The following is a 72,089-nucleotide window of genomic DNA, read 5'->3' as shown; positions in this document are numbered from 1 at the left end:
TCCCTGTTACACACTGGCTGGCTGCTGGACCCACATACACTACTAGGCTACATTAAGTCTGTGCTGTGTGTCCCTGCTGGGTTCCCTTACCCTCTCCAAGAGCTGAACCACAGCTTGAGTTATGGATCTCGATCATCGACATCAATACACGATTTATCCAAAAGTCAGATATGTGTTTGATATGAAGCTACGATTTGGTTATGATAGTTTGAGGTGATGTTCATTGCCGGGTCAAAACTCCCTTTTAGTTCGAACTGAGCTATCAAATACTACTGCATGAGCCAAGCAAGTGGGATGTTGCTCTTATCCAGCCAGTGTGTAACAAATAAACAAAAACATTGTACACAGTCAGGTCCTCAGGCAGAGTGGGCATCCCCAGTGTTCTTATGGCAGCAATGGAACGTGCATATTACACACATTTTAACCAGTGGAGGCTGGTGGGGCGAGCTATAGGAAGACGGGCTCATTGTAAAGGCTGGAATAAAAGAAATGGGACCGTATCCAACACATCAAACATATGAAAAACATGTTTTGACTCCGTTCCATTTATTCCATCCAGTGCTGGAAAAAATACCCAATGTTCATACTAAAAGTAAAAGATACCTTAATAGAAAATGACTCAAGTAAAAGTGAAAGTCACCCAGTAAAATACTACTTGAGTACATATACTTAAGTATCAAAAGTAAATGTAATTACTAAAATATAGTTAAGTATCAAAAGTAAAAAGCATAAATCATTTCATATTCCTTATGTAAAGCAAACATTTTTTTAAATGACTTTTTTTCTTTATGGGTAGCCAGGGGAACTCTCCAACACAGAGGTAGTGGGGATGACCAGGGATGTTCTCTTGATAAGTGTGTGAATAAGACAATTTTCCTGTCCTGCTGAGCATTCAAAATGTAACAAGTACTTTTGGGTGTCAGGGAAAATGTATGGAGTAAAAACGGCATAATTTTCTTTAGGAACTCTCCTTCCAGACTCATATCAAACATCTCCAATCGAAAATCAAATCAAGAGTCGGCTTTCTATTCCGCAACAAAGCCTCCTTCACTCACGCCGCCAAGCTTACCCTAGTAAAACTGACTATCCTACCGATCCTCGACTTCGGCGATGTCATCTACAAAATGGCTTCCAACACTCTACTCAGCAAACTGGATGCAGTCTATCACAGTGCCATCCGTTTTGTCACTAAAGCACCTTATACCACCCACCACTGCGACTTGTATGCTCTAGTCGGCTGGCCCTCGCTACATATTCGTCGCCAGACCCACTGGCTCCAGGTCATCTACAAGTCCATGCTAGGTAAAGCTCCGCCTTATCTCAGTTCACTGGTCACGATGGCAACACCCATCCGTAGCACGCGCTCCAGCAGGTGTATCTCACTGATCATCCCTAAAGCCAACACCTCATTTGGCCGCCTTTCGTTCAGTACTCTGCTGCCTGTGACTGGAGCAATTGCAAAAATCGCTGAAGTTGGAGACTTTTATCTCCCTCACCAACTTCAAACATCAGCTATCTGAGCAGCTAACCGATCGCTGCAGCTGTACATAGTCTATTGGTAAATAGCCCACCCATTTTCACCTACCTCATCCCCATACTGTTTTTATTTATTTGCTTTTCTGCTCTTTTGCACACCAATATCTCTACCTGTACATGACCATCTGATCATTTATCACTCCAGTGTTAATCTGCAAAATTTTAATTATTCGCCTACCTCCTCATGCCTTTTGCACACAATGTATATAGACCCCCCCCCTTTTTTTCCTACTGTGTTATTGACTTGTTAATTGTTAATTGTTTACTCCTTACTCCTTGTTAATTGTTTATATTATTATATTACTCCTGTGTTGTCTGTTCACACTGCTATGCTTTATCTTGGCCAGGTCGCAGTTGCAAATGAGAACTTGTTCTCAACTAGCCTACCTGGTTAAATAAAGGTGAAATAAAAAATAAAATAAATAAAAATGTAGTGAAGTAAAAGTAATCCAAAATATAAATAGTAAAGTAAAGACACCCCCCCAAAAAAATATTAAGATGTACTTTCAATAATTTTTACTCAAGTACTTTACACCAATGACTCCATCTCAGCCATTACAATGAGCCTGTCCTCCTATAGCACCCCCACCAGCCTCCACTGATTTTAACGCCTACCACACTTAGGGTTGAAAAATCCCAGAGACTTTCCCAAAACTGTCCTCCAAATGGGAATTCTGGAAAATCTTGGAATTTTTGGGGAAAACTGGAAAAATTACTGGAATTTTGCAACCCTTACCACACCCCAGACCTTGCCTTCCCCTGAGGGTGGACCTTGAACTCACCCTGGGTTTGGCCAGCTCTTTGACCTTCTCGATCTCGCTGTTGGAGAGGATGTCATGGTAACGGATGATGCGTGGGCGGTCCCACTCGTCCTCCTGCTTGACGGGACCCAGCACGTATAGGGGGTGACGGTTGTTGTCAGAGTAACGGCAGAACATACGACTCTGACGCCGCGGGGTCTGAGATAGGGGGAGGGAGAGAGAGACAGAGAGATCATTATCATATATAAATCACAGAGGGTCACCCGAGGTCACAAACTTGCAGATAATTTGCTATGGTATCTGACCCAAACATTACGGGACATATATGGGACATTCTCACAGTTCTGGCCATTGCTATAGCTACTGGCTTAGAATCTATCAAGGCACGGTTCAGCGAGTGCACACACACACACACACACACACACACACACACACACACACACACACTTGTTCATCCAGGCTTCCGCCTCGTTGCCAAACATAATGACTAGAGTAAACAGATCCATCTATGGACAGACAGACGGGCTGAAGCAGAGCCAGGGGGAGAAGCAGGGAGCGGTGTATGCAGGAGAGAGGACATAGAGAATCATTAAGGAGATTCACGCAGCACAGGAAAATGTGCCAAAAGATCCCTATTGTCCTGCCCAAACATCGAACTGGTCTCTCTCTCGGATGAGCATATAGCTTAGGAAGTACCCATATATACTGAACAAAAAATATCAAATGTAACATGCAACAATTTCAAGGATTTTACTGAGTTGCAGTTCATATCAGGCAATCAGTCAATTTAAATAAATAAGACTCTAATCTATGGATTTCACATGACTGGGAATAGAGATTTGCATCTGTTGGTCACAGATACCTTAAAAAAAGGTAGGGGCGTGGACCAGAAAAGGTCTGTCTCTGGTACGACCACCATTTGCCTCATGCAGTGCGACATCTCCTTAGCACAGAGTTGATCAGGCTGCTGTGGACTGTGGAATGCTGTCCCACTCCTCTTCAATGGCTGTGCGAAGTTGACGGATATTGGCGGGAAATGGAACACGCGGCCTTACTTGTCGATCCAGAGCATCCCAAACATGCTCAACGGGTGACATGTCAGGTGAGTATGTAGGCCGTGGAAGAACTGGGACAGCAATCGTTGTCCGTAGCTTATGCCTGCCCATACCATAACCCCACCGCCACCATGGGGCACTCCATTCGCAACGCTGACATCAGCAAACCGCTCGCCCACACAACGCCATACACGCGGGTCTGCGGTTGTGAGGCCGGTTGGACGTAGTACCAAATTCTTTAAAAGGACGTTGGGAGAAATTAACATTTAATCCTCTGGCAACAGCTCTGGCGGACATTCCTCAAGTCAGCATGCCAATCGCATGCTCTCTCACCTTGAGACATGTGTGGCATTGTGTTGTGTGACAAAACTGCACATTTTAAAGTGGCCTTTTATTGTCCATAAGGTGCAGCTGCGTAATGATCACGCTGTTTAAACAGCTTCTTGATATGCCACACCTGTCAGGTGGATGGATGATCTTGGCAAAGGAGAAATGCTCACCAACAGGGATGAAAACACATTTGAACACACAATTTGAGAGAAATAAGCTTTTTGTGCGCATGGAACATTCCTGGGATCTTTTAAACACTTTACATTTTGCATTTATATTTTCGTTCAGTGAAATATAAAGCATTTCAAGACGAGTAGGACTTAAGCCATTTAAACATCAAAATACATAGCCATTAGAAGTTGTGCATGCAGAGTGTGTGTTAGTACCAGTGGAGGCTGGTGAGGGGAGGATGGATCATAGTAATGGCTGGAAAGAAATTAATTGAATAGTATCAGACACATGGAAGCCATTTTCATTTATTCTATTCCAGCTACTATTAGGAGTCTGTCCTCCGATTTAAAGTGCCACCAGTGGTCAGTACAGCCTCTCACCATCTTGATGCCCTCGCCGCGACACAGCTGTTCATACTTCCTCCTCTCAGGCAGGTAGTCTGCAGGTCTGCCCTTCTTCTCAGACACCTCCCGCTTCTCCCGCTCTCTCTTCTCCTTCTCCTTCAGGCCCTCCTCTGCCTCTACCTTCTTCTGCTTGGCCAGCTGGTACTCAAAGTACTTCAGGTTGCCATTGGCTCGCTGGTGGGCAGAGTCTGAGGAACACAGCAGACACATTTAGGACTGAAGATGAGAATCTACTCAGTATTGTCCTGTGCATTACAATCAAGACATGAAACGCATATGAAACACAAATATCCACTCACCCAATTTCAGCAGTCTCTTGGTGTAGTCCAGGGCCCTCTCTAGCTCCCCCTGCTGGTAGATAGAGTAGCTGAGGTAATCCAGGATGGTCACCATGTCCACGGTGGACTCCTCTCCCCCGTCCAGCTGTTTCAGGGCCTGCTCCATCCACAGCTCCGTGTGGTAGTAGTCTGCATCAGAGTAGGCGATCTTCCCCAGCTCAAAGCAGTCCTCCACCGTCATCGGGCTCATAGTGACATCCGTATTGGTTCCTGTGTGTAGACATGAGTGAGTGACACACACGCATCCGACACACACATACTCATCTCATCAGCATAAAAATTCCATCTCGGCAGCATTTGCATACAGTGCATTTCCATGGCATTACATGGGATTTCAAGACTTCATGTGGAATAAATGGGGCTTTCCCCTGCATGTTGTGAGCCCTGTGCAGGGTTTCCCTCCGTAACAGTAGCAGGAGCAGCAATCACTGAAGCTATAACAGAACTTCTGCCGGCAACACGCCCACTACTAATCCACTCCTGGTATGCAGCTCCCTCCACATGCCTTTCCCTGCCTGCTCCTCACCCCCCTCACCAGGCAGTTCCCTCATGGAGATGGTATGTGTTTCCAGCCAGTAGGTGCCTAAATGACTATCACCTCATAGCACTCACATCTATAGCCATGAAATGCTTTGAAAGGCTGGTCATGGCTCACATCAACACAATCATCCCAGTCACCTTAGCCTTACTCCAATTCGCATACCGCCCCCAATAGATCCATAGATAACGCAATCTCTATTGCACTCCACACTGCCCTCACTCACCTGGACAAAAGGAATATCCAAGGTAAGAATGCTTCATTGACTACTGCTCGCATTTAACACCATAGTCCCCTGCAAGCTTATCGCCAAGCTCAGGTGACACCTCCCTGGACATTCCCTCTGCAATTCGGGAAGGATATTGACCTCATCCCGTCAGTCGAGGATGCCTGGTCGTTCTTTAACCTCACTAGGGTAGGGGGCAGCATTCCTAATTTTGGATGAAAAGCGTGCCCAAAGTAAACTGCCTGCTACTCAGATCCAGACGCTAGGATATGCATATAATTGGTCGATTTTGATAGAAAACACAAGTTTCCAAAACCGTTAAAATAATGTCTGTGAGTATAACAGAACTGATATGGCAGGCAAAAACCTGAGGAAAATCCATCCTGGAAGTGCCTTTATTTTGAAATGCCTGTTTTTCCATTGAAAGCCTATCCACCATACAAAGACTTATGACGCAGTTCACGATCCCCATTGTTTCAGGCTTTTACTCTGAAAAATGAGGGAGGAACACCACTTTCAATGTGAGGACAGTGGAAATTTCCAAACATGAGTCCAGCGTGTGACCGACCGGATGTGCGCCTTTCTTGTTTCTCCTTTTCTATTGACGAAGCTATTGTCCGGTTGAAATATGATTGATTATTTATGACAAAAACAACCTGAGGAATGATTATAAACATCGTTTGACATGTTTCTACAAACTTTTATGGTACTTTTTAGATTTTTCATCTGCATGCTGTGACCGTGCTTTGTTCCAATGGATTACAAAACACAAACAAAACAGAGTTTTTTGTATATAAAGAGGGAATTTATCGAACGAAACAAACATTTATTGTGTAACATGGAGTCTTGGGAGCGCTACCATAAGAAGATCATCAAAGGTAAGTGATAAATTGTATTGCTATTTCTGACTTTTGTTACTTCTCTTCTTGGCTGCTAACTGTTTGCAATGATTTGTCTGCTGGGCACTGTTCTCAGATAATCGCGTGGTTCTCTTTTGCCGTAAAGTATTTTTGAAATCTGACACCGTGGTTGGATTAACAAGAAGTTCATCTTTAAACCGATGTATAACACTTGTATGCTTCATTAATTTTTATAATGAGTATCTCTGTTTTTGAATTTGGCGCTCTGCAATTTCACTGGATGTTGGCCAGGTCGAACGGTAGCGCTTCACACCCCCGAAAGAGGTTAAAAGTCATTTCCTCACCATCTTAAATAAGCATGCCCCTTTCAAAAAATGTAGAACTAAGAACAGATATAGCCCTTGGTTCACTCCAGACCTAACTGCCCTCGACCAGCGGACTGCACTAGCATCGAATAGTCCCCGCGATGCGATATGCAACTTTTCAGGGAAGTCAGGAACCAATACACGCAGTCAGCCAGGAAAGCAAAGACTAGCTTTTTCAAACAGAAATTTGCATCCTGTAGCTCTAACTCCAAAAAATTCTGGGACACTGTAAAGTCCATGGAGAATAAGAGCACCTCCTCCCAGCTGCCCACTGCACTGAGGCTAGGTAAATCTATCACCAACGATAAATCCACGATAATCGAGAATTTCAAGAAGCATTTCTCTACGGCTGGCCATGTTGTCCTCCTGGCTACCTCAACCCCGGCCAACAGCTCCGCACCCCCCGCAACAATTTTCCCAAGCCTCCCCAACTTTTCCTTCACCCAAATCCAGATAGCAGATGTCCTGAAAGAGCTCCAAAACCTGGACCCGTACAAATCAGCTGGGCTAGAAATTCTGGACCCTCTCTTTCTAAAATTATCCACCGCCATTGTTGCAACCCCTATTACACGTCTGTTCAACCTCTCTTTCATATCGTCCGAGATGCCTAAAGATTGGATAGCTGCCGCAGTCATGCCCCTCTTCAAAGGGGGTGACACTAGATCCAAACTGTTATAGACTGATATCCATCCTGCCCTGCCTTTCTAAAGTCTTCGAAAGCCAAGTAAATAAACAGATCACCGACCATTTCGAATCCCACCGTACCTCTCCGCTGTGCAATCCGGTTTCCGAGAGGGTCACGGGTGTACCTCGGCCACGCTCAAGGTACTAAAAAATATCTTAACCGCCATCGATAAATGACAGTACTGTGCAGCTGTCTTCATCGACCTGGCCAAGGCTTTCAACCTGTCAATCACTCTATTCTTATCGGCAGACTCAATAGCCTTGGTTTCTCAAATGACTGCCTCGCCTGGTTCACCAACTACTTCTCAGACAGAGTCAAAACGGAGGGCCTGTTGTCCAGACCTCTGGCAGTCTCTATGGGGGTACCACAGGGTTCAATTCTTGGGCAGACTCTTTTCTCTGTATATATCAACAATGTCGCTCTTGCTGCGGGTGATTCCCTGATACACCTCTACGCAGGCAACACCATTCTGTATACATCTGGCCCTTCCTTGGACACTGTGTTAACTAACCTCCAAACGAGCTTCAATGCCATACAACACTCCTCCGTGGTTTCCAACTGCTCTTAAACGCTAGTAAAACCAAATGCATGCTTTTCAACCGTTCGCTGCCCACACCCGCCCGCCCGACTAGCATCACAACTCTGTACGGTTCTGACTTAGAATATGTGGACAACTACAAATACCTAGGCGTCTGGCTAGACTGTAAACTCTCCTTCCAGACTCATATTAAACATCTCCAACCCAAAATTAAATCTAGAATCGGCTTCCTATTTCGCAACAAAGCCTCCTTCACTCACACCGCCAAACATACCCTCGTAAAACTGACTATCCAACCGATCCTCGACTTCGGCGATGTCATTTACAAAATAGCTTCCAATACTCTACTCAGGAAACTGGACACAGTCTATCACAGTGCCCTCCGTTTTGTTACCAAAGCCCCTTATAACACCCACCACTGCGACCTGTATGCTCTAGTCGGCTGGCCCTCGCTACATATTCGTTGCCAGACCCACTGGCTCCAGGTCATCTATAAGTCGATGCTAGGTAAAGCTCCGCCTTATCTCAGCTCACGATAACAACACTCACCCGTAGCATGCACTCAAGCAGGTATATTTCACTGGCCATCCCCAAAGCCAACACGTACTTTGGCCGCCTTTCCTTCCAGTTCTCTGCTGCCAATGACTGGAACAAATTGCAAAATTCGCTGAAGCTGGTGACTTATATTTCCCTCAATAACTTTAAGCATCAGCTATCTGAGCAGCTAACCAATCGCTGCAGCTGTACATAGCCCATCTGTAAATAGCCCACCCAATCTACCTACATCATCCCCATATCATTTTTTGTTTACTTTTCTGCCCTTTTGCACACCAGTATTTCTACTTGCACATCATCATCTGCTCATCTATCACTCCAGTGTTAATCTTCTCAATTGTAACTACCTCGTTACTATGGCCTACCTCCTCCCGCCATTTGCACACACTGCATATAGACTTTCTTTTTTTATTTTGTGTTATTGGCTGTACGCTTGTTTATTCCATGTGTAACTCTGGGTTGTTGTTTGTGTCGCACTGCTTTACTTTATCTTGGCCAGGTCGCAGTTGTAAATGAGAACTTGTTCTCAACTAGCTTACCTGGTTAAATAATGGTGAAAAATAAAAAATGTAATTAATTTTTATTTTAAATCAACACGGGGACTCCTCAGGGGTGTGTGCTTAGTCCCCTCTTGAACTCAGTATTAACCCATGAATGTGTGGCCTAACACAACTCCAACATCATCATCAAGTTTGCAGACACGCCGGTGGTAGGTCTGATCACCAACGATGATGAGGCAGCCTGTTAGAGCATGGAGCTTGCAACGCCAGGGTTGTGGGTTCGATTCCCACAGAGGACCAGTACGAGAGAAAAATGTATGAAATGTATGCAATCACTACTGTAAATCGCTCTGGATTAGAGGGTCTGCTAAATGACTAACATTAAGGGAGGTGGTCAGAGACCTGGCAGTGTGGCACCACACAACGTCAGCAAGACAAAGGAGCTGATCGTGGACTACATGAAATGGAGGGGTGAGCACACCCCCCATCCACATTGACGGGGCTGTAGTGGAGCAGGTCGAGAGCTTCAAGTTCCTCGGTGTCCACAACACTAAGGAATTAACATGGTTTTCACACACACCCTAACAGTTGTGAAGAGGGCACAACAGTGCCTCTCTTCTCCCTCGGGAGGCTGAAAAGATTAGGCATGGGCCCTCAGATCCTCAAAAAGTTCTACAGCTGCATCCTGTCTGGCTGCATCACCACTTGGTGCGGCAACTGCAAACCACAGAGTGTGGTTCGTAAGGCTGAGTACATTACTGGGGCCAAGCTCCCTGCCATCCAGGACCTCTATACCGGGAGGTGTCAGAGGAAGGCCCAACGAATTGTCAAAGACTCCAACCACCTTAAGCCATATACTGTTCACTCTACTGCCGCACGGCAAGTCTGGAACCAACAGGACCATGAACAGCTTCTACCCCCAAGCCATAAGCCTGCTAAACAAGACTGCTAAATAGCTCATCAAATGGCTACCCGGACTATCTGCACTAACCCTTTTTTGCACTAACTCTCTTACACTGACTCTATACACACACACTAGACTCTACCCATCTATCATGTTGCCTAGTCACTTTACCCTTACCTATATGTTCCTGGTACCCCCTGTAGATAAACATATTATTTTCACTCCTTAATCACTGTGTATTTATTCCTTGTGTCACTATTTCCATTTTTATCATGAACTCTGCATTGCTGGAAAAGGACCCACCAGTAAGTATTTCACTGTTAATCTATACCCGTTGTTCACAAAGCATGTGACGCATAGACTTAAAGCCCCTAGCCTCTACCTCCCTGCCCCATCACCCCTCACCAGGCAGCTCTCCCGTGGAGATGGTTTGCGTGTCCAGCCGGTAGGTGTCCTGCAGCCTCATCAGGGCCTTGGCTGCCCCAGTCTGGTCGTCATCATTGGGGAAGTGCTGTCTCTGGATGGTCAGGTTGGAGATGAACCCTGGAGTATGGGAAGGAAAGATTGCAAAGCTCAATTCTATTATACGAGATCTTCCCTCAAGGTGGTACAGATGCTAAAAGATGCTTGGAGAGCAATCTTGTTCCTCCCTGAGTGGGAAAAGACCCTGTTCCATTTCACTTTAGTGAAAAAAATGCTTCTGATTGTATCGTTTGAAAAAAATAACTTGTCAATTAGCACGTAACAATCATTTGGAAGGATGAATCTTTATGTGGTAATAGAGCATGTATACAGTCGTTATAGAGGCCTGTGAGTAACCCTGACCATCAGACATGTCCTTGAGAACCAGGCTTTCCAGCTCTCCCCACTCTGTGTTGAGTCTCTTCATCAGCTTGAAGGCGTTGACCGGGTGGCCCAGGAAGCCCTCTGGGTCCTGCGTGGCCGTGGCCGACAACACGTCCAGCTTCTGAGCCCACCTGGACACGTCGCGGAGGGGAAAACACATTCAGTATACGACTCCTGGAAGCAAACAGTGATTCCTTGTCTGATTGCATTTCTACATATGACACACATACATAAACATCGTATTCGTGTACTCCCTATACAGACAAACATAAACGCAAACCTGTCCCTCAGCACCATTGAAAGGCAATAGATAAAGAGATCAGTTGCGTCATGTCCTGGACTTGACACACCCAGTTGGTTCATTGACGGTGTCTCTTTATAGTAACACAATAAGCCAGAGAGGAAAACTAGGTGTCTTGTTAGCTGGGCCCATTGTAAGTGACATGACACCCTCTGCAATATGATACCCACTGGGGGTGTTGTTGTACAGGTGGCATTGTGAAGAAGGATATGGAAAATTATTCTCTTAGTATTTATACCATTGTGTGTATGCCCGTGTGGGAGAGTGTAAAGTGAGCAAGAACGAGAGAGTAGATATCTGGTCATTTGAGAGTGTGTGACAAAGATGGCGAGATAGGGCTAGAGAGATAAAGCGACTAAGGGGGGCTCTACTCTCACGTTTTGACTTGCTCCAGCTTGCTCTCCTCTGCTCTGATGTAATCCTTCAGAGAGGTGACCAGGTCCTTTTCTGTGTACAGCAGATCTGTCATCTGACCTGGGGAACACAAGTGAAACCAGGGTCAAAGGTTGTATAAATGTTGAATACATAGAAGAGCTATACATGTTTGTAATGCTTATGTCTGTGATAAACACATTTCTACCCCTAGGGTTAAGGTTTGTGACCAAGACAGGATGGTAATGATAAAAGTAATTTCCATGTAAAAAAAATAAAACTTAAAAAAGACCCATGAGCCCCAACGTGAAGATTATAGGAGCATATCAAACTGGGTGTCAAATAAAAGCTAAGAGTCTATATTTTTGTGAACAAAGGCATGTATACATTTTTCAACCATTTTCCATCCTAAAAATGAGGAATGAGCAAAGGCTTTAGATTTCTGGGGAACATTGAAAAAGGCGTGTTAGAAAACATCTCCCATTAAAACGTCTTCAGAGGTATTAAAAACACATCATAACACAGTAACGTTGAGGTGAAGACCCCTGGCAACTAATATCAACACTTCTATTAAGCGTTGGAGAAATTATTCTGTAAGTTTAAGAAACATTGCCTTTGTGCCTTGAAATTCCATTACCAAAAAACCCACATCTTTATATTGTATAATTTCTCTCCCTTATGAGGGGGGGAGGATAATGGAAGTGCACAGAAGTAACAAGTAAAGGTAGACCTGTCAATGAGTTAGTGTTTATACTGATATGAATTTTGTTAATTCATGAAGTATTAATTTAGTTATAATTTAATTCATATTAATTAAGGGCTCCCGAGTGGCGCAGCAGTCTAAGGCACTACATCTCAGTGCTAAAGGCGTCACTACAGACCCTGGTTCGATTCCTAGCTGTACCACAACCGGACGTGATTGGGAGTCCCATAGGGCGGCGCACAATTGGCCCAGCGTCGTCCGAGTTAGGGTTTGGCCGGGGTAGGCCGTCATTGTAAATAATAATTTGTTCTTAAACTGACTTGCCTAGTTAAATAAATAAAAACAATAAAGTGATTAAAATGCAAAATTCGGATCCCAAATCAGTAACCGAATTTCTGATATTGAATGGGCTACAATGGGAAATCATAGGTCACAAACCACATATGGGTTCACAAGTTTGTACAGCACAGTAGAGATAGTTCAGTAGAGCACACTAGAGTACACTATAATGCACTGTATTGTACTGTAATGAACTATATTCTACTTGACTGTACAGTACTCTACTTGAGCTCTACTGTGCTGTAGTTTGATGTCCAAACTTGTGAAACGTAGACATTGGTTCAGATTTGGTCCAGTTCGGACCAACCAAATGTGGTGGCAGAGCTCATTTTAAGCCCGTGTGTAGAATAATATCCAAATATACAAAGTAGGATATTGCATATTTATACCTTTGTGTACCTATTTAGGATACATCACCACTAAGAGAATGGCATTCATTACCATAATAATGCATTTCTGTGCAGTACAGGTCAGGGACCCACGACACAATTCTGTTACCTCAATTCTGTTACCGCAATTCTGTTACCGCAATTCCGTTACCGGGTGTGAAACCACTTCACTTACAGTAGTTCAATAACCAAAACAGATTATTTTAAAAAGCCTGTGTGTCATGTCCTAGCTGACACCCCATTCTTTCTGCAGACATCGTTAAATCTTCATTTGGAGCAGATCGTTTTTGGAAAGCGTGGACACGTAAAAAACGGAGGGAGATTTGACTGATATTCTCTTACCAAACTTTGCATCTGCAGTTCTTCCAGTAAATGTGTTTTTATTTTTAAACGTTTAGTGTAAATTCAAGAGCTTGGGACTATAAGGTTCTATCTGCAAAAAGATGAGATAATTGGCCTTTAAAGTCCCGAACTCTCATTGGTTTGAATGGTGTCAGCAATTTTTTATCTTGTATTCTTTTAAGCTTAACATGAATTGGGGGTATTTAGAGTACTATATCGGTAGAGAACATTGAACAGAACAAGGCTGTGTCAATAACTACATTTTGACAACAATTCAGATGGAACCTTACAGTCTCATGCTCTCAGATTGTTATAAGTAGTCTATGTGCAAAGAGCTGTATGGTTTGTTAAACGTTGAGATCAACCGGTTTTGTTTGGCATACACTTTAAGTGAGAGGGGGAGAAAATCTACGTCTCCGCGCAATTACATGAACGTGGAATTGCCCTAAACCTACTGAATAAAGGGGTCTATAAAGGATTGTTCATGGAAAATAGAAGGAGGGGGATGTTTACCGATGGAGGTGAAGAAATCTTTGTCAGCGGAGGATGTGCAGAAGAGACAAGTCAACAACACACACCAGACACCCCTCGGCACCATCTTTGCACTGCTGCACAGGGGTCTGTAAGAGAGAGGGAGACGAGATGTTAGTCTGTTACGTATCATATTAACACCTGTGAGATGTAAGGGCACTTGCGTGTCTCAGCATGCTAACTGGCTGAGCAGAAGCTCCTATTCATTTGTTGCCTACACTGGGAGATGGTTTTGCCAGGCTTGCCTCCAGAACCCACTGAGTGAATATGTAACCAATGCCAACTCAAGCCCCCAGCGTGACCCACTCTGGTCCTTTCACTGCTCCCAGAAGGCCCTAGTTCTTTACACAATTACTATTGTGTAACTCGTGTTGCTCCTAAAAAAAATCACTTCGTAGACTCAAAGCGAGGATTTTCAATTACTTTTAGCCTATGAAAAAAAAACATGTTATTTTCATTATACAGTGTCTATCTACAACAACAACAAACAGACTTGACACTCACAGTGACCGCTCGAGACAAAGAGGACAGTACTCTGTCTGACCAGAGGGCATTTGAGGCTTTTAGGATGATGGAGTACACATGCCGGCCAGTGCAAGCAGCAGCCCGCATCCCAAGGAGCGCAAGGAGCAGAGGGGGGTCAAGGTGGGAGGGTAAGGCTTGATTTCCCACACACGACATCACACCAGCCTTTTGGGCAGCCCAAGTATTTACAATGGGCAATCAACTACCCGGGAGAGTGCACAAGTTCACACAAAAGGCTGGAGTGCAGAAGGTACAGTAAAGTAAACAAACAGGCCAATGGGCTTAATTACTTTCATGTTGGTCTGGATTTGATATCTGATAGGTACCCTTGAAACAGACATGCAACACTTAAACAGAGGCCCAGGACAGATGACCCATCACTCAACCCTGTCTAGGAAAATGTAAAGTAGGTCTCATCACCAAATGGTCTGGAATGTGGGAGATGTGACTCTACAAGACTACCGACAGCTAGGCTATTAGGTTAAGAGAACTCGCGAGGACACGCAGAGGCGATGTGTCTGTAATCGGCTAGTACTGTTCACTAAAAAGGTTTATAATTGTTCAATGACACACGCTGACAGCCATGTTGTTTACAAGCTGCATTAATTGGTTGAGGAAAACGTATTCCAGCAGTTGACTGGGAACGTTTGAGTCAATGAGTGATAAACTAAATGTATAGCCAAGCTTACTGTTGGAGAGGTTCAGGCTAGGGAGTGAAATTAGGGGAGACAAATCTGCCACGTTCATGCCCCTCCCCCATTGCTGGGGATTTTGGGAGCTCCCCTATCAAAAAAATATATTTCTTAGAAGCCCTACCTCCAATAACCAGAGTCTGACTGCAAAATTAAAGATTGGTAATAAAGGGAAGTTACATTCGCTTGAGTTTCATTTTCCACATCTGGTATTTTATTATTCTGGCCCTGCAGTAGCTGACTAAACTCAATGAACTTCCTTCACGATGGAGATGAGTTGGGTCAGCTAACTTCACCCCGCAGCTATGTTTCTGAACGATCTGCACGTAGGCAACTCTTCTCTTGAAATAGCAACATTGTCGCAACATGTGTACAATAACGTCCCAACCAATCGTTTCCAGCAACATGTTACTGTTACGTGTGGAATGGGGGGGAAAAAACACATTGGAGATAAAAACATCGAGCTTAAGCTACATTTTACTGCAGGTGCGACATACAACTTTTTGATACGTTCACACATTGTTGCTACTGTCCAGCAGGGCAAATCAAAGCCAAGCCAGATAACAACACAGCATCAATAGCTAAAATCGAGCTAATGTTTCATTTGCAACAACGATGTGGCTGTCAAACATTTTTTTCCCCAATGTGTTATTTCATAAAGGAATGCAGCAGACCAAAACGAATAGCTGTTTAGCCATTAGGTCCAGAGTGACTGAGGACATGTCCAGACGTTTCCTCCAATAAATACGACAGTGAGCGATATCATGCAATAATTAATGACATATTTTGGTACCTTTTTCAGCCCAGCAATGCGTTCGGAAGGGGGTTAAATCCCCACGTCAATTGCCACTGCTGTTTTCTCCAAATCCTCGGTATTTGTACTGACCTGCGGTGAGCTGGTAGGTTAACGTGCCAGTAATCTTTTTTTGAGACCTTCCCTTTCCTCTTCCGTGACATTTTACAGGATGGTAAAATGTCGCCACCTGGCGGCTGAATTTAAACAATGAGTGAAATACAGTCGTGTTTTAATGTACTTTTACTCAAAACTACTGAAATCAATCTTCGTATTTACGGAGTAAATGGATTATGGACAATTATGGCCAAGCAAAAATAAACAAATAAAATAAACAGCGATGGGTGGTGGTTCTTGGATACATTTTTTTTGCTTGGAGAGTACTTTTTTTTAATGGTACAATTTCGAGAATAAGCAATATTTCGAGAATTAAGTCAAAATCAAATTTGGTGAATAAAGTGTCATTATTTAGAGAATAATCTCTACATTTCATTTCGAGAATAAATATTTAAAAAATAAAGGAAGTAGACATTTTCACAATAGTCGTAGTTACATTTCATGATTAAAATGTGTATTTTTTATTAAGCAGCTACTCTTGCTGGGGTCCAGCGACATTAAGGCAGTTATATACGATTAAAAATATTACATGACATTACATTTCATAGCACTTTTCACAACACATTAAGTGTGTTCCCTCAGGTTGCTACTCTACTACCACATATCTACAATACAAAGTGCATGTGTACCTGTGTGTAGAGTGAGTGTCTTATCATGTATATGTGTAGGCGTGTGGGTCTGTGCCTGTGTCTATAAGGTCTATTTTTATTTGTTTAAAGAAAAATCTGATTCTACTGCTTGCATCAGTTACCTGATGTAGACTAGAGTTCCATGTAGTCATGGCTCTATGTAGTACTGTGCGCCTCCCATAGTCTGTTCTGGACTTGGGGATTGTGAAGAGACTTCTGGTGGCATGTCTTGTGGGGTATGCATGGGTGTCCGAGCTGTGTGATAGTAGTTTAAACAGACTCCTTGTGCATTCAACATGTCAACACTTCTTACAAAAACAAATAGGGTTTAAGTCAATCTCTTCTCCACTTTAAGCCATGAGAGATGTATGTGCATATTAGTCATGTTAGCTCCCCGTGTCCATTTAAGGGCCGGCCATGCTTCCCAGTTCTGAGCCAATTGTTATTTTCTGAGGTCCCTCTTTGTGGCACCTGACCACACGACTAAATAGTAGTCCGGATGCGACAAAACTAGCGCCTGGTTAAATGCATGTCTCTCTGTGTGTGTTTGTTTGGAGGGGGGTTTGGTGGTCCAATACACTCGTTCAAAAAGGCGTCACACGCACCGCATCTCCCGAGCAATACAATTCTAACGTCCATGCTGCATTGAAATGCGGAAGACCCGTTTCAGTTGAATGCATTCAGTTGTACAACTTTTTTAGATGTCCCCCTTCCCATTGTCAGACTGCGAGGAGACCGAGAGTTGCGTGCATCAGTGCCTGTCATGGTACCCTTCGAATTATCTGCAACGTTACCCTCAGTCCCTGCTTATGCCAACACCTTATGCTTGCATAGTATATTTTAGAAAGTAACAGCTAGGCCATCAACCTATATGTCAAATGAAATGTTAACGTGCAAAATTGTGCGTAATGGCATGGTGTTTTACGTAGGCTTCAGTTCCAATGAAGTAGCCTCATAGGCCTGTGTTTATTATCTTGTGAGTGTAAATTAGGGATTGCGTGTCCCTGTCGGGCTCAAGGGCTGCCCCGAACTCCCTCACATGGACATTGATTGCATAGCCACAGGGTTGGGGTTTGGGTACAGCCCCGTGACCCGTCTGAGACAGTCATTTTACTGTCAGTTAACAGGTCTTGCCACTAGCCTCTATAAAGTGAACAAGTGGTAGCCTAAATTAGCGGTATAGCTGAGACAACTGGTCTATAACGGACACGATGCAACTTCTTGGGGATAACCATCCTTTATTCTTCCCATCCTTGAAGACATCGCCGATATGTCAAATCAGTGATTATTTCTTTATAGCCTGTCATTATTTATCTAATTTGCCTATATCTAGATCAATGATTATTTCAAGAAAGGGAGAATCCGCCCGTGATTATATTCAAACAGCGCCTCAGATTAGCTGCTTTGCGTTTGCAGGAGTGGTCCTTGTGTTGCCTATCCAATCCACAGACACGTTTGCGTAAACCCCGTTTGAAAAGGTTTGAAAAGTATGCACTTAAACAAAAGTAGCCTATTGTCTAAAATGGATCACATTCAGATCTGGGTCTTTCACGCAAATCCAGACAATATTCTTTGGTCAGGAACATGGGTAACTGAAAAATAATGGATTCTGAGATTGCTATAGATGTTACAGACCATTCAGGGTAGATATGATAAAGGTTGTGTAGCCATTTATGTAAAATGTCACCTTCCTGTTTCAATGTTGAAGTCTGTCGCCATCCCAAAGCAACTAGAATTTTGGGCCTTAAATCTCCAATTAGGAATTAACTCTACAATAACAATCAAGGGATTTCATCATCCACCCTCTGCTAAGATATGCGTGATAATAGAACTGACTTAATAGCCTCTTTTTCAGCCTCTGAAGTGTTAATCGTTGCCTGGGGAAACCATGACTCTGATTGTTTAAAGGATTTTTTGTGTTAAATTAAATCTGACCCAGTTAATTACAAAAACACAGAAAATAAGACCAAGTGTCCAAACCTGAAGCACACTACACAATCAACCTTGATCTACCTTATACTTACAAATAGTCAAAAGTTTGGACAGACCTACTCATTCAAGGATTTTTCTTTATTTGGACTATTTTCTACATTGAAGAATAATAGTGAAGACATCAAAACTATGAAATAACACATATGGAATCATGTAGTAATCCAAAAAGTGTTAAACAAATCTAAATATTTTAAATAAGAATTTAAAATTGATTTAAGTCTCTTTCCTGGGCCACATTATCTCTACCACCGGCATCCAAATGGACCCTGTTAAGTTTAGAGCGGTTACTGACTGGCCCCGTCCCGCCTCACTCAAACAAGTCCAGTAGTTCCTCGGGTTTGCCAATTTTATTTTATTTTATATGCAACTTTGGTGCAGTGGCAGCCCCTCTCACAGCCCTAACCCGCAAGTCCCAGACCCATTTTGGCTGGACCACCGAGACTGACAGGGCATTCATGGAGCTCAAGGGACGTTTCACCTCCGGACCCATTCTCGTTCATCCTGATCCTACTCGTCCCTTTGTGGTAGAGGTGGATGTCTCGGACACTGGAGCAGGGGTGGTCCTTTCACAGCCAAACGAGGGGGACTGCACCCATGTGCCTTTATGTTCAAGCGGTTCTTACCAGTAGAACACAAGTACGATGTAGACAACTGGTTGGAGACACTGGTTGGATGGGGCACCTCATCCTTTCATGATCTGGATGGATCATAAGAACTTGGTGTCCATTCAAGAAGCCAAGAGGTTGAACACTCGCCAGGATAGGTGGGCTCTAGCCTATCGCGCGGGATCCAAGAATCAGAAAGCAGATGCCCTGTCCCGCCAACACGATGTCTGTAATGAGGAGAGGGGTTCCCAGCCCATCATCCCCAGCTCCCGCATTGTGGCTCCCGTGTTATGGAGTATAGAGACCACGGTACGACAAGCCCATACCCGAGAACCTGACCCTGGTGAGGGTCCCACTAACAGACTTTATGTTCCACGATCAGCCCGTTCTCAAGTGCTACAACGGGGACACTCCTCTAAATTAACTGGGCATCCAGGGGTTAATTGGACACTGGAGTTCCTGAGGCAGAAATTCTGGTGGCCCAACATGATTGAGGATGTGAGATCCTTTGTTGCGGCCTGCTCGACCTGTGCCCAAAGCAAATCCTCATGACAGCGACCGGCTGGGTTTCTCCAACCTCTGCCCATCCCCAGCCAGCCATGGTCCCACCTGTCTGTAGACTTTATCACAAGGATATCCATCCACTATCCTGGTGGTTGTCGATTGGTTCTCCAAAGCAGCCCATTTCCTCATCTTACCCAATTTGCCCTCAGCGAAGGAGACCGCTGATCTCATGATTACCCATATCTTTCGACTACACGGTTCCAGCGCTGTAGGAGCTGTATCTATTACGCACTGTTTCGGGAACAAACCGGAACACTCTGAATTCCAAAGCGGCAATTGTTTACTTGCCAAGGATTACAAGCTTGGAGGTGGCTTCATTGATCACGCAGGTCGTCAGCCTACGTAAGAAACTGGGGAAAACGCAGAGTGAAATGTTGAAATGTTCTACGCCGGTGGCTGGACGGCTTTCGCGCTTGTTGGATGCATCTCCGCCTTGTCGTTTGTCTTTATCCGACTGGCCGCTGTTGCCCGGAGCTACCCCATCTGATAGTGGAGTCGAAGGAGCATAGCAAGAGGAGCAAGACAATCAACGATGGTCGCATGTCATGAGCCAAGGAAGCAGAAAACAGTGACTTCCCTTAAAGCGATCTATAATCCCAACGAGAGGCCCGGAGAGGATACAACCAATGAATAGTTTCGCCGTCCAGGAGCCTGATATTCCTGCACCTTCATCACTGGGGGTTCCTGTGTCTGCGGCCGCAGTGCCTACAACTACGAATTCGAAGTCGACTTCAACAACCTCACTTCCCTGCTCTGAATCGAACAGGGCTTCTCCATCTGTCAGAGTTACTTCTCGCCAGCTGTGATTCTGGGCAGCTCCATGGTAAGAAATGTGACCATTGCTGGTGCAAAAACAATGTCTTATCCCGGAACTCGAGTAAATGACATTACTAAGCTGCTCCCGAATGTACTACGCCAGGACATGAAAATTGATTCTATCGTAGTCCATGTGGGTTTTAATGACATTATGAAGGGCAGTTCTGAAAAGTTTAAACTGGATTTTGAAGAGTTGATTGACTCTCTGCTAAACACTAACAAAAGACCCATCATATCTGGCCCTTTGCCATCTCTGAATTGTGGCATTGAACACTTTAGCAGGATTCTTTCTCTTCACAACCGGCTACGTGATTATAGCAGCTCAAATGGTGTAACTTTTGTTGACAATTTCGATACCTTTTGGAATCAAAACACGTTTTGTTAGGAGGATGGGATCCAGGATCCTTTCACAGCACTATAAGGCTGCGTTGAGACAATGATTTATCAATGACTCAAGCCCAGCTCAGCTAAACCCTACCATTCTGACGTAGAGTTGTCATAATGCTTCAGCAATTTTACACTACACCAGGGGTGTCAGTAGACACAATATAAGTAACCTAATTTATGTCCCTCTAACTGCCCTGAATGCCTCTACTGATCCTACAGCTATTGTATGCGGTAATCATGTGCCTACGAACCAGATTTATACTGTTAGCACTAAGCTGGTGTGCCCTAGGAGGAAGTCCACTGTGAGCAGCTCACCCTGCACTAACATGAAGAACATGAGCACATCTACTGCTGCTAAGCTTCCCAGTAAAGCAATGAAAGCAAGTAAGCATCCCAGAAGAAAAGTGCTCAAAATAGCCCACGTTAATATATGTATGTAGCTTAAGAGACAAGGTTCATGAAATCAATCATTTGCTAGTAACAGATGACATTCATATTCTGACTATCTCTGAAACTCACTTAGATAATACATTTGATGGTACAGTGGTAGTAATACAAGGTTATAACATTTATAGAAAGGATAGAAATGCCAAAGGTGGAGATGTTGCTGTTTATATTCAGAACTACATTCCTGTAAAGATTAGAGAGAATCTCATATTAAACCTGGTTCAGGTTATCAGTCAACCTACCAGGGTAGTTACAAACAGCACAGGAATGAAATCATCAACATGTATTTGATCACATCTTTACTAATGCTGCAGAAATTAGCTTGAAAGCAGTATCCAGATCCATCAGATGAAGTGATCACAATATAGTAGCCATATCTAGGAAAACCAATGTTCCAAAGGCTGGGCCTAATATAGTGTATAAGAGATCATACAATAAGTTTTGTAGTGATTCATATGTTATTGATGTAAAGGATATCTGTCGGTCTGTAGTGTGTAACGAGGAGCAAACAGACATTGCACTTCACACATTTATGAAATTGCTTATTCCAGTTGCTAATAAGCATGCACCCATTAAGAAAATGACTGTAAAAACGGATAAATCATTGTGGATTGATGAGGAATTGAAAAAGTTTATGGTTGAGAGGGATGGGGCAAAATGAATGTCAAATAAGTCTGGCTGCACAACCGATTGGCAAACTTATAGCAAATTGAGAAATCATGTTAAACCAAGATAAATGAAATAAAGAATGCTAATAAATAGCTTTGGAGCACCTTAAATGAAATTCTGGGAAAAAAGGCAAACTCTGCTCCATCATTCATTGAAACTGATGGCTCATTCTATAAGGGCACAAGGCGAGACCCAGATACAGACACGGGAGGCAGATGGTTTGAGTCTTTGATATTTATTATATCCAAAAGGGGTAGACAAGAGAATGGTCGTGGACAGGCAAAAAGTCAAAACCAGACTCGAGGTCAGGGCAGGCAGAATGGACAGGCAGGCGGGTACAGAGTCCAGAAAACAGGCAAGGGTAAAAACTAGGAGGACTAGTAAAAGAGAATAGAAAAGGCAGGCGCACGGGAAAAACACATTGGTTGACTTGGAACATACAAGACGAACTGGCACAGAGAGACAGGAAACACAGGGATATATACACCAGGGATAACAAGCGACACCTGGAGGGGGTGGAGACAATAACAAGAAGAGGTGAAACTGATCAGGGTGTGACACATTCATCACAAAACCAACTGATATTGCCAACTACTAATGATTTTTTCATTGGCAAGATTAGAAAACTTAGGCGTAACATGCCAGCAACAAATGCTGACACTAGACATCCAAGTATATCTGACCAAATTATGAAAGACAAGCATTGTCATTTTAAATTCTGGAAAGTCAGTGTGGAAGAAGTGAAATAATTATTGTTGTCTATCAACAATAACAAGCCACCGGGGTCTGACAACTTGGATGGAAAATTACTGAGAATAATAGCAGACGATATTGACACACCTATTTGGCACATCTTCAATTTAAGCCTACTAGAAAGTGTGTGCCCTCAGGCATAGAGAGAAGCAAAAGTCATTCCGCTACCTAAGAATAGTAAAGCCCCCTTTACTGGCTTAAATAGCCGACCAATCAGCCTGTTACCAACCCTTAGTAAACTTTTGGGAAAAATGGTGTTTGACCAGACCCAATACTATTTTACAGTAAACAAATTGACAATAAACTTTCAGCATGCTTATAGAGAAGGACATTCAACAAGCACAGCACTTACACAAATGACTGAAGATTGGCAGAGAGATTGTGGGGGCTATTTTGTTAGACTTCAGTGCGGCCTTTGACATAATCGATCATAGTCTGCTGCTGGCAAAACTTATGTGTTATGGCTTTACACCCCCTGCCATATTGTGGATAAAGAGATACCTGTCTAACAGAACACAGAGGGTGTTCTTTAATGGAAGCCTCTCCAACATAATCCAGGAAGAATCAGGAATTCCCCAGGGCAGCTGTCTAGGCCGATTACTTTTTTCAATCTTTACTAATGACATGCCACTGGCTTTGAGGAAAGCCAGAGTGTCTATGTATGCGAATGACTCAACACTATACATGTCAGCTACTACAGCGACTGAAATGACTGCAACACTTAATAAGGAGTTGCAGTTAGTTTCAGAGTGGGTGGCAAGGAAGAAATTAGTCCTAAATATTTCTCAAACTAAAGGCATTGTATTTGGGACAAATCATTCACTAAACCCTAAACCTCAACTAAATCTTATAATAAATCATGTGGAAATTGAGCACGTTGAGGTGACTAAATTGCTTGGAGTAACCCTGGTGTCACGCCCTGGTCTTAGTATTTTGTGTTTTCTTTGTTATTTTGGTTAGGCCAGGGTGTGACATGGGTTCATTATTGTGGTGTGTTTTGTCTTGTTTTTTTTGTAGGTATTGGGATTGTGATATAGTAGGGTTATCTAGAATAGTCTATGGCTGTCTGGAGTGGTTCTCAATCAGAGGCAGGTGTTTATCGTTGTCTCTGATTGGGAACCATATTTAGGCAGACATATTCTTTGAGTGTTTCGTGGGTGACTTTTCCTGTCTCTGTGTTACTTTGCACCAGTATAGGCTGTTTCGGTTTTCATGTTACGTTTTTGTACTGTTCGTGTTCTTATTCATTAAACATGTATCAAAATTACCACGCTGCATTTTGGTCTGATCCTTGCTACACCTCCTCTTCAGAGGAGAAGAAGAAAACAGTAACACCTGGATTGTAAACTGTCACGGTCAAAACATATTGATACAACAGTTGCTAAAATGGGGAGAAGTATGTCCATGTTATAAGGTGCTGCTCTACCTTCTAGACAGCACTATCAACAAGGCAGGTCCTACAGGCCCTAGTGTTGTCGCACCTGGACTACTGTTCAGTCGTGTGGTCAGGTGCCACAAGAAAAGGACGTAGAAAAATTACAATTGGTTCAGAACAGGGCAGCACAGCTGGCCCTTGGATGTACACAGAGAGATAATATTAATAATATGCATGTCAATCTATCCTGGCTCAAAGTGGAGGAGTGATTGACTTCATCAATGCTTGTATTTATGAGAGGTATTGACATGTTGAATGCACCGAGCTGTCTGTTTGAACTACTGGCGAACAGTTCGGACACCCATGCATACACCACAAGACATGCCACAAGAGGTCTCTTCACAGTCCCCAAGTCCAGAACAGACTATGGAAAGCACACAGTACTAAATAAAGCCATGACTATATGGACCTCTGCCTTGGTGGCAGCTAATGGGGATCCATAATAAATACAAATACAAATACTTCCCCAAGACATTGTCTCAGATCGTGGGCCCCAGTTCATCGCACGGTATTGGAAGGCCTTTTGCTCCCTGTTGGGGGCGTTGGTGGGTCTCGGGGTTCCACCCACAGTTGAATGGGCAAACGAAGCGGGCTAACAAGGAGCTGGAGAAGTTCCTCCACTGTTTCGTCTCTACCCAGGCCAGCAACTGGAGCAAGTTTCTCGTCTGGGCGGAGTATGCTCACAACACACTGCCTAACTCATCCACTGGACTTTTGCCGTTTGAGTGTCAGTTCGGGTTTTTCCCCCCCTGTTGTCGTTTGCAGAAGCTTGAATTGCTTACGGTGTGCGTTTGTGTCATGCATAGGTGTAATAGGTGGCAGGGAAGTCAGGCGCAGGAGAGTCAAATGGAGTGTAAAATGGAGTCTTTTAATAAAGTCCACGGAGTATGCTCCATAACACTAAACGTACATAAACAAACAAACATGGGTACGAGGACCCGACGCTCACCTAATACAACAAACACACTACACTGACAATAAAACAATCTCTGACAAAGACATGAGGGGAAACAGAGGGTTAAATACACAACAGGTAATGAATGGGATAGAAAACAGGTGTGTGGGAAGACAAGACAAAACCAATGGAAAATGAAAAAAGGATCAATGATGGCTAGAAGACCGGTGACGTCGAACGCCGAGCACCGCCCGAACAAGGAGAGGCAACGACTTCGGCAGAAGTCATGACAGTACCCCCCCCCCCTGACGCGCGGCTCCAGCTGCGCGTCGACACCGGCCTCGGGGACGACCCGGAGGGCGAGGTGCAGGGCGATCCGGATGGAGACGGTGGAATTCAGAAACATGGAAGGATCTAACACGTCCTCCACCGGAACCCAGCATCTCTCCTCCGGCCCGTACCCCTCCCAGTCCACGAGGTACTGAAGGCCCCTCGCCCGACGTCTCAAATCCAAAATGGATCGAACAGAGTACGCCGGAACCCTGTCGATGTCTAGAGGAGGCGGAGGAACATTACGCACTTCAGCCTCCTGGAGTGGGCCAGCCACCATCGGCCTGAGGAGAGACACATGGAACGAGGGGTTAATACGGTAATGAGTGGGTAGTTGTAACCTATAACATACCTCGTTCACTCTCCTCAGGACTTTAAACGGCCCCACAAACCGCGGACCGAGCTTCCGGCAGAGCAGGCGAAGTGGCAGGTTTCGGGTCTAGAGCCAGACCCTGTCCCCTGGGCCGAACACTGGGGCCTCACTGCGGCGACGGTCTGCGCCAATTTTCTGGCGCCTTATGGCACGCTGAAGGTGGACGTGTCACTCCTCCACTAACGGAGTCCACGGAGTATGCTCCATAACACTAAACGTACATAAACAAACAAACATGGGTACGAGGACCCGACGCTCACCTAATACAACAAACACACTACACTGACAATAAAACAATCTCTGACAAAGACATGAGGGGAAACAGAGGGTTAAATACACAACAGGTAATGAATGGGATAGAACCGCCCGAACAAGGAGAGGCAACGACTTCGGCAGAAGTCGTGACAGTTTGTTTCCTGGGTGATTTTGAGACTTAGTGTTTGTTGTTTTTCAAGTGTACTGTGATCCTTTGGCTATCCTGTCTTAGTAAAGTATTTATGTTTGTCCTTAACCACTGATTCCTCATCTGGTCTCTTCTCTGCAACTGGGCCCAACCTCAGCACATCACACCATGTGTGAATAATGATGGGGAACATGTGTGCTCCCGGACCGAGTATGCCGGACCTCCCTTGATGTCCAGAGGAGGAGGCGGGGTGTCACTGGGTCCAGCCTCAGCAAGGGGACCAGGCACCACTGGTCTGAGGAGAGACACATGAAAGGTTAATGTGGTAATCAACAGGGAGTTGGAAATGGTACGTTACCTCATTAACCCTCCTCAGGACTTTCAACGGTCCCACAAACCGCGGGCTCAGCTTCCGGAAGGGCAGGCGGAGGGGCAGGTTCTGGGTGGAGAGCCAGACCCGGTCATCTGGGGAGAATACAGCCGCCTGACTGCGGTTGCGGTCGGCCTGTTCCTTGTGCCAACGCACACCGCGCTGGAGACGAGTGTGCGCAGTGTTCCAGATCTCCTCGGCATGCCGAAACTACTCGTCCACCGCAGGAGCCACAGTCTGGATCGGATGCCAAGGTGCCATGGCTGGCAGATACCCCAACACACACTGGAAAGGAGTGAGGTTAGTGGAGGAGTGCCGGAGGGAATTCTGCGCGCACTCCGCCCAAAGTAAAAATCTGCCCACTTTCCCGGCCAATCCTGACAGGAACACCGCAGGAACCTGCCCACTTCCTAGTTGACCCTCTCTAACTGCCCATTTGCTTGAGGCCGATACCTGGAGTTGAGACTGATCAGACCCCCAGGCATTCCATGAACGCCTTCCATACTCGTGAGGTGAACTGAGGGCCACGATCTGACACAATATCCTCCGGGATCCTGTAGTGCCGGAAGACGTGCGTAAAAAGAGCCTCTGCGGTTTGCATGGCAGACAGAAGCCCAGGCAGAGGAAGGAGGCGACAAGCTTTGGAAAACCTGTCCAGAACGACGATAATGGTGGTGTTCCCCTGGGTGGAGGGAAGGTCAGTGACAAAGTCCACCAAGGGATGACTGGGCGTCCGCCTCCACGTTCTTCGAGCCTGGCCTATAGAAAATCGTGAATTGGAACCTGGCGAAGAATAGAGCACACCTGGCCTGTCTCGGGTTTAGTCTCTTCACTGCCCTGACGTACTCCAGGTTGCGGTGGTCCGTCCACACCAGGAAAGGGTTGTTTGGACCCCTCCAGCCAGTGCCTCCACACCTTCAGAGCCTTCTTGACCGCCAAGAGTTTCTGGTCCCCTAAATTATAGTTCCTCTAGGTGGGGCTCAGCTGCTTAGAATAAAAAGAGCAGGGCCACAGCTTTGGAGGGATTCCGGTACGCTGGGACAGCACTGCCCCAACTCCTACTTCGGGGGCATCCACCTCGACGATGAAGGGGAGTGAGGGGCCGGGATGTGCCAACACAGGAGCAGTGGTGAAACGTGCCTTTCAGCGTCTCGAATGCCATCTCTGCCTCCACCGTCCATGAAACCATTGGGGACCTCCTCTCAGCAGGGAGGTAAGAGGCGTGACCACTGTGCTGAATCCCCGGATGAATCTCAGGAAATAGTTGGTGAACCCCAAGAATAGCTGGACTGCTTTCACGGAGTTGGGGATGGGCCATGACCTGACTGTGCTGGCTCGTTGCTCCTCCATCTCCACTTCCTCCGTGGAGATGAGATAGCCCAAAAAGGACACGGACTACTGGAAAAACAAAAATTTCTCCTGTTTAACTTATAGATCATGCTCCAACAGTCTTCTCAGCACAGATCTGACTAACGAGACATGCTGGACGCGGTCAGTAGAATAGACCAAAATATTGTCAATATAGACCATTATGCCCCGTCCCAGCATGTCCAGAATCACTTCGTCGATGAAGGCCTGGAAGACTGAAGGAGCATTAGACAGGCCAAAGGGCATTACGAGATACTCATAATGACCCGTGGCCGTGGAAAGAGCAGTCTTCCATTCATTGCCTGCACGAATGCGCATCAGATTGTAGGTGCTCCTCAAGTCCAGCTTCGTGAAGTCCTGTGCCCCATGTATTTGTTCAATGATGGTTGGGATGAAGGGTAAAGGATAGCTGAACTTGACGGTGGCCTTGTTCAGTGTTCGATAATCAATGCCGGGTGCAATGTCTTCATGACAAAAAAAGAAGCTTGAAGAGAGAAGCTTGAAGAGGCAAGCTTGAAGAGGCTGGCGACTTAGAGGGGCGGATAAAACTCTGCTGGAGACTCTCCTGTACATAAACTCAGCAAAAAGGAACGTCCCTTTATCAGGACCATGTCTTTCAAAGATCATTCATAAAAATCTAAATATCTTCATTGTAACGGTTTTAAACACTGTTTCCCATGCTTGTTCAATGAACCATGAACAATTAATGAACATGGTCGTTAAGACACTAACAGCTTACAGACGGTAGGCAATTAAGGTCACAGTTCTGAAAACTTAGGACACTAAACAGGCTTTTCTACTAACTGAAAAACACCAAAAGAAAGATGCCCAGGGTCCCTGCTCATCTGCGTGAACGTGTCTTAGGCATGCTGCAAGGAGGCATGAGGACTGCAGATGTAGCCAGGGCAATAAATTGCAATGTCCGTACTGTGAGACGCCTAAGACAGCGCTACAGGGAGACAGGACGGACAGCTGATTGTTCTCGCAGTGGCTGAGCACGTGTAACAACACCTGCACAGGATCGGTACTTCTGAACATCACACCTGTGGGACAGGTACAGGATGGCAACAACAACTGTCCGAGTTACACCAGGAATGCACAATCCCTCCATCAGTGCTCAGACTGTCCGCAATAGGCTGAGAGAGGCTGGACTGAGGGCTTGTAGGGCTGTTGTAAGGCAGGTACTCACCAGACATCACCGGCAACAACGTTGCCTATGGGTACAAATCCACCGTCGCTGGACCAAACAGGACTGGCAAAAAGTGCTCTTCACTGACGAGATATGGTTTCGTCTCACCAGGGGTGATGGTCGGTTTCGCGTTTATCGTCGAAGGAATGAGCGTTAGACCGAGGCCTGTACACTGGAGCGGGATCAATTTGGAGGGAGGGTCTGTCATGGTCTGGGGCGGTGTGTCACAGCATCATCGGACTGAGCTTGTTGTCATTGCAGGCAATGTCAACGCTGTGCGTTACAGGAAGACATCTTCCTCCCTCATGTGGTTCCCTTCCTGCAGGCTCATCCTAACATGACCCTCCAGCATGACAATGCCACCAGCCATACTGCTCGTTCTGTGCGTGATTTCCTGCAAGACAGGAATGTTTTTTGCCAGCAATGAGCCCGGATCTCAATCCCATTGAGCACGTTTGGGACCTTTTGGATCGGATGGTGAGGGCTAGGGCCACCCCCCCCAGAAATGTCCGGGAACTTGCCGGTGCCTTGGTAGAAGAGTGGGGTAACATCTCTCAGCAAGAACTGGAAAATCTGGTGCAGTCCATGAGGAGGAGATGCACTGCAGTACTTAATGCAGCTGGTGGCCACACCCAATACTGACTGTTACTTTTGATTTTCACCCCCCGCCTTTGTTCAGGGACACATTACTCAATTTCTGTTAGTCACATGTCTGTGGAACTTGTTCAGTTTATGTCTCTGTTGTTGAATCTTGTTATGTTCATACAAATATTTACACATGTTAGGTTTGCTTAAAATAAACGCAGTTGACAGTGAGAGGATGTTTCTTTTTTTGCCGAGTTTAGTTCTCCATGGCCTCGGTCTCGTCAGACAACAGGTCAATGGCACAGTCCCAGGGGTGATGGGGAGGCAGGCATGTAGCCTGGGCCTTTGAGAAAACCTGGTGCAGATCCTGGTACTCCTCCAGTAAATCCACTTGAGGAGCACAGTCCGGACTTTCCACCATAGTGGTGTTGATAGACACCGCAAGACACCTCCCCTGACAATCCTGTGACCAACCCAGCAGTCTCCTTTCAGACCAGGAAATAACCGGGTTATGCAAACTCAACCAGGGGAGCTCTAAAACAATTAGGGTGCGTGTGGGTGTCTATAATCAAGAAGCAAAGAAAGCAAAGAAACAGAAACAATAATTTGATGTATGAGCTCTGTCCTTATTGGGCGATTATCCAGGGCTCGAACTGGAATGGGGGACTGTAGGGGAACCAAAAGAATGCGTAATGCAGTGGCCAGTGCGCATTACGCAAGAGATTCCCGCCAGCTCAATCAGAGCTAACGGGAGTGAAGGGCTAGGGTTCTCAGGGAATTTAACGGGAAAACACACTGGTTGATATGATGGACAAGGAGAAGTGACCTTGCCTCCTACCTGGGTTGGCGCAGGGGAATTCCTTGGCTTGTCACCTCCTCGCCTCCTAGTGAATAGAGAGCAGGTCGGGGAGAAATTACCCCTTTCTCCACAATAGAAGTAGAGGCCCAGATTCCTCCTTCTCCTATGCTGTGCCTCGGGAAAACGTGCCGAGCCCACCTCCATCGGCTCTGGCCACGGAGCAGGGGTAGCCATGGGCTCCGAATTCCACGCAGGTCTTCTTCTTCGGGACCGCAGGAGGTTGTCCAACCGGATCGTGTTGTTGAAAATATTGAATAACATTTTTGCACCCACAGTCGCCATGCTCATGAGCTGGTTGAATGACAGGTTGTCATCACTGCAGGGTAACCCCAGCTGTACTTCCTCTCACAGTGCGCTGCAGAGCCAACTCGTTCCATCCGGTGGAGGCCGCAATGGTCCAGAACTCCAGAGCGAAATCCGATGCGAGCGGAAGAGGAGGGTGAAGCGTTCACAGGACTCGACCTCGGGTCCGCCCATCTCCCAAAGCGTGGCACCTCAGTCCAGAGCCGAGGTACAGGTCGCATTGTAGAAAGAACCCCTTGCATCTATCTGGTGCGCCATTGAAGCGCTCCAGGAGGTACAGGGGTATTCCACGGAAAGGCTCCGATGGAACGGAGGTAGGTTGTGGTGTGGGAACTGGTACCGGAATCAGTGCTGGAGACTGGAGGGACTGCACACTCCCTCCAAGCGCAGGATGGTTGCCAGCACACTGTCCATGGTGATGCAGTCTGGAAAGACAGTCCTTGTGGTTCTGTACTGTTCCTACAATGGTCGCCAGCTCGGTATTTCCTGCTGTCTCCATTTTGCAGGTCGGTTATTCTGTCACGTTGGTATAAAGGACTTGGAGACAGCTGCAGGAATACACAATAGGGGTTTTTAATGTGCCCAAAACAAAACACTGGGTTATACGACACGGACGATACCCATAATACACAATATATAAAGCACACAGCATAATAGCTGCACCAACTCACACAACCAAGGGACATGGGAACAATAACACATATATAACATACTAATCAGGGGCAATGGGAACCAGGTGTGTGTAATCAGACGAGACAGTCCGGGGTTGATGATAATGAAATGAATCCCATTCAGTGAAGCCAAGAAAGCCGGTGAGTAGACCTCCGGAATTGGTGAACATCAGTAAGGAGGATCTGTGACAGTGTGTAATAATGAAGCCAGGACCGGTGGTTGGTAGACTGGTGATGTGGAACGCCGGTGGGACGGAGCAGGAGTAGGCATTACAGGCAAACAAATGTAATAAATAGCCAATGACTTCAGTTTGTTGTTGTAGCCGTGTGTTATTTTGAACGCATTAGATTGATGGTAACAGTAGCCAGATCAGGCTACAGGTAAAACTAATTCATAAAAAGAAACACTGGCTGTTGTTGACAAGCATATTCAGTTCACATACATGTTAATAATATTGAATTCAGTGATTGAAATTATGACCCCATCCTCAATAGCCTATTCCAGCAGGCCATTGGGAAACACTTCTTATTGCAAAATCATCTCGCTATTCATGAATACATTAGTCTGTTCATTTGAACTAAGCGAGATGCTAAATCATTCTTTTTACATCTTGCCTACATCTTGTCTTGGCTAATGTAGATCTGAAATGAGATGTAGGCCTATCAGGGGCTACAGGCTAACTGCCTTTAGCTAAGCAAACTATGGCAAAATGTAATTACAATCATAAAACCATCAATAGGCCTATGCCTATAATCTATGCCTATAATTTGCCTTTATTAAACTCCCCAGATTATTTTCTATCAGTGGATGTCGATTTAACTTGTTTGACTGCTATGATTAAGCAATGTCATAGCTTGCAATAATTATTATTTTGAGGAAACCCTCATATTACTTCTAACGTCGGTACTCCTGACAGAGAAAGGGAGGTCAAAGAGAATCACTTATGACAATCCTGCTAAATTCTATGCCCATTTAAGCATATCTAGAGGAGAAAACTTAGTGGGTTTTAATACAAAAGCTAAGTTATTGGTCATAGAGGACAGGTGAGGCTCAGTAACGACGTGTTGACTCAATGGATGAGGTACTGTAAACAAACATAAACTTTTCCTTACCTATTAGCTTAGATTATATTACATTACAGCACAGTAAATCATGAAACATCTTCAAATCAATAAAAAAGTGGTCAGAAGAAGCAGATGCTAAGCTACAAGACTGTTTTGTTAGCACAGACTGGAATATGTTCCAGGATTCCTCAGATGGCATTGAAGAGTACACCATATCAGTCATTGGCTTCATCATTAAGTGCATCGATGACGTTGTCCCTACAGTGACCGTACGTACATACCCTAACCAGAAACCATGGATTACAGGCAACATCCATACTGGGCTAAAGGGTAGATCTACCCTTTCAAGGAGCGGGACTCTAACCCGGAAGCTTAAAAGAAATCCCACTATGCCCTCCGACTATCACGTTTTAAGGTAAGACCCAGATGCAGACAACGTCAAAGTAACAATAGTTTATTAATGCAACAGGGGCAGGCAAAAGACAGGTCAAGGGCAGGGGTCAGTAATCCAGATAGGTGGGGTCAACACCGGGAAAACTAGAAAACAGGAACAGTCGAGAGACAGGAACAGAGGGAAAAATCGCTGGTGGGCTTGACGAAACAAAACAAACTGGCAACAGTCAAAAAGAACACAGGTATAAATAACCTTCAGGAGACACCCCACCATGTAAGCCGGTTGGTCATTGATGAGGTGGGGGAGAGTGGTGGGCCTGGAAACAGTAGACAAGGGGCTGTGAGACATGGGTTTAACTCTGGACACATGAAAGTTGGGATGTATATAAAGGGTAAGGGGCAACTGAAGACGAACAGCAGAGGGGCTAATAATCTTGGATGGGAAACGGGCCGATAAACCATGGTGGAGAGTTTGCGGGATTCCATCCGGGGCAGATCCCGGGTGGCCATACATTCTGCCTGAGAGGATACCGGGTAGCCATTGTCCAATGGCGCTCCGCTTGTCGTAGATACCTGGAGGTGGTCTTGAGGAGGGCCGACTGGGCTCTCCTCCAGGTACGACGACAGCGGCGGACAAACATCTGGGCAGAAGGTATACCAACCTCTTCTTCCTGCTCAGGCAAGAGCGGGGCTGATATCCCAGGGAACACTCAAATGGTGATAGGTCCGTGGCAGAGCAGGGAAGGGTGTTGCGGGCTCCAGTCCTGACAGAGAGTACAAGCGTCCCCGGGCGGCGTGGTGCTAGAGAGAAGGTCAATCCCGCAGTCATTGGGTCAGTGCGGCAGAAGCAAAGTGGCCCGGGCCTTGCTGAACATGTCCTGGAGGTTCTAGTACTCTGTTAGGGCAGTGTGCAAATTGGACTGGGACTAGGGTTTCTGGGATAATGGTGTTCATGTGAGCCATGACCAGCCTATCAAAGCACTTCATGGCTACAGATGTGAGTGCTACGGGTTGGTAGTCTTTTAGGCAGGTTACCTTAGTGTTCTTGGGCACAGGGACTATGGTGGTTCTACAGCTGCATAATCGAAAGCATCCTGACTGGTTGCATTACTGCCTGGTATGCCAACTGCTCGGCCTCCTAGTACATCACTGGGGCAAAGCTTGCTCCCATCCAGGACCTCTTTTCCAGGCGTTGTCAGAGGAAGGACTTAAAACTGTCAAAGATTCCAGCCACCTAGTCATAGTCATAGACTGTTCTCTCTGAAAGTCTACTGTAGGTCCAAGAGGCTTCTTAATAGCTTCTAACCCCAAGCCATAACACTCCTGAAAATCAAATCAAAATGCTACCCAGACTATTTGCATTGCTCCCCTCCCCCTCTTTCACACTGCTGCTACTCTCTGTTGTTATCATCTATGCATAGTCACTTTAATAACTCTACCTACATGTACATATGACCTCAATTACCTTGACTAACCGGTGCCCCTTCACATTAACTCTGTACCGGTACCCCCCTGTACATAGTCTCGCTATTGTTATTTTACTGCTGCTCTTTAATTACTTGTAACTTTTATTTCTTATATATTATATATAAAAACACATTCAACTGCATTGTTGGTTAGGGGCTGGTAAGTAAGCATTTCACTGTAAGGTCTACTATACTACACCTGTTGTATTCGGAGCATGGAAGGATCTAACACGTCCTCCACCGGAACCCAGCATCTCTCCTCCGGCCCGTACCCCTCCCAGTCCACGAGGTACTGAAGGCCCCTCGCCCGACGTCTCAAATCCAAAATGGATCGAACAGAGTACGCCGGAACCCTGTCGATGTCTAGAGGAGGCGGAGGAACATTACGCACTTCAGCCTCCTGGAGTGGGCCAGCCACCATCGGCCTGAGGAGAGACACATGGAACGAGGGGTTAATACGGTAATGAGTGGGTAGTTGTAACCTATAACATACCTCGTTCACTCTCCTCAGGACTTTAAACGGCCCCACAAACCGCGGACCCAGCTTCCGGCAGAGCAGGCGAAGTGGCAGGTTTCGGGTCTAGAGCCAGACCCTGTCCCCTGGGCCGAACACTGGGGCCTCACTGCGGCGACGGTCTGCGCCAATTTTCTGGCGCCTTATGGCACGCTGAAGGTGGACGTGTCACTCCTCCACTAACGGAGTCCACGGAGTATGCTCCATAACACTAAACGTACATAAACAAACAAACATGGGTACGAGGACCCGACGCTCACCTAATACAACAAACACACTACACTGACAATAAAACAATCTCTGACAAAGACATGAGGGGAAACAGAGGGTTAAATACACAACAGGTAATGAATGGGATAGAACCGCCCGAACAAGGAGAGGCAACGACTTCGGCAGAAGTCGTGACAGTTTGTTTCCTGGGTGATTTTGAGACTTAGTGTTTGTTGTTTTTCAAGTGTACTGTGATCCTTTGGCTATCCTGTCTTAGTAAAGTATTTATGTTTGTCCTTAACCACTGATTCCTCATCTGGTCTCTTCTCTGCAACTGGGCCCAACCTCAGCACATCACACCATGTGTGAATAATGATGGGGAACATGTGTGCTCCCGGACCGAGTATGCCGGACCTCCCTTGATGTCCAGAGGAGGAGGCGGGGTGTCACTGGGTCCAGCCTCAGCAAGGGGACCAGGCACCACTGGTCTGAGGAGAGACACATGAAAGGTTAATGTGGTAATCAACAGGGAGTTGGAAATGGTACGTTACCTCATTAACCCTCCTCAGGACTTTCAACGGTCCCACAAACCGCGGGCTCAGCTTCCGGAAGGGCAGGCGGAGGGGCAGGTTCTGGGTGGAGAGCCAGACCCGGTCATCTGGGGAGAATACAGCCGCCTGACTGCGGTTGCGGTCGGCCTGTTCCTTGTGCCAACGCACACCGCGCTGGAGACGAGTGTGCGCAGTGTTCCAGATCTCCTCGGCATGCCGAAACTACTCGTCCACCGCAGGAGCCACAGTCTGGATCGGATGCCAAGGTGCCATGGCTGGCAGATACCCCAACGCACACTGGAAAGGAGTGAGGTTAGTGGAGGAGTGCCGGAGGGAATTCTGCACGCACTCCGCCCAAAGTAAAAAATCTGCCCACTTTCCCGGCCAATCCTGACAGGAACACCGCAGGAACCTGCACACTTCCTAGTTGACCCTCTCTACCTGCCCATTTGCTTGAGGCCGATACCTGGAGTTGAGACTGACTGTGACCCCCAGGCATTCCATGAACGCCTTCCATACTCGTGAGGTGAACTGAGGGCCACGATCTGACACAATATCCTCCGGGATCCTGTAGTGCCGGAAGACGTGCGTAAAAAGAGCCTCTGCGGTTTGCATGGCAGACAGAAGCCCAGGCAGAGGAAGGAGGCGACAAGCTTTGGAAAACCTGTCCAGAACGACGATAATGGTGGTGTTCCCCTGGGTGGAGGGAAGGTCAGTGACAAAGTCCACCAAGGGATGACTGGGCGTCCGCCTCCACGTTCTTCGAGCCTGGCCTATAGAAAATCGTGAATTGGAACCTGGCGAAGAATAGAGCACACCTGGCCTGTCTCGGGTTTAGTCTCTTCACTGCCCTGACGTACTCCAGGTTGCGGTGGTCCGTCCACACCAGGAAAGGGTTGTTTGGACCCCTCCAGCCAGTGCCTCCACACCTTCAGAGCCTTCTTGACCGCCAAGAGTTTCTGGTCCCCTAAATTATAGTTCCTCTAGGTGGGGCTCAGCTGCTTAGAATAAAAAGAGCAGGGCCACAGCTTTGGAGGGATTCCGGTACGCTGGGACAGCACTGCCCCAACTCCTACTTCGGGGGCATCCACCTCGACGATGAAGGGGAGTGAGGGGCCGGGATGTGCCAACACAGGAGCAGTGGTGAAACGTGCCTTTCAGCGTCTCGAATGCCATCTCTGCCTCCACCGTCCATGAAACCATTGGGGACCTCCTCTCAGCAGGGAGGTAAGAGGCGTGACCACTGTGCTGAATCCCCGGATGAATCTCAGGAAATAGTTGGTGAACCCCAAGAATAGCTGGACTGCTTTCACGGAGTTGGGGATGGGCCATGACCTGACTGTGCTGGCTCGTTGCTCCTCCATCTCCACTTCCTCCGTGGAGATGAGATAGCCCAAAAAGGACACGGACTACTGGAAAAACAAAAATTTCTCCTGTTTAACTTATAATAATATATAATAATAATATATGCCATTTAGCAGATGCTTTTATCCAAAGCGACTTACAGTCATGTGTGCATACATTCTACGTATGGGTGGTCCCGGGAATTGAACCCACTACCCTGGCGTTACAAGCGCCATGCTCTACCAACTGAGCTACAGAAGGACCACATAGATCATGCTCCAACACTCTTCTCAGCACAGATCTGACTAACGAGACATGCTGGACGCGGTCAGTAGAATAGACCAAAATATTGTCAATATAGACCATTATGCCCCGTCCCAGCATGTCCAGAATCACTTCGTCGATGAAGGCCTGGAAGACTGAAGGAGCATTAGACAGGCCAAAGGGCATTACGAGATACTCATAATGACCCGTGGCCGTGGAAAGAGCAGTCTTCCATTCATTGCCTGCACGAATGCGCATCAGATTGTAGGTGCTCCTCAAGTCCAGCTTCGTGAAGTCCTGTGCCCCATGTATTTGTTCAATGATGGTTGGGATGAAGGGTAAAGGATAGCTGAACTTGACGGTGGCCTTGTTCAGTGTTCGATAATCAATGCCGGGTGCAATGTCTTCATGACAAAAAAAGAAGCTTGAAGAGAGAAGCTTGAAGAGGCAAGCTTGAAGAGGCTGGCGACTTAGAGGGGCGGATACAACTCTGCTGGAGACTCTCCTGTACATAAACTCAGCAAAAAAAGGAACGTCCCTTTATCAGGACCATGTCTTTCAAAGATCATTCATAAAAATCTAAATATCTTCATTGTAACGGTTTTAAACACTGTTTCCCATGCTTGTTCAATGAACCATGAACAATTAATGAACATGGTCGTTAAGACACTAACAGCTTACAGACGGTAGGCAATTAAGGTCACAGTTCTGAAAACTTAGGACACTAAACAGGCTTTTCTACTAACTGAAAAACACCAAAAGAAAGATGCCCAGGGTCCCTGCTCATCTGCGTGAACGTGTCTTAGGCATGCTGCAAGGAGGCATGAGGACTGCAGATGTAGCCAGGGCAATAAATTGCAATGTCCGTACTGTGAGACGCCTAAGACAGCGCTACAGGGAGACAGGACGGACAGCTGATTGTTCTCGCAGTGGCTGAGCACGTGTAACAACACCTGCACAGGATTGGTACTTCTGAACATCACACCTGTGGGACAGGTACAGGATGGCAACAACAACTGTCCGAGTTACACCAGGAATGCACAATCCCTCCATCAGTGCTCAGACTGTCCGCAATAGGCTGAGAGAGGCTGGACTGAGGGCTTGTAGGGCTGTTGTAAGGCAGGTACTCACCAGACATCACCGGCAACAACGTTGCCTATGGGTACAAATCCACCGTCGCTGGACCAAACAGGACTGGCAAAAAGTGCTCTTCACTGACGAGATATGGTTTCGTCTCACCAGGGGTGATGGTCGGTTTCGCGTTTATCGTCGAAGGAATGAGCGTTAGACCGAGGCCTGTACACTGGAGCGGGATCAATTTGGAGGGAGGGTCTGTCATGGTCTGGGGCGGTGTGTCACAGCATCATCGGACTGAGCTTGTTGTCATTGCAGGCAATGTCAACGCTGTGCGTTACAGGGAAGACATCTTCCTCCCTCATGTGGTTCCCTTCCTGCAGGCTCATCCTAACATGACCCTCCAGCATGACAATGCCACCAGCCATACTGCTCGTTCTGTGCGTGATTTCCTGCAAGACAGGAATGTCATTTTTTTGCCAGCAATGAGCCCGGATCTCAATCCCATTGAGCACGTTTGGGACCTTTTGGATCGGATGGTGAGGGCTAGGGCCACCCCCCCCAGAAATGTCCGGGAACTTGCCGGTGCCTTGGTAGAAGAGTGGGGTAACATCTCTCAGCAAGAACTGGAAAATCTGGTGCAGTCCATGAGGAGGAGATGCACTGCAGTACTTAATGCAGCTGGTGGCCACACCCAATACTGACTGTTACTTTTGATTTTCACCCCCCGCCTTTGTTCAGGGACACATTACTCAATTTCTGTTAGTCACATGTCTGTGGAACTTGTTCAGTTTATGTCTCTGTTGTTGAATCTTGTTATGTTCATACAAATATTTACACATGTTAGGTTTGCTTAAAATAAACGCAGTTGACAGTGAGAGGATGTTTCTTTTTTTGCCGAGTTTAGTTCTCCATGGCCTCGGTCTCGTCAGACAACAGGTCAATGGCACAGTCCCAGGGGTGATGGGGAGGCAGGCATGTAGCCTGGGCCTTTGAGAAAACCTGGTGCAGATCCTGGTACTCCTCCGGTAAATCCACTTGAGGAGCACAGTCCGGACTTTCCACCATAGTGGTGTTGATAGACACCGCAAGACACCTCCCCTGACAATCCTGTGACCAACCCAGCAGTCTCCTTTCAGACCAGGAAATAACCGGGTTATGCAAACTCAACCAGGGGAGCTCTAAAACAATTAGGGTGCGTGTGGGTGTCTATAATCAAGAAGCAAAGAAAGCAAAGAAACAGAAACAATAATTTGATGTATGAGCTCTGTCCTTATTGGGCGATTATCCAGGGCTCGAACTGGAATGGGGGACTGTAGGGGAACCAAAGAATGCGTAATGCAGTGGCCAGTGCGCATTACGCAAGAGATTCCCGCCAGCTCAATCAGAGCTAACGGGAGTGAAGGGCTAGGGTTCTCAGGGAATTTAACGGGAAAACACACTGGTTGATATGATGGACAAGGAGAAGTGACCTTGCCTCCTACCTGGGTTGGCGCAGGGGAATTCCTTGGCTTGTCACCTCCTCGCCTCCTAGTGAATAGAGAGCAGGTCGGGGAGAAATGACCCCTTTCTCCACAATAGAAGTAGAGGCCCAGATTCCTCCTTCTCCTATGCTCTGCCTCTGGAAAACGTGCCGAGCCCACCTCCATCGGCTCTGGCCACGGAGCAGGGGTAGCCATGGGCTCCGAACTCCACGCAGGTCTTCTTCTTCGGGACCGCAGGAGGTTGTCCAACCGGATCGTGTTGTTGAAAATATTGAATAACATTTTTGCACCCACAATCGCCATGCTCATGAGCTGGTTGAATGACAGGTTGTCATCACTGCAGGGTAACCCCAGCTGTACTTCCTCTCACAGTGCGCTGCAGAAAAGGGTGACCAGAGCCAACTCGTTCCATCCGGTGGAGGCCGCGATGGTCCAGAACTCCAGAGCGAAATCCGATGCGAGCGGAAGAGGAGGGTGAAGCGTTCACAGGACTCGACCTCGGGTCCGCCCATCTCCCAAAGCGTGGCACCTCAGTCCAGAGCCGAGGTACAGGTCGCATTGTAGAAAGAACCCCTTGCATCTATCTGGTGCGCCATTGAAGCGCTCCAGGAGGTACAGGGGTATTCCACGGAAAGGCTCCGATGGAACGGAGGTAGGTTGTGGTGTGGGAACTGGTACCGGAATCAGTGCTGGAGACTGGAGGGACTGCACACTCCCCTCCAAGCGCAGGATGGTTGCCAGCACACTGTCCATGGTGATGCAGTCTGGAAAGACAGTCCTTGTGGTTCTGTACTGTCCCTACAATGGTCGCCAGCTCGGTCTTTCCTGCTGTCTCCATTTTGCAGGTCGGTTATTCTGTCACGTTGGTATAAAGGACTTGGAGACAGCTGCAGGAATACACAATAGGGGTTTTTAATACGCCCAAAACAAAACACTGGGTTATACGACACGGGACGATACCGATAATACACAATATATAAAGCACACAGCATAATAGCTGCACCAACTCACACAACCAAGGGACATGGGAACAATAACACATATATAACATACTAATCAGGGGCAATGGGAACCAGGTGTGTGTAATCAGACGAGACAGTCCGGGGTTGATGATAATGAAATGAATCCCATTCAGTGAAGCCAAGAAAGCCGGTGAGTAGACCTCCGGAATTGGTGAACATCAGTAAGGAGGATCTGTGACAGTGTGTAATAATGAAGCCAGGACCGGTGGTTGGTAGACTGGTGATGTGGAACGCCGGTGGGACGGAGCAGGAGTAGGCATTACAGGCAAACAAATGTAATAAATAGCCAATGACTTCAGTTTGTTGTTGTAGCCGTGTGTTATTTTGAACGCATTAGATTGATGGTAACAGTAGCCAGATCAGGCTACAGGTAAAACTAATTCATAAAAAGAAACACTGGCTGTTGTTGACAAGCATATTCAGTTCACATACATGTTAATAATATTGAATTCAGTGATTGAAATTATGACCCCATCCTCAATAGCCTATTCCAGCAGGCCATTGGGAAACACTTCTTATTGCAAAATCATCTCGCTATTCATGAATACATTAGTCTGTTCATTTGAACTAAGCGAGATGCTAAATCATTCTTTTTACATCTTGCCTACATCTTGTCTTGGCTAATGTAGATCTGAAATGAGATGTAGGCCTATCAGGGGCTACAGGCTAACTGCCTTTAGCTAAGCAAACTATGGCAAAATGTAATTACAATCATAAAACCATCAATAGGCCTATGCCTATAATCTATGCCTATAATTTGCCTTTATTAAACTCCCCAGATTATTTTCTATCAGTGGATGTCGATTTAACTTGTTTGACTGCTATGATTAAGCAATGTCATAGCTTGCAATAATTATTATTTTGAGGAAACCCTCATATTACTTCTAACGTCGGTACAAGTTACTATGACATTCCTCCTTGATATCGTTATGGGAAAAGTGGTTAGATATGGCAACTCCTCTCTTCCTGTGGAAAAAAAGGGCTAGTTTTCAGGCCTTTTGGGTTCATTGGGCTAGAAATTGTAGCTTGACCTGGCAACCCTTCCTATAGTCGTTAGAAAGATAGTTGCCTTACGGGGAAATACTACTGTTAGTAAAGCACCATGGATAAGGTCATTAATAGTTGCCATTATGCATTATGCATATTTATTGCAAGGTGTTTGCCTAGGCTACGCTGGAGAACTTTGTATAGCGAATTCAGAGGGCAGACTGACAGGGACTCAAACCCAGTTCACTTCGCATTCAGTGACAGTGCCAAGAACATTTTTTTGTTTGTGCTCATAAACGCACCATGGTGGTTAGAAGTGTTTATGCTTACAGTATGAAATTGCCAGGGGGAAACTTGGTGTCTGTGTGCGTGTGCTTGCGAGTTATTCGCTCGAGTAATTAGATCATGAATGGATCATTGATGAGCGTGAATGGCCAGTGACACCTGTTTCATCGAGTGTATTAAATCATTAGATTGATGGCCATTTGTTTGTTCTGACCCTACTTTTTACCACGCACAAACACACGTTGTATTAACACACAACCCACCCATCTCTACCTATGTATGGAACCACGGTTGCTCCATTTGAAAATGATCTGTGGCACAACCTTTTCCTGGTCCTCATACTTACAATATGGTTATTGTGTGCTAATAAAGCCAATGCTCAAGCAAAGCCTATAGTTTCACCAGGTCATCTAAGGCATTTCAACAGTAGCAGGCACAACAACAGGGAGCCAAGGAGACATGCAATTAACCAAATCCCTTACGTTAATCTTGAAATAACGACTTTATTCTCAACCTTGTTTTGAGAACGAACTAAAGATATCTCAGTTTCAAGGTCTCAGCTTAGAGGGAAGCCTCGTGAGGTATTGGTCTGTCACGTGGTATGAACCAGTATTGGTGGGTCACATGAATTAAACAAAACGCTAATGATTAATGTAATTATGCTAAATCATGCAAATATAACTTGTGTATATAGCCGTATATAAGACAACTGCTGGAAGAACAGCGTGCTGACAAATAAAGGAGGATTCATTTAAGATTGACTTTGAGTGTCCACGTGTAAGAATTTCCACTACACTATTGTGCAAGACAAATTATAAGTACCACCACCTGTCCCTGTTAATTAATTTCTCTTCACTTGACCCCAATAAGCTTCCTTTAGTAGTCTTTCAACAAAACAGCATGTTTGAAAATAATTGGATGGAGGGATTGTGATGTCAACACAGAAGAAAAATAATTATTTTTATTGAACTAGAACAAAAATAACAATTGTAAAATCTCTTGAGCAACTTTAAAATATCATACAGGGAGAAAATATTCATATTATATAAAGTACATTTGAATGCTTAAAAATATGAACACATACATACATATTTTTTAACCAAGTACACAGTGGAGACATTTGTCATGCAAAAGAGCACAAATCTGAGCAAATAACACAATGAACCTCATTATCTGACATTTGTTCAACAATGTCGGTCTGCCTTCTCCTTAGGGTTGTTGTTGCCTCCAGCCAAAACAGTGTGAAAGTTCTCTTCTACTCTCCTTCTCCTGATGCTTCTAGTATAGAACCCTGAGGGAAAGCACCTTCCCAAGGTCCTTTCAGGCTGTTCACACCACTGACACTCACGCCCCCTTTAGCGCCACACATTGCTCCAGGAAGGGCATCAGCAAGGATGTCACTGTTTCGTCTTTGCGTGGCAGTTCTTTCATGAGCAATTGAGTGGCTGAAATGGAGCCATTCATCCCCCAGCTCTTTACCATTAGCTCTGCAAGATCGTGGAGCTCCTCCAAGCACCCCAGGTCATGGCTGGAGATACTGGGCTGTGGGAGTTCCTTTGAGGTTCTGACTAGAAACTTAAGCCTCTTGATCTCCTTGGCTGACAGTTGCTCCAGGATGCGACACAGATTCTGCAACCAGTCCGACTCTGTGAGATTGCTGCCTATTGGGAGAAAAAAAACAATAAAACACACACAACCCTGGTTTCTTATTCCAAACGTTTTCCAAATACAGTGGAAATTAGCATGTTTTTGGTTTATTTGCAGGTAGATGAAAATCAGTTCAATCAGTTGCAGGTAGGGGAAAGATAGTTGTAGGGCTATAAAGAGATGTGAGATAACAGTTACCTGGCTTTAGAAATATCGGTTCAAACCATTGGCATTTCCACACCTTCTTTCGCCCCATCCTCTTGAGCTCCTGAATCATCAGCTTCAATTTGGTAACTGTACTGTCCAAGAGGACTGTAAATGTGGCATGTTGATCTGGGCCATTATGAATATGCAAATCTTTCTCCTGACAGAGAAAGGGAGGTCAAAGAGAATCACTTATGACAATCCTGCTAAATTCTATGCCCATTTAAGCATATCTAGAGGAGAAAAACTTAGTGGGTTTTAATACAAAAAGCTAAGTTATTGGTCATAGAGGACAGGTGAGGCTCAGTAATGACGTGTTGTCTCAATGGATGAGGTACTGGAAACAAACAAACTTTTCCTTACCTATTAGCTTAGATTATATTACATTACAGCACAGTAAATCATGAAACGTCTTCAAATCAATAAAAAAGTGGTCAGAAGAAGCAGATGCTAAGCTACAAGACTGTTTTGTTAGCACAGACTGGAATATGTTCCAGGATTCCTCAGATGGCATTGAAGAGTACACCATATCAGTCATTGGCTTCATCATTAAGTGCATCGATGACGTTGTCCCTACAGTGACCGTACGTACATACCCTAACCAGAAACCATGGATTACAGGCAACATCCATACTGGGCTAAAGGGTAGATCTGCCCTTTCAAGGAGCGGGACTCTAACCCGGAAACTTAAAAGAAATCCCACTATGCCCTCCGACTATCACGTTTTAAGGTAAGACCCAGATGCAGACAACGTCAAAGTAACAATAGTTTATTAATGCAACAGGGGCAGGCAAAAGACAGGTCAAGGGCAGGGGTCAGTAATCCAGATAGGTGGGGTCAACACCGGGAAAACTAGAAAACAGGAACAGTCGAGAGACAGGAACAGAGGGAAAAATCGCTGGTGGGCTTGACGAAACAAAACAAACTGGCAACAGTCAAACAGAACACAGGTATAAATAACCTTCAGGAGACGCCCCACCATGTAAGCCGGTTGGTCATTGATGAGGTGGGGGAGAGTGGTGGGCCTGGAAACAGTAGACAAGGGGCTGTGAGACATGGGTTTAACTCTGGACACATGAAAGGTGGGATTTATATAAAGGGTAAGGGGCAACTGAAGACGAACAGCAGAGGGGCTAATAATCTTGGATGGGAAACGGGCCGATAAACCATGGTGGAGAGTTTGCGGGATTCCATCCGGGGCAGATCCCGGGTGGCCATACATTCTGCCTAAGACGATACCGGGTAGCCATTGTCCAATGGCGCTCCGCTTGTCGTAGATACCTGGAGGTGGTCTTGAGGAGGGCCGACTGGGCTCTCCTCCAGGTACGACGACAGCGGCGGACAAACATCTGGGCAGAAGGTATACCAACCTCTTCTTCCTGCTCAGGCAAGAGCGGGGGCTGATATCCCAGGGAACACTCAAATGGTGATAGGTCCGTGGCAGAGCAGGGAAGGGTGTTGCGGGCTCCAGTCCTGACAGAGAGTACAAGCGTCCCCGGGGCGGCGTGGTGCTAGAGAGAAGGTCAATCCCACAGTCATTGGGTCAGTGCGGCAGAAGCAAAGTGGCCCGGGCCTTGCTGAACATGTCCTGGAGGTTCTGGTACTCTTTTAGGGCGGTGTGCAAATTGGACTGGGACTAGGGTTTCTGGGATAATGGTGTTCATGTGAGCCATGACCAGCCTATCAAAGCACTTCATGGCTACAGATGTGAGTGCTACGGGTTGGTAGTCTTTTAGGCAGGTTACCTTAGTGTTCTTGGGCACAGGGACTATGGTGGTTCTACAGCTGCATAATCGAAAGCATCCTGACTGGTTGCATTACTGCCTGGTATGCCAACTGCTCGGCCTCCTAGTACATCACTGGGGCAAAGCTTGCTCCCATCCAGGACCTCTTTTCCAGGCGTTGTCAGAGGAAGGACTTAAAAACTGTCAAAGATTCCAGCCACCCTAGTCATAGTCATAGACTGTTCTCTCTGAAAGTCTACTGTAGGTCCAAGAGGCTTCTTAATAGCTTCTAACCCCAAGCCATAACACTCCTGAAAATCAAATCAAAATGCTACCCAGACTATTTGCATTGCTCCCCTCCCCCTCTTTCACACTGCTGCTACTCTCTGTTGTTATCATCTATGCATAGTCACTTTAATAACTCTACCTACATGTACATATGACCTCAATTACCTTGACTAACCGGTGCCCCTTCACATTAACTCTGTACCGGTACCCCCCTGTACATAGTCTCGCTATTGTTATTTTACTGCTGCTCTTTAATTACTTGTAACTTTTATTTCTTATATATTATATATAAAAACACATTCAACTGCATTGTTGGTTAGGGGCTGGTAAGTAAGCATTTCACTGTAAGGTCTACTACACCTGTTGTATTCGGAGCATGTGACTAATAACATTTGATTTGATTTGATTTTAAATCATAGTCATTAACACACATAAAACATTCTTTATGCAATTTCTAACCTTGGGATGGACGCTGAAGCCCTGTTCGAGGTCTGAGGTCACTCTGTATCGGGCTTCGGGCCTTAGGTAGCAGTCAGAGCAAGCACGGATGAACTCCAGCTTCTTATTTCGCTTTATTACCTATGAATGAGTAGAGATTGATAGATACATAGCCGGCAGCATAGTCTAGTGGTTAGAGCGTTGGACTAGTAACAGAAAGGTTGCAAGATTGAATCCCCGAGCTGACATGGTACAAATCTGTCGTTCTGCCCCTGAACAAGGCAGTTACCCCACTGTTCCTAGGCAGTCATTGAAAATAAGAATTTGTTCTTAACTGACTTGCCTAGTTAAATAACTACATATTGTAAATAGGTACTGACTTAAGAAAATTGCAAATCTGTTAAATTGAAACCGCTGTTAAAATTATGTCATGCTGTCACAATCTGATCTGTTTCAACTGTCTTTGTGATTGTCTGCAGGTGTTGCCCATCTTCCCCTGTGTATTTATACACGTGTTTTCTGTCTGTCTGTGCTAGTTTGTCTGAGTCAACCAGTGTTTTGTGTCTCAGGTCCCGCTTTTTATAGTCTCTCTTTTATTGCCCTCCCGGGCCTTGACCCTTGCCTTGCCTGTCCTGACTCTGAGCCCACCTGCCTGGCCACTCTGCCTGTCCCTGAGCCTGCCTGCTGACCTGTACCTCTGCCACCCTCTGGATTACCGACCTCTGACCTTACCCAGACCCTGAGCCTGCCTGCTGTCCGGTACCGCTGACCGACCTCTGGTTTACTGACCCCTGCCTGCCTTGACCTGTCTATTGCCTGCCCCTGTTGAAACATGAAACTATTGTTTATTCGACGTAGTCTGCATCTGGGTCTTCCCTTCATACCTGATACATGCAGTGGTAACAACACAGATGTATGGGTTGATATTGTAATTGGATGGGGTTGGAGATGCATTGAGATTTCAATGAGCTGAAATATGGACTGAATGCATTAAAATAAAGATTTGCAATATTTACCTCAGTGTATGGCACATTGCGGGACAATAGGTAAACCCAGAGCCTGTGTTGTCCTTCTGTAACGTTTAGCTCCAGGAAAAGAAGCACCTGCCCATTGATTTTTGTTTTTGTTTTTGGCTTGCGTCGTAACAAAGTCCATCTGGAGAGCCCATTGATGTTTATAATCACATGTGAATGTGTCACCCGAATAGGTACCAGAATCTCCAGACTATTGCTCCATATGTGAGCCACAGACAAGGCCTCAGCTGCGTAGACTGGAAAATAACGAGACAGCCACACCAACAAACAATCAGTTCTACCATCTTGAATATTTCCAGACGCTTTCTTACCATTTCGTGTTTTGTGGATTGAAAAGTTTGAACACATATATCGTTGGGGAAAAAAGGGTATTTCAAAAAGTGCTTAAAATTTTTTTTCCGCAGTGAATAATTTTGCACGCCCAATTTTTGATTTGTTAAAAAAGTTTGAAATATCGAATAAATGTCGTTCCACTTCATGATTGTGTCCCACTTGTTGTTGATTCTTCACAAAAAAATACAGTTTTATATCTTTATGTTTGAAGCCTGAAATGTGGCAAAAGGTCGCAAAGTTCAAGGGGGCAGAATACTTTCGCAAGGCACTGTACTAATTGAGTGTATGTAAACTTCTGACCCACTGGAAATGTGATGAAAGAAATAAAAGCTGAAAACAATGATTCTCTCCACAATTATTCTGACATTTCACATTCTTAAAATAAAGTGGAGATCCTAACTGACCTAAGACAGGGAATTTTTACTCTGATTAAATGTCAGGAATTGTGAAAAACTGAGTTGAAATGCATTTGGCTGAGGTGTATGTAAACTTCCGGCTTCAACTGTACATTAGGTCTTTCCTTGCAGCACTCGACCACACAACTGGACAATAATCAAGATAAGACAAAACTTTACTTTATGGAGTGTAGTGTCAAAAAAGCAGAGCATCTCTATTACGGACAGACCTCTCCCCATCTTTACAACCATTGAATATGTTTTACAATCTAACATGACACCAATTCATTTAGTCTCCTCAACTTGTTCAACAGCCACACCATTCATTACCAGAATGAGCTGAGGTCTAGAACTTAGGGAATGATTTGTACCAAATACAATGCTCTTAGTAAAACTCACCCTCAGTCTCGCAGTGAAGAAGGTGCAGTTGGTACATATGTCCCTCTGGACAGCTGATCTTAAACACAGGACATGCAGGCTCAGAGTCTGTGTCAGCAAGCATGTGCATGTCCCAGTGGTCCACACTATACTCCACGGTACCTGGCTCCCTCATCCCAAATACCAGCCCTGTAGCTCTGCACTGGAACTTGCCACTAAACCCACACTGGAACCTGGGTAGCATCATAAAATAGAAGTACATTAGCCTTATATTATAAAGACGGTCTCAGGGCACAGGGGAAATGGTTATTCTAAGAAAGCCACAGTTCTGTTATTAGGAAATATTGCATGTTACATTATCATATCAGTGCATATTATGAATTGTAATTTTGTAATGTTTTAATTTCACCTTTATTTGACCAGGTAGGCAAGTTGAGAACAAGTTCTCATTTACAATTGCGACCTGGCCAAGATAAAGCAAAGCAGTTCGATTGTTGGCTTAAGAGTGAAAACTCCAATTTGGAAGTAGGAGAGGAATAAACTTACTGGTTTAGATGTAACAGTAGTTATAATTGATTCAATCTATGGTAGTTTACCTGTAGGAAATCTTGTTTTCTTCAACCTCTTCAACTATCTCAGGGTTAAATTCTTTAACAATGGGTTTGGTCTGTGAATGAGAAGATGATAGACACTACTTTACAAACCGATTGCAAACCTGACTTTAAATGGCAGTTCCTGCTGTTGCTCTTTAAATCAATCAATCTACCTTTGAAAAAACTTTAGAGGTCTCTTCTCTCACAGAGGTAGAGCCCAGGTTTGTGACGTGTCGGTCCTGCATTCCAGGCACATGAGCAGGCCAAAGTTTGTAGCGTTTATCCGCCAAGAAGCTGTCAAACTCAGTGATCTTGTTGTTGCAAAGCCTGTGGAGAAAGATTGTTCTTCATTGAGACACGTCATAACTAGGTCAAGGAAGCATAGACATTAGCAACAACACTCCTTTACTCACCATACAGTTTCTGTAAAGCTGTTTCCAATCATGTATAGGTTAAGTTGCACAGCTCCTTCATCAGTGATTTCATTATTGCATAGACTGAAAAAGAGATCATGGTTTAAGGGTGCTGGTCCAAAAGTGGCCAATGCACATGGAGTATGTCACCACTGAATATGTCATCCTGTATGTCATCACACTCAGGGTTAGTACTTTGAAAAATATAAAAATATGGCTTCCTGTCACGTTCTGACCCTAGTTCGTGTGTTATTTCTTTGTTTTAGTTGGTCAGGACGTGAGTTGGGTGGGTATTCTATGTTTTGTGTTTCTAGGTTGGGTTTCTTGTTTGGCCTGATATGGTTCTCAATCAGAGGCAGGTGTTAGTCATTGTCTCTGATTGGGAACCATATTTAGGTAGCCTGTCTTCTGTTGGGTTTATGGGTGGTTATTTTCAGTCTTTGTGTGTCTGCACCAGATAGAACTGTTTCGGTGTGTGTTTTTGAAGTGTTCAGTTTTCCATTAAAAAGATGAACACTAACCACGCTGCGCTTTGGTCCTCTCTATCTCCAGACGACAACCGTTACACTTCCACTTAATTCAATGTACTGCATCTGAAAATACCCTTACTTTAGGACTTGTGCCTTGTGCAGATGTGTGAGCATAAACTCCAGATGTGTGTCAGTGAGATGGCAGTCGCTGAGGTCCAGCTCTGAAAGCCCCTCTGAGTGCTCCAGAATCAATGCCAGTGACGAACAGGCCATCAGGTCCAACGGGGTATGACTGAGGTCCAGTTCCTTCCCCAGGGCTCTGGATAGTAGTGAAGCAAGTCTCTCTGACCTGCCTCCATCTCCCACAAATACCAGGTGAAGGAGCTGCAGCAAAATAGGTTTTCCAAGGCTATGAAGGAACAAAGTTAAACAGTGTCACTACTGGAAATTCAAAAGTAAAGCACTCACGAGAGTGTAACGTCTTGGCGCTACATTATTTGGATAGTCCCCTATCGATGGTCTATAAATCAATAGACTATCAATTGAATATGCAAAAACCTGCTTACGGCATCTCACCTCAAATGGACTCTTTGTAAAATGGACTCTTTGTAAAACTCCTCGAGTCCTGCATCCTCAACCTGACAGTCGTGTAGAATTAGCTCTGTGTCACCATCAGCTTTATTGATGGCTGCAGAGATGGCCCTGCAGTCCCAAGAACTGAGGCTCAAAACAGTATCTTCCTCCTGCCCTGACAGATCCATGGCAGAAGAGCAGGAGAGGTCCAGTTTGTGATTCAGAACCCTCAACAGTGCAGCGGGTGCCTCTGTTTGTGTTATCAATCCTGTCCAGGCATGGAGGAGCTCCAGGAGTAGTTTCCTGTCGACCCTGCAAGGTCGTCAGGACCGTCAGAACCATGGGTGGACATAAAATAATGTGCAATTAATTGTAATTCACTCTTTCCAATCAACTAGAAACCAAATACTTAAATCGGGTACAAGAAGAAGAAAAAACCATTGAGACACTAATAGACAGTGATGTGGACAAAGACCTGAGTTCAGAGACCCTGTGCAGAAGAGTCAGAATCTTCCCCATCTCCTCCTTTGGAATGACAGTCCACAACAGGTTGAGTTTCACCCCGTCACTGTAGTGTAAAGCAAAGCGCAGGGCTTCACAGTCGTCCTGTTTCAAGACCAGGTTGTTCAAGTTGATCCATTCGTCTGATGACCTCACTAAAGTCGTCACCATGTGACCAGCACGTTGTTGGTGGATTTCTTTCAGAGCTGTCCTCTCAAAGTGGGAATTCATTCTGCAGAAAAGGAGGCATTAGGTGCTGTATGTGGTGCTACATGTTTGTTATTGGATTTTCACTGTGAAAGACAAAGGTAATTGGCCCTGATAGCGATCATCATATTGTTTGAACCAGACCTTTGAAAGTGAATATTATTCAGGAACGGGAGAAGATGAGGTATGTCATGCAGTCTGATTCTGCTCCTCCTGAGGTTGATGGTGATGGGTTGTGTGGTGGTCTTCAGCAAGTAGTGAAGCACATTCCAGTCCAGTCTACAGTTAGACAGGTCTCCATCAACCTTCTCCAGGAAGCACTGGGTCAGTTCCTCATTCTGAGCCTCATATACCACAACTGCCAGCTGTTGCAGAATCTCCTCACTTAGTCTGCCATGGAGGAACACAGGCAGATGGTAACACACAGAAAACAATGTGGATCCTTGACAAATCAAACGGTAATCCCCAACACGCAAACCCCACATTTAGAGACATTTTGTTTGAGAGTGCACAAACTAGGTAAACTAACTTGCCTGATAGTGAGCGGACCCCGATGACACAACAGAGTAGTAAGAAGGTAACCCTCGATGGGACAGTCTGTCAGATCCAAGCTCCTTACGGTCCACACTGTCAGTAGTGAAGCTAAACTACTGATCACTCTACACTGCACCCGTTCTGTTGGATTTGGCCTAGATAAGACCAGGGTCAGCTCCTTAACGATCATTGGCCTTTTGCACAAAAGTGACATCCTAGATAGCTTCACTGTTGCCATCTCATTCATTCTGAAAGAAGACATTCAAGAATAGGTGTGGGGTGGGGGTGGGGGTGGGGGTTACAAGCTGACATATGGAATTGTTTTAAGACAGTCATACAATGGATCATTTAGCTATTTGATTTTGAATTTCAGGACCCCTTTAGGGATATATACAAATTATATATGCAATCATTATTTGTTAAAATATAGAATTTGGCCTTTAGTACCAAATCCCATACAAACACATTGAATAACACATTCATAAATGGCAACAACAAAAAAATCAGAAGGAATAGGATTTTGAAGTGTCTGTCCTATATCTAGGAGATATAAGAAAGCTCAGTATATATTTCTATATTTTTTTTACACATATTTAACCCCTTTTTTGGGGTAGGCACAAAACTACTGTACCTCCATACTTCCATTCATTTTTTACAAACCGGTACCAGTTAACTTCAGATGAGTCATCGTGCTCGTGAGAGTATCCCCTTTTCATAGAATGGTCATAATAGTTTGTAGGCCAAACCATTCAGGCGCTACCTATGTTTTCGTGAGAAAAATAGATTTTTCGGGATTTTTCATGGTTTGACAAACACTGCTGTAGCTCGGCCACCTTCCACCGCAGATGTGGAAAAGCACTATAGGCGAACGAGGTGGATTGAGACGCAGCCCAGATATTTCTAGTTTAAACTGAAGGATTTTGATGGGGATTTTTTAAAATGATGTTTCTTCGATTGACGCACCACCGGTGCATCAATAGACTCTAAGGGTGTTAGCAGATGTAGAATTACCTAAGCTTGTGAAGCTCTTTCACTTGTTTGAAGAGAAGTTTAGCTCCTTGGAGAGAGATACTCTGTGGGATGAGAGTGACGTCCAGTTCCTCGTCAGCAGTAGACTGGCCTAGGACTGCTCCTACTGCCTCGCAGCGTACACTGGGCAACCACCCAGACAATGTGAGAGTGTAGTGTAGGGCCTGGAGGAGACAGTGGGATAGCAGTGCATCTCCCTCAAAACCCACAGAGAGTGCATCACACACAGACAGGAAGAACTGGCAGTCACAACTGGGGGTGAAAAATCAAAAGGAGTCAAAGACACATGAAAACATTGTAATGTATGCAAATATATCAAATTGTAAATAAATGATTGGTCAATATATCTCAAAACAATTCATGTTCCATTATATAGTTAACTGTTAATTCAATAGAGAAAAACACAAGCCAGGTTGGTAACAAACCCACATGAGGTATGATATGTAGGGTAGACACGGAAGGAAACTCCTCACGTCACTCTCGTCATCTGAACAACCCCTCAACTCTACCGGTCTCATCCCTGGTTGGAGTTTCAGCACTTCTAGGAGGAGGGAGGCCTTTCTCTCCGAGAGGTCTATTGACCAGGCTGCAGGAGTTGACCAGTAAACTGGCTGTAACGCTGGAAGGACACTTCTGCCTGTTTGAATCTCATAGTCCTTCGCATGTGAGTACAGATCTAACAGAAGCATACACTTCTCTGTAGAGTCATATGAATGAGCTAACCCCAGAGCAGATAGGAGTGCCTCGACAGACCTCTGTCCACTCAGTATGTCATTAACAGCTCCTTGAAGAAACACTTTCAAAAGGAAACGACAAGACCATGGAAAAAATGTGATCCTCCACACTTCAGGCAGCTCCCCCTCATCCTGTCTGGAGAGAAACCTGTCAGTAGAAAAACATTATTAGCCCTGACATAAAAGGAACACACAGACCCAAGCTCTCAAAAGCATGTTGAGGCTAAGTTTATCCTTAGAACTTTAGCCTTAAGATGCTTCACGTTCATAATTCCACGTGGCACCTAAATTACTCTCCGTCAGTGATATGATTATAACAGAACTTTTTAAGCAAACCAACCCGAGGTGTGATATGTAGGGTAGACACTGAAGGAAACTCATCACGTCACTCTCGTCACCTGACCAGTCCCTCAGTTCCACCGGTCTCTTCTCTGGTTGGAGTTTCAGCACTTCTAGGAGGAGGGAGGCCTTTCTCTCAGAGAGGTCTACGGACCAGACTGCAGGAGCTGTCCGGTAAAGTGGCAGTAACGCTGGAAGGACACTTCTGCCTGTCTGAGTCTCGTAGTCGCTCACATGCGAGTACAGATCTAACAGAAAATCACACTGTCCAGCGTTGTCCTGATCAGCAAAGGGGAAAGCTGAGTATCCACATACTGATGAAAGCATGTTTAGCGTCTCTCCTTGCAACGTTGCTGCACAGATGAAGAGATCCACAAGCACTTTGATAGCATCATTGGTGTTCGGAATGCAGTCGTTGAATCTAGATCATTTAGAATGAAAATAAATTGTTAAAATAAAATCTCATGACAAAATGTACCCAAACACTCACAGTACAACCTCTCGGAACCCTCTCTTCGTGTTTAATAGAATATCATTAGATTATAGACTGTCAGGGTCTCTGATGGGAAACTCTACTGTCTTACACCAGATAACATTTTGCACTGAGATAGTAAGCAACTTTCCCCTTCAATCTATGCCAACGGATTAAAGAGACAATGATAGATACAAAAACAAGTCTTCTGTAGCATACTTTTTTGGGGGTTATTCTCAAAGAACATTCAGATCCAGGGATAACATATTCAAGATATTTACACCACCATAGACTCACCTCAGCTCTGAAATGTAGGGTAGACACTGAAGGAAAATGGTCAATTCCCTCTCGCTCTCTTCATCCGACCACCACAGCTCAACTGGTTTCTTCACATTCAGAAATTTCAGCACTTCAAGGATGCCAGAGGTTCCTTTCTCAGAGAGGTCTATGTACCATACTGCAGGAGTTGTCTGGAAAACAGGCTGCAACACTGGTAGAAGTCCTTCCTGCGTGTCATGGGCCTTTGAGTACAGACTAACCACGAATTTGCTCTGTTCCTCTATAGAGTCAGAGTGAATCAAATGAGCAAGCACAGGGCGCAAACCCTCAACGCATTTCTGTCCTGTCGTCACCTCATAGAGAGCTCCTTGTATGTAAAGATCCATCTGCAATGACTTCACTTCCTCATTCCATGAATGCGTTTTTTGATCATTGAGTGAAATGAACCTAAAAGAATGTTAAGATGAGACACTTCTTGTATCATCAACGTAGGCCTACCATTAGAGCTAATATTTGTCATCTTTGGAAATACTGATAGCAGCAGTGGCATTAAAACAGCATCTGTAAGTCATTCAAATTATTTAGAGGAATCTTAACCATATTCAGAATATGCTATTTGGACATTAAAAAAAATCCAGCTATGTAGGCTATACATTCATTTACCTGATATCTGCAATGTTTGACAAACGGTCAAAGATGATTTTCATTGATGATGTGGTAATATGTTGGGTGCCTTGACCAACATGTAGACAGAGATGAATATGTTCTGGTCTCTTCTGCTTCAGGACCTCTTCTGCTGGCTTCCACACCTCTTGCTCTTGGACTGACAGGTGAATTTCAGATTCACACAGTCTCAGCAAATTGTCACAGTCTTTCTGTAGGCCAGAGCGAAGTGCAACTTTCCACATCTGCAGTTGTGTAATGGAATCCAGTCTAACAGAATAAAGATTAAAGACAAAAATATATATTGCATGGTTAAAAACAAAAATATATATTGCATGGTTAAAAACAAAAATATATATTGCATGTTTAAAAACAAAAATATATATTGCATGGTTAAAAACAAAAATATATATTGCATGGTTAAAAATACAAATATATATTGCATGGTTAAAAACAAAAATATATATTGCATGGTTAAAAACAAAAATATATATTGCATGGTTAAAAACAAAAATATATATTGCATGGTTAAAAATACAAATATATATTGCATGGTTAAAAATAAAAATATATATTGCATGGTTAAAAACAAAAATATATATTGCATGGTTAAAAACAAAAATATATATTGTACTTCTATGTAATACTGCATATTAATTATATAACTGCATATTAATGATCAAACTGAACATTGTTATTATATAGTAAGGTACATAATCATTGGCACCCTTGATAAAGAGCAGAAAATACTGTATAAATAAATCATACAAATACTGACCTATATTGTATGCAATTTTTTTGGGGGAAATTATATTATTTAAAAGAAATATGTTTTCAGTACTCCAACACCCTATGATTGCGAGGATAACGACACTGCGCCTTTTTCTGACATGTTTTATGATATTGGAGAACACATTGAAAGGGTTCTTAAACCATTCCTCCATACAGAATCTTTCCAGATCCTTGATGTCCTTGGTCTGCGCTTATGGACTGCCCTCTTCAATTCAAACCACAGCTTTTCAATGGGGTTCAAGTTCGAAGACTGAGATGACCATTACAAAATGTTGATGTTGTGGTCTATTAACCATTTCTTTGTGGATTTTGATGTGTGTGCTTGGGGTTATTGTCTTGATGGAAGATTCATCCTCCTGGCAGAGGCAACCAGGTTTTGGCTAAAATGTCCTGGTACAGGGTTCATGATGCCATTGACCTTAACAAGGGCCCCAGGACCAGTGGAGCAAAATATCCACATAACATGAAATATCCACCTCCATATTTTACAGTAGGGATTCATATATTTTCTGCATATGAATTGTTCTTTCGAAGGCCACATCCACTGCTGGTGTGCGCGGCCAAAAATACCTATATTTTCGTGTCATCTAAACATAGCACTGGTTCCAATCTAAGTGCCAATGCCATTTATTACACTCCAGGCAGTGCTATGGTCAGATAGCATGAAAATAGAGTTCTTTGGCCACGCACACCAGTGGTGGGTTTGGTGTTGAAAAACGGAAGCATATGCAGAAAAGTACCTCATACCCAGTGGTGACCCATCATTCAGGGCAGGTGGGGTTTTGAGCCCTACATTTTTTGGGACATAAACATTACACAACAAGTTGGAAATCGCAATTCAACAATGAGTTGTTTGGAAGGAATCAGTGACAGTTGGCTAACTGCAAGCATTGCAGCTGGGAAGTCAGACTGGGAGAATACATTTTGAACATTCAAATCGGAATGTTGTAAATCTTTCTCTTTCTTTGATGACAACATTTGCCAACTAAGGACCGCCGTGCACAACAACTCTTAAATGTGCCTGGCTTTATAAATCATCCATATATACCTACAGAAATAAGACATATCCTGCTTCCGGCCTGTTTGAGCGTTTGCTTAATAGCCTACTGATTCGATGAGCACCGAGCCTCACCCAACAATTTCATAAATTCTGCTGTTTTTAATATTTACTATGCTGTAATAAAGGCTTTGCCCTTTTTTCGTTAGACCAGGCCTCGGTGGTATAATTCATCATTTATTTTGTGTTGTTTACACTGTTCCAAATTGTCCGGAAAATGATGTTTATAACTATAATAACCCTCCTTTTTCCTTGATCTCCTTCTTATTGTTATTATTATTATGACGATCATTATAACAATAAGTAATGTCCTTATCATTAGCATAGCAGCTTTGAAAAACCACCATCGAGCTGTACTGTAGGCCTAAGAGCGCATCCTGTTTAGTCTAAATAGCATAACTTACTTAGGCCTACATTTCAATATTTACATAGGCTACTGTATAAATCAATAATTAATTAATTCATGTCATCACACAGCATATGAGTCATTCATGATGTGAAATGCAATCAAGCATTTTAGTTTTAAAATATAATAACAAAGCGACCATTGAATAATTAGCATAAACAATAAATAGGGCTAAACTATTCCATTGCGGAAATTGCATTCATGAATGAATGCGACTGTTGCACGCAGCACTTGCTCCATACCTTCCTTTTCTTGATCTCCAGTATTTTCCACAACTAATCACATTTATTCCACACATCTGACTTGCCATTTACCTCCTGTGCAACCAGTAAACATTCCCCCGTTTCGAGTTTATTTGTCACGTCCTTCTGCATCTATTTGGCTGTCACGTGTGTTACGGTGTTCAGAGTTTGTTACAACCAATTTATTGACGTGATTATGTTATGCTATGGGTCAGGCCTCAATGGTCACTTGCATGCGAAGCATACATGTGTCACGTAAAGAGAGCAAGGGTTGAGGGAATGTTTTTTTTCTAAACAAATGAGGGATTTCGGTAACTTTTCAGTCAGAAATGATTGTAATTATGTTGCAGCTTCAGCAACACGGACAGCGCTAAAGATGTGTGGTGGTCGCTGCAGCAGGGAGGAGAGAAAGACAACGGGTGCTAGTCACACAGTCACTTAACACAGCGCAGCGATTCTCAGTCAGGAGGCACAATCAAATCAATTGCGGTCGGCCAATATTACTTTTAGTAAGGGGACAGCCCTAATGTGAACATTTGCATTACTATCTAATTATGCTTTCCCCAACCCACAGCCCCAACCTTAATCACTCGACCTAAACTTAACCGTTTGAGTTGTTTCTGTTTAAAACCTATAACCACACGAAATTAACCCTGTAACTTGTTAATTAAAATTAGCAAATTAAGTGAAACTATATATTAATTATGAGATCTGGTTGGGTAAACCATTTATTGGTAATCTTTGATGTTATGGAGCTATTTTACTACTATTGGTCTTGTGGCCCTTGTTATGGTCAAGGGCATCATGAACATGACCAAATACCAGGACATTTTTGCCAAAAACCTGGTTGCCTCTGTAAGGAGGCTGACACTTGGCCACAAGTGGATATCCCACCCAGCAAGACAATAACCCCAAGCACAAATAAAAAATACACAAAGAAATTGTTAATTGACCACAAAATCAACATTTTGTAATGGACATCTCAGTCTCTGGACTTGAATACCATTGAAAACCTCCCACTGGGCACACACTTGTTGAATCAACGTTGTTTTCACGTCATTTCAACATGGAATAGACGTTGAATTAACATCTGTGCCCAGTGGAAATTGAGTATAGATTAAGGATATTGAGGAACTGGAAAGATTCTCTATGGAGGAATGAGCTATGATCCCTCTCTTGTGTTCTCCAAACTCATAAAACATTGTAGAAAAAGGCTCAGTGACATTATCCTCTCAAGGGAGGGTGCAATACACTACATGACCCAAAATATGTGAACACCTGCTCATCAAACATCTCATTCCAAAAATAATGGGCATTAATATGGAGTTAGTCCCCCTTTGCTGCTATAACAGCCTCCACTCTTCTGGGAAGGCTTTCCACTAAATGTTGGAACATTGCTGCGGGGGACTTGCTTCCATTCATAGTGAGGTCGGGCACTGATGTTGGGTGAACTCAGCGTTCCAATTCATCTCAAAGGTGTTTGATGGAGTTGAGGTCACCGATCTCGACAAGCCTTTTCTGTATGGCCCTCTCTTTATGCACAGGGCATTGTCAAGCTGAAACAGGAAAGGGCCTTCCCCAAACTGTTGCCACAAAGTTGGAAGCACAGAATCATCAAGAATGTCATTGTATGCTGTAGCGTTTAGATTTCCCTTCACTGGAATTAAGGGGCCTAGGCGGAACCATGAAAAACAGCCCCAGACCATAATTCCTCCTCCACCAAACTTTACAGTTGGCACTATGCATTGGGGCAGGTAGAATTCTCCTGGCATCCACCAAACCCAAATTTGCCCGTCGGACTGCCAGATGGTGAAGCGTAATTCATCACTCCAGAGAACGCATTTCTACTGCTCCAGAGTTCAATGGCGGGGAGCTTTACACCTTTCCAGCAGCGATGCTTGGCATTGTGCATGGTGATTTTAGGTTTGTGTGCAGCTGCTCGGCCATGAAAACCCACTTCACGAAGCTCCCGACGAACAGTTATTATGCTGACGTTGCTTCCAGAGGCAGTTTGGAACTTGGTAGTTAGTGTTGCAACCGAGGACAAACGATTTCAACGTATTACGGGCTTCAGCATTTGGCGGTCCCATTCTGTGAGCTTGTGTGGCCTAACCCTTTGCGGCTGAGCCATTGTTGCTCCTAAATGTTTCCACTTCACAATAACAGTACTTACAGTTGACGGGGGCAGCTCTAGCAGAGCCGAAATTTGACAAGCTGACTTGTTGGAAAGGTGGCATCCTATGATGGTGCCATGTTGAATGTCACTGAGCTCTTCAGTAAGGCCATTCTACTGCTAATGTTTGTCTATGGAGATTGCATGGCGGTGTGCTCAATATTATACACCTGTCAGCAACAGGTATAGCTGAAATAGCCGAATCCACTAATTTGAAGAGGTGTCCACATACTTTTGCACATATAGTGTATATTAGTATAAAATAATACAATATCCACATTTCTTTAAGCATACAATATAGCTCGGTGCTTTACCAAGGGTGCCAATAATGATGGACCTGACTGTATATTTATGTCATTGTGATGCATGGATGAAGTCATAGAAATAAGGCTACTATCAAGCACTGTAATAGTAAGAAGAGTAATACCTAAGCATTGTGAGATTTTCCAAAGCCCTGAGAATCAGCCTTAGTCCCGGATCTGACAAAGAGCAGTCTTCCAGGTCCAGTTGAACATTCCTGTCTTTGGATTGGCTGATCACATATGACACTGCACAGCACTGTTGAGGATCAAGCTGTTCTCCACTGAGATTAAACTCGTAGCCCACTTTTTCTAGGAGGAGTAAGCAGGCATCAGGTGACTGGTGCTCATACAAGCATTGACAAATGAAGAGGAGATTTTCCATATCAACATCTGAATTGGATTCATCAGGGTCCGGCTGTGTCTCACAGTAGATGAATGAGTCTATGATCTTTTCAATGTACTGGTCAGATAGTTCTCTCACCTCTTCCTCAGAAATCAAGAATTTAATTGATTCAACCATGTTATTGGACTGACTAGAAAGTCCACACAAGAACGAGAAAATGTGCTTCAAGTACTTTCCTTCTTCGGTCTGGCACTGCTGAAGGACTTGGGTGATTTTGTCTGGTGTCATCAACAGAAAAACAGAGGCCCAAAACTCCTGCATTGTGTTGTGGAGAAAAGCCCAAGATGATGTTGATGTGTCCTTGGCAGCAGATGACGTCAGAAAAGCATCTACCACACTGTGGTCTTCGCCATCCAATCTTGTCACGTTGACTGTTTTGCCCAGCATTGCTTGGTAAGCGCTTTCAGCAAGAGACCTGAGGGCCTCCTTTTGGCGACGCATGTATTCACCGAGGTGTTCTGTAGTTTGGTCATTGCGTATTTTCAAGATATCTCGCAAGATCTGTACATACATTTCTGTTACAGTGCAAGGATGATCTTTAGAAACACTCAAACAGATGCAGGCAGTCACTATGAAGGCGTACATTGGGACATGACAAAGACTAAAGAGTTCAGGGTTATTCAAAATTCTGCAAATGGCATCCTCATCTGTATCAAACATCCACCTAAAGAAAGATCTGATTGACGCGTCATTGAATCCGTGTACTTCCACTCGATAAGATGGCCAGTCAGACAGAAACCCACAGTCTTCTGCCTCTGGTCTGCATGTGGTCACAATCTTAGCATCACACAGAAGGTCTTTCTCTAAAATGCGCTTCACCACAGAATTGCTGATTGCGTCCATGATTCCATCAAACACAATTATGACATTTTCAGAATTCTGTTCAATATCTTGCAAAATCTCCTCAATCCCTTCCTCTGGTTTGACGTATTTGCCAAACAAAAGTGACTTCAGAGTCGTGGGGTCATCAGAGTGGGACATAGACCTCATCAAGGATTCATTGAAGTAAAACATGTAGCTCACCGCATTGTCCTCTTTCTGTGCCCAAAGATTCAAAATCTCCTGGGCAACTGTAGTCTTACCTATCCCGGGTTTTCCAACCAGCAGAATTTTTTTCTCATTTCCTGTCAGTAAATTATCAGGGGATAATTTTCTCTTGAATGCTGGAATGTAAGTTTGAAGTTTTTTTGAGCGAGATTTTTTGTAGGCCTTGTTTTTGGAGATCTTGCTTTTTTGAAACACACTTCTGTCGGGGTCCAAAACAAGAGGTATGTATGTGAATGGTTTTAATGTAGAACTGTTTTTTAGCCAATACATGCGCTTTTTTTGTCTCGCCTCATAAATCCGAATCGCTTTCAATTTCAACTGCCTCATGTACTTGAAGCAAAGTTTGGAATCTAGAAAAAAAGGATGAAGCAATAAGGAAACAAGGACAATTGCATGATTTGAGCATTAAATAAAATGTCTTGCAGATAACTGAACCACTCAAGTGTCAAATAGGGTTTTATTATAAAATGACTTGCTATCCATTGATTCTAAGAGATTTGGGTAATAATTTGCATGTACTGTATATTATAAAGCATCTATAAGCACATAATACACATTGCATTATAGCTACATGGGGTATTGTTAAAGCTTAACGATCTGATTCACATTGATACTGGGAATGTTTTGTTTGAAGACGAAGCAGCGTGGAGGAGTTAGTTGGGCTTGATGAGGTGTCATAATGTCAATCAAGATGTGTCATATCACAGAGACCACCCCCGTGGTGGGCGGAGAGAAAATGTTTTTTGTTTTTAATGTTAAATTCCTGCGATTCTAAACCATTTCCCACGGGGCTTAGATCAATTTAGCCGTTTTAGAGGTCATTTCCTGCAATTATTAGACACATTTTGCTATGGCTTTATGACGTTTTATATCTAAATGACTAAAGCTCTAACAAAATCAGTGGCTGAGGAAGTCTGGTGGCAAGGCAGAGTTAGCAGAGTCAGGCACTCACTTGCTCTAGCTAAAGGGTAGAGGAGTGGGTCCTGACCCACTGTCTTTAACTGAGCCATGGAGTTCTAGTAAAAATAATAAATGAATGGTTTTGGATGTTGCTCCCCTTTAAGCTGTAATAATGCTCTATGTCGCTATGATGTGATGTTTATGCTTTGCATAGTGCGTATAGATGTGTAATGTACGCTCTATAACAATTTTACAGTTGGTGTTACGTTACCGCAAATCAGATTTAATTGCCAATATCACATACCAGTAGGAGTGAAGTCACTCTGTAGTGTTGAGTCATCTCTGAAAGAAAAGCAGCTGATCCAATAATGCATATCTTGTTTGAGTGAAACTGTCCTGGTGGTGTACAATATCTTCAAAAGCTTATAGCAGGCAGCCTCCCCTTTGCAAACAGTCATGTCCAGCATTTTTCTGGATCTATCAGACTTCTCATACATGGAGGACAGATAAGAGACCTCTCCCTGATGGAGCACGTTATGCTTATGCAATTGGTCAATAACCAGGGAGTGGTTCTCAAGGCTATCCACAAGAAGTCTTCTACCATTTTGGATATAGTCAACAGCAGACTGTTCTGTGCTTGCCATGGCATCTGTGCACCACTAGCCGACTCCTACAATTATTTAAATCCCTTTATCCCACTTTCATTTAGGCCTAGGATAGTTCTGCCTTCTGACTTCGAACCCAAATCTACTAAATGTCATTTTTCTTGCTGTTCATTTGAATGACTGATCCTTGAATAGTATAATTTATACAAGCCTTGAGGTTAGTACAACTGCAAACGATCCTTTCATAACCCAATATATTACTGTATTGAGATGTCGTGTGTGACTAACAATTTTTAGTTATGGTGTGTGACCACAGATTATCCATTATGTTGAAGTTCAAATGAATGAGACGTACCTTCCTCGACGCATTGATACAGACCATTTGTAAATAGCCTACCTTTGTAAATGGTTCTATATCGCTCACAACTAACTGAAACATTGTAGGCTATTTAAAACGCGGTCTACAATTCATTAGCATTATATAAATATATAGACTAAACTGTGAATTTAATTGCGAATTTCATAACGAAAGTGAAACTAACTTCGAGTGACAGTGTACAGAGTACAACATATTTAGAATTAATCTAAACTCTAAACTCGTACATATGTGCCAAAAGTCCACAAAACCGACATAAATTGACTTCCTCGTGGTGGTGGTCTGAGTGCTGTCCACGTTCAATGTCCTGTCCTGATCAGATTTGAGGTTGGTAAAATAAAAGAAAACGATGCCACCCACAACTTTCTGGAGAAGGGTGTGCAGCAGGGTTGCCAGGTCAAGCTACAATGTCTAACCCAAAGACTATTCAAAACCCGCACACAAGATTTTTAAAACTAGACATTTTTTTAAACAGCCAGAGGAGAGTTGCCACGTTTAGCCTATAAACCTATTTTTCCATAACGTTATCGAGCGAATAAAGAAGGAATATCGACGTAACTTGTAACAACATCAGAAGCTAAATTCGCCTTTCCATCAAAATAATTACTATTGTGAGCTAACGTGACTAATAAAGGAATTTGAATATGTCTCACGAAATTTTTTGTTGTTGCCTTTATTAAACTCTGCAGATCATTTTCCATCAATGGATGTTAACTCGTTTGACTGCTATGTTGTGTGCATGTACTGACATGTATGTGTAACTGATAGATGCACACACACACACACTACATGTTACTGTTTTAAAATGTATGTAAATTGTATTTAGTCTGTAATATATTTTTCATTATGTGTCGTCCCCCAGTAAGACTAGCTGTCGGCTAATGGGGATCCTAATAAATAAAATCTTAATTGTCAATAAATCCCTTATGCGCATGTGAAAGTTGGATAGAGGATCTTGAAATCTCTGTGCAAGAAACACTTGGATGAACTTCAAAAAACGAAAGTTGGGCTATTTTATAGCAATTGTGCCTTCTTGTGTGCCAGATAGTAAGACTACAAACCGATATAAATGGCCTATTTGTGAGATTGACTTCTAATTTCAATAGGCATAGTCTAGGCCTACTAACTCAAATATGGATTTAGGATTGTAATTTAATTTTTCCATGCTTTGGTTAGCTAGATGCAGGTATTCTATAGCCCCTGATAGCCTACAGTAGCCCGGTCAATATGTAAAATGAACAATATAGCAGCTTGCTTAGTTCAAATTGACAATTTATGTAATTTATGTAACATGAATCGTGAGGCTATTTCGAGGTAAGAAGTGCTTCTGTTTGCCCAAATAGCCTGCTGGAATAGGATACTGAGGATGGGGTCCTAATATCAATCTCTGAATCATATGTTAATAAGAAGGATATGAACTGAATAGGCCTAAACTTGTCAACAACAGCCAGTGTTTATTTAAAAAAAATGTTTTACCTGTAGACTAATCTGACTGTTACCTTCAATCTAACGCATTCTAACAACAGCTGATCCACAATTGCGATAGATCACAATTGATCACTCGTCACGTTCTGACCGTTATTTCCTTTGTTTTGTCATTATTTAGTATGGTCAGGGCGTGAGTTGGGGTGGGCAGTCTGTTTGTTTTTCTATGATTTGGGTATTTCTATGTTTCGGCCTAGTATGGTTCTCAATCAGCGGCAGGTGTCATTAGTTGTCTCTGATTGAGAATCATACTTAGGTAGCCTGGGTTTCACTGTGTGTTTGTGGGTGATTGTTCCTGTCTCTGTGTTTGCACCAGATAGGGCTGTTTTGGTTTTTCACATTTCTTGTTTTGTTAGTTTATTCATGTATAGTGTCTTTATTAACGTACCATGAATAACCACCACGCTGCATTTTGGTCCGCCTCTCCTTCACCTCAAGAAAACCGTTACAGAATCACCCACCACAACAGGACCAAGCGGCGTGGTAACGGGCAGCAGCAGGAGCAGCGCGATTAAAACTTCTGGACTTGGGAAGAAATCCTCGACGGGAGAGGACCCTGGGCAAAACCAGGGGAGTGTCGCCGTCCCAAGGTGCAGCAGGAGAAGCGGCAGCAGGAGCAGCGCGAGGAAGAATGGACATGGGAGGATGAGTTAGATGGTAAAGGACCCTGGGCACAGCCTGGAGAATATCGCCGCCCCAAAGAAGAGCTGGAGGCGGCGAAGACGGAGAAGCGCTGGTATGAGGAGGCAGCACGGCAGCGTGGATGGAAGCCCGAGAGTCAGCCCCAAACATTTCTTGGGAGGGGGGCACACAGGAAGTGTGGCGAAGCCAGGTAGGAGACCTGCGCCAACTTCCTGTGCTTACCAGAGAGAGAGAGAGGAACCGGGCAGGCACCGTGTTATGCGGTGGAGCGCACGAGCCCCTCATTCCAGAGGCGCCAGAGCTACTCAGTCCAGCGCTGCCAGAGCCCTCCTCTCCAGCGTTGCCGGAGCCTCCCGTCTGCCCAGCGCCATCTGAGCCCCCCGTCTGCCCAGCGCCGCCTGAGCCACCCGTCTGCCCAGCGCCGCCAGTGCCGCCAGTCTGCCCGGAGCTGCCAGTGCCGCCAGTCTGCCAGGTGCCGCCAGTCAGCCAGGGGCCGCCAGTGCCGCCAGTCAGCCAGGGGCCGCCAGTGCCGCTCAGCCCAGAGGCGCCAAAGCTCCTCAGCCCCTCTGTCCAGAGCCCCTGCCCCTCTGTCCAGAGCCCCTGCCCCTCTGTCCAGAGCTTCCGCCCCTCTGTCCAGAGCTTCCGCCCCTCTGTCCAGAGCTGCCCCTCAGTCCAGTGGGGTCATTTAGTAGGGTCACCGTGGTTAGGAGGCCACGGAAGCGGACAAGAAGGCAGACTAAGACTATGGTGAAGTGTTGTCCGCGTCCTGCGCCAGAGCCGCCACCGCGGACAGGCGCCCACCCAGACCCTCCCCTATAGGTTAAGGTTTTGCGGCCGGAGTCCGCACCTTTAGGGGAGGGGGGGGGGTACTGTCACGTTCTGACCTTTATTTCCTTTGTTTTGTCATTATTTAGTATGGTCAGGGCGTGAGTTGGGGTGGGCAGTCTATGTTTGTTTTTCTATGATTTGGGTATTTCTATGTTTCGGCCTAGTATGGTTCTCAATCAGAGGCAGGTGTCATTAGTTGTCTCTGATTGAGAATCATACTTAGGTAGCCTGGGTTTCACTGTGTGTTTGTGGGTGATTGTTCCTGTCTCTGTGTTTGCACCAGATAGGGCTGTTTTGGTTTTTCACATTTCTTGTTTTGTTAGTTTATTCATGTATAGTGTCTTTATTAACGTGTCCTTCTGTAGCTCAGTTGGTAGAGCATGGCGCTTGTAACGCCAGGGTAGTGGGTTCGATCCCGGGACCACCCATACGTAGAATGTATGCACACATGACTGTAAGTCGCTTTGGATAAAAGCGTCTGCTAAATGGCATATATTATTATTATTATTATTACCATGAATAACCACCACGCAGCGTTTTGGTTCGCCTCTCCTTCACCTCAAGAAAACAGTTACATCACTTCCAATTTCATTAAACTATACATGGCCATTAATAATTGCACAATAACACAGGTGTGCCTTGTCAAAAGTTAAATAGTGGAATGTCTTTCCTTCTTAATGAGTTTGAGCCAGTCAGTTGTGTTGTGACAAGGTAGGGGTGGTATACAGAAGATAGCCCTATTTAGTCTAATTATTATTATGACAAGCTCAAATAAGCAAAGAGAAACCACAGTCCATCACTACTTTAAGACATGAAGGTCTGTCAATCTGGAAAATGTCAAGGACTTTGAAAGTTTCTTCAAGTGCAGTTGAAAAAAAACATCAAGCACTATCATGAAACTGGCTCTCATGAGGAAAGGAAGACCCAGAGTTGCAGAGGATAAGTTCCTCAGAGTTACCAGCCTCAGAAATTGCAGCCCAAATAACTGCTTCACACAGAGTTCAAGTAACAGACACATCTCAACATCAACTGTTCAGAGGAGACTGTGTGAATCAGGCCTTCATGTTCAAATTGCTGCAAAGACACCACATCTAAAGGACACCAATAAGAAGAAGAGACTTGCTTGGGCCAAGAAACACAAGAATTTGACAGGGTAGCCTAGTGGTTAGAGCTTTGGACTAGTAACCGGAAGGCTGCAAGTTCAAACCCCTGAGCTGACATGGTACAAATCTGCCGTTCTTCCCCTGAACAGGCAGTTAACCCACTCTTCCTAGGTCGTCATTGAAAATAAGAATTTGTTCTTAATTGACTTGCCTATTTAAATAAAAGTAGACTGGTGGAAATCTGTCCTTTGTTCTGATGAGTCCAAATTTGAGATTTTTGGTTCTAATCGCTGTGTCTTTGTGAGACGCAGAGTAGGTGAACGGATGATCTCCGCATTTGTGGATCCCACCGTGAAGCATGGAAGAGGATGTGTGATGGCTTGGGTGTGCTTTGCTGGGGACACTGTCTGTGATTTATTTAGAATTCAGGTCACATTTAACCAGCATGGCTACTACAGCATTCTGCAGTGATACGCCATCCCATCTGGTTTGCGCTTAGTGGCACTATCATTTGTTTTTCAACAGGACAATGACTCAACACACCTCCAGGCTGTGTCAGGGCTATTTGACCAGGAAGGAGATTGATGGAGTGTCGCATCAGATGACCTGGCCTCCACAATCACCAAAACTCAACCCAATTGAGACGGTTTGGGATGAGTTGGACCGCAGAGTGAAGGAAAAGCAGCCAACAAGTGCTCAGCATATGTGGGAACTCCTTCAAGACTGTTGGAAAAGCATTCCAGGTGAAGCTGGTTGAGAGAATGCCAAGAGTTTGCAAAGCTGTCATCAACGCAAAGTGTGTCTCCTTAGAAGAATCTAAAATCTAAAATATATTTTCAGTTGTTTACACTATTTAGGTTACTGCACGATTCCATATGTGTTAAACACATTAACACAAACAATATCTCACAAATGGAGGTGGGGAAAAAGCCTACCTAAATATGATCCCCAATCAGAGGCAACGATAAACAGCTGCCTCTAATTGGGAACCATATTAGCACCAATATAGAAATATATATATTAGATCATCCCTTAATCACGCCCTGACCTACTACAACATAGAGAACTAACCCCCCCCCCCCAAAGGTGTGGACTCCGGCCGCAAAACCTGAAACCAAATGGGGAGGGTAGGGGGGGGTGATTAGTGTCGGTGGTGGCTCTGGTGCAGGTCGTAGCCCCTGCCCAGACCCTGGATCCGTCCATCACGCTGGGCTGGACGCCGTGCCTTGACTGGGCATCGGTGCAAAGGAGGGCTCCAGCCATGGAGTTGGGTTGGACACCGTGCCTGGACTGGGCACCGGCGCAAAGGAGGGTTTCAGCCATGGAGCGGGACTGGACACCGTGCCTGGACTGGGCACCGGCGCAGAGGAAGGCTCCTGCCCTGGAGTTGGGTTGGACGCCTTGCCTGGACTGGGCACTGGCGCAAAGGAGGGTTTCAGCCATGGAGCTGGACAGGACGACATGCCTGGACTGGGCACTGGCGCAGAAGAAGGCTCTAGCCATGGAGCAGGACTGGACACTGTGCCTGTAAGCTCCGGAACCGTCGCTGGAGGTTCCGAAACGTTGACCGTCGCAGGAGGTTCCGGATCGTCGCAGGAGGTTCCGGACCGTGGACCGTCGCAGGAGGTTCTGGCCTGGGAACCGTCGCTGGAAGCGCTCAACTGTGAATCGTCGCCGGAAGCGCTGGACTGGGAACCGTCACCGGAAGCTCTGGACTGAGAATACGCACTGGAGGCATTGTGTGTGGAGCCGGTACAGGTTGCACCGGACTGGTGACACACACTTCAGGGCGAGTGCGTGGAGCTGGCACAGGATGTACCGGACTGGAGAGGTGCACTGGAGGCCTGATGCGTGCAGCCGGCACAGGTGGCACCGGACTGGTGACACACATTTCAGGTCGGGTGCGAGGAGCTGGCACAGGACGTACCGGACTGGGGAGGTGCACTGGAGGCATGGTGCGTGGAGCAGGCACAGGTGGTACCGGACTGTTGACACGCACTTCAGGGAGAGTGCGAGGAGCTGGCACAGGACGTACCGGACTGGGTACACGCACTTCAAGAAAATTAAACAGTATAGTTGGTTACGGACTTGTAAGTAAGCATTTCACTGTAAAATCTACTGCTTACTTACAAGCCCGTAACCAACTATACTGCTTAATTTTTTTAACCAAAAATAAATAAAAGTAACAAATAATTAAAGAACAGCAGTAAAATAACAATAGCGAGGGCTAAAAACAGGGGATACCGGTAGAGTCAATGTGCGGGGGCACGGGTTAGTCGAGGTAATTGAGGTAATATGTACATGTAGGTAGAGTTCTTAAAGTGACTATGCATAGATAATAAACAGAGAGTAGCAGCAGCGTAAAAGAGGGGGGTAATGCAAATAGTCTGGGTAGCCATTTGATCAGATGTTCAGGAGTCTAATGGCTTGGGGGAAGAAGCTGTTTAGAAGCCTCTTGGACCTAGACTTGGCGCTCCGGTACCGCTTGCCGTGCGGTAGCAGAGAGAACAGTCTATTACGAGGGTGGCTGGAGTCTTTGACAGTTTTTAGGGCCTTCCTCTGACACCGCCTGTTATAGAGGTCCTGGATGGCAGGAAGCTTGGCCACAGTGATGTACTGGGCCATATGCACTACCATCTGTAGTGCCTTGCGATCGGAGGCTGCAGGCAGTGATGCAACCAGTCAGGATGCTCTCGATGGTGCAGCTGTAGAACCTTTTGAGGATCTGAGGACCCATGACAAATCGTGCCTTCTTCACGACTGTCTTGGTGTGCTTGGACCATGTTAGTTTGTTGGTGATGTGGACACCAAGGAACTTTAAACTCTCAAACTGTTCTGCTACAACCCCGTCGATGAGAATGGGGGCATACTTTGTCCTCCTTTTCCTGTAGTCCACAATCATCTCCAGTGTTCTTGGCACAGGGACTATGGTGGTCTGCTTGAAACATGTTGGTATTACAGACTCAGACAGGGAGAGGTTGAACATGTCAGTGAAGACACTTACCAGTTGGTCAGCGCATGCTCAGAGTACACGTCCTGGTAATCCGTCTGGCCCTGGGGCCTTGTGAATGTTGACCTGTTTAAAGGTCTTACTCACATCGGCTACAGAGAGCGTGATCACACAGTCGTCCGGAACAGCTGAAGCGCTCATTCATGTTTCAGTGTTACTTGCCTCGAAGCGAGCATAGAAGTAATTTAGCTTGTCAGGTAGGCTCGTGTCGATGGGCAGCTCACGGCTGTGCTTGCCTTTGTAGTCTGTAATAGTTTGCAAGCCCTGCCACATCCGATGAGCATCGGAGCCGGTGTTGTGTGATCCGATCTTAGTCCTGTATTGACGCTTTGACTGGTTTATCGGAGGGCATAACGGGATTTCTTATAAGCTTCCGGGTTAGAGTCTCGCTCCTTGAAATCGGCAGCTCTACCCTTTAGCTCAGTGAGGATGTTGCCTGTAATCCATTGCTTCTGGTTTGGGTATGTACGTACAGTCACTGTGGGGACGACGTAATTGATGCACTTATTGATGAAGCGAGTGACTGATGTGGTGTACTCCTCAATGCCATCGGAAGAATCCCGGAACATATTCCAGTCTGTGCCAGCAAAACAGTCCTGTAGCTTAGCATCTGCTTCATCTGACCACTTCATCTGAGTCACTGGTGCTTCCTGCATTAGGTTTTGCTTGCAGTCATCTTTGCAGGACGGCCACTCTTAGGGAGGGTAGCAACAGTGCTGAACTTTCTCCATTTATATACAATTTGTCTTACCGTGGACTGATGAACATCAAGGCTTTTAGAGATACTTTTGTCACCCTTTCCAGCTTTATGCAAGTCAACAATTCTTCATCTTAGATCTTCTGAGATCTCTTTTGTTCAAGGCATGGTTCACATCAAGCAATGCTTCTTGTGAATAGCAAACCCAAATTTTGTGAGTGTTCTTTTTTATAGGGCAGAGCAGCTCTAACCAACATCTTCAATTTCGTCTCATTGATTGGACTCCAAGTTAGCAGACTCCTGACTCCAATTAGCTTTTGGAGAAGTCATTAGCCTAGGGGTTCACATACTTTTTACAACCTGAATGATTAAATTATGTAGTAAATATAGACAAGAAAAATGCAATAATTTGTTTAAGCAGACTGTGTTTGTCTATTGTTGTGATTAAATGAAGATCAGATCAAATGTTATGACCAATTCATGCAGAAATCCAAGTAATTTCAAAGGGTTCACATGCTTTTTCTTGCCACTGTACGTCAACCACAGCTTTCATATCAACAGCCGTGTCTCTACCTACTTCAGTCCCATTCCTGTTGCCGTAGAAAATACTTCTGGTGTCTAGAATTTCCTGTCTATTTCTTACTAGCACATAGCCGTTTCTCTGTGAAGTTTTGACGTATCCTCTTTACCTGCCTAGTTATGATAGTGTGGGTAGAGGGTATGGGTGTGCCCTTTCTTCCTCTAACCTCTTGTTT

General features: G+C 44.9%; 2 protein-coding genes across 11 annotated transcripts in view; both read right to left on the bottom strand.

The window, feature by feature from the left end:
- Positions 1 to 15,738, bottom strand: part of p4ha1a (prolyl 4-hydroxylase, alpha polypeptide I a) — a 24,115-nt gene extending 8,377 nt beyond the window's left edge. For all 3 annotated transcript variants that reach the window (XM_052478308.1, XM_052478306.1, XM_052478307.1), the window contains exons 1-8: positions 15,600 to 15,738; positions 13,572 to 13,678; positions 11,291 to 11,387; positions 10,592 to 10,743; positions 10,172 to 10,309; positions 4,557 to 4,805; positions 4,234 to 4,445; positions 2,319 to 2,495 (exon numbers count right to left, since the gene is read on the bottom strand). In XM_052478308.1, the coding sequence (XP_052334268.1) occupies positions 2,319 to 2,495; positions 4,234 to 4,445; positions 4,557 to 4,805; positions 10,172 to 10,309; positions 10,592 to 10,743; positions 11,291 to 11,387; positions 13,572 to 13,656 (1,110 nt within the window). In that variant the 5' untranslated portion in view covers positions 13,657 to 13,678; positions 15,600 to 15,738. The remainder of the gene's footprint in view (positions 1 to 2,318; positions 2,496 to 4,233; positions 4,446 to 4,556; positions 4,806 to 10,171; positions 10,310 to 10,591; positions 10,744 to 11,290; positions 11,388 to 13,571; positions 13,679 to 15,599) is intronic.
- An 18,320-nt stretch (positions 15,739 to 34,058) lies between these two features.
- LOC118357513 (uncharacterized) lies at positions 34,059 to 64,097 on the bottom strand. Of its 8 annotated transcripts, none has more exons than XM_035734682.2 (20): positions 62,893 to 63,973; positions 60,364 to 62,038; positions 55,267 to 55,536; positions 54,622 to 55,050; positions 53,854 to 54,273; positions 53,209 to 53,661; positions 52,762 to 53,031; positions 51,750 to 51,998; positions 51,361 to 51,606; positions 50,984 to 51,241; positions 50,512 to 50,820; positions 50,075 to 50,344; positions 49,466 to 49,549; positions 49,259 to 49,379; positions 49,056 to 49,126; positions 48,481 to 48,692; positions 47,336 to 47,589; positions 46,341 to 46,460; positions 43,864 to 44,029; positions 42,965 to 43,679 (listed from the first exon to the last, which is right to left on the bottom strand). In XM_035734682.2, exons 1-20 carry the CDS (start codon positions 63,230 to 63,232, stop codon positions 43,363 to 43,365), a joined length of 6,534 nt encoding a protein of 2,177 aa, XP_035590575.2. In that variant the 5' UTR covers positions 63,233 to 63,973; the 3' UTR covers positions 42,965 to 43,362. The 8 variants fall into 8 exon arrangements, 7 of the variants coding, with proteins under 7 accessions (XP_052334265.1, XP_035590575.2, XP_052334262.1 ...); XM_052478302.1 differs by having other exon boundaries at positions 49,226 to 49,379; positions 62,893 to 63,971; XM_052478305.1 differs by lacking the exons at positions 42,965 to 43,679; positions 43,864 to 44,029 and adding an exon at positions 34,059 to 34,482 and having other exon boundaries at positions 46,242 to 46,460; positions 49,226 to 49,379; positions 62,893 to 64,075.
- Between the last annotated feature and the right edge of the window lie 7,992 nt (positions 64,098 to 72,089).

This window comes from Oncorhynchus keta, chromosome 24 (genome assembly GCF_023373465.1).
Source record: "Oncorhynchus keta strain PuntledgeMale-10-30-2019 chromosome 24, Oket_V2, whole genome shotgun sequence".
NCBI lineage: Eukaryota > Metazoa > Chordata > Actinopteri > Salmoniformes > Salmonidae > Oncorhynchus > Oncorhynchus keta.
The sequence above is the reverse complement of the archived record's forward strand: the minus strand, read 5'-3'. Positions and strand labels throughout refer to the sequence as shown.

Bases quoted from the DNA above. Each gene is read 5' to 3' on its own strand.
- LOC118357513 (XM_052478302.1), bottom strand. From the start codon at position 63,232: ATGGCAAGCACAGAACAGTCTGCTGTTGACTATATCCAAAATGGTAGA. The intron at 55,051-55,266 runs GTAAATGAATGT...ACATTCTTTTAG, and splicing joins TCAAACATTGCAGATATCAG to GTTCATTTCACTCAATGATC. The intron at 46,461-47,335 runs GTAAATATTGCA...ACTCATTCATAG, and splicing joins GCAATGTGCCATACACTGAG to GTAATAAAGCGAAATAAGAA.